Source organism: Camellia sinensis, chromosome 3 (assembly GCF_055761805.1).
Source record: "Camellia sinensis isolate YWXY chromosome 3, ASM5576180v1, whole genome shotgun sequence".
NCBI classification, from domain to species: domain Eukaryota; kingdom Viridiplantae; phylum Streptophyta; class Magnoliopsida; order Ericales; family Theaceae; genus Camellia; species Camellia sinensis.
This window is the reverse complement of record NC_138963.1, coordinates 213,589,267-213,661,355: the sequence shown is the minus strand read 5'-3', so window position 1 is coordinate 213,661,355 and position 72,089 is coordinate 213,589,267. Positions and strand designations below refer to the sequence as shown.

Sequence of the window (72,089 nt, the reverse complement as noted above, 5' to 3'; positions counted from 1 at the left end):
CAACCACAAATTTCTTTGAGCCGGCATCTTCCGTTTTGTACTTTTTCTCCAACGATTCCCAAAGTTCCTTTGCAGTCTTGATTGGACTGTAGACGTTGTATAATGTGTTGTCAAGTCCGTTCAAGACGTAATTCCGGCAAAGGAAATCGGCATGTTTCCAAGCATCAACCGCAGCAACCACTTGCCGGTCGGTTTCATCCTCTTTCAGGATAGGAGCATCTTCACGGAGAAAACGAGCCAGGTTCAGAGTTGTAAGATAGAACAACATTTTCTGTTGCCATCTTTTAAAGTCAGTTCCTAAGAACTTCTCTGGCTTTTCACCGTGATTTACCGGTACTGTTACAACAGGAGAGGGGGTTGGCGTCATTGCAGCCACCACAGTAGTACTTGTTTGAGCATTCGTTTCAGTAGCCATCAATTCTAATATATAAAACAAAATTATAATTAGAATTTACACTACACAGAAAATTAAACCAAATTCACAGAATTAAATTCTGTAAAAAATAAAAGAAACAAGAATATAACTTTTATTTTCCAATTAATTTGAAAATAAAATAAAATTTTATTTAAACAAATTAATTCCACACAGAAAATTAAATTCTGTAAAATAAAAGAAATAAAAACTATAACTTTTATTTTTCAATTAATTTGGAAATAAAATAAAATTTTATTTAACCAAATTAATTCCACACAAGAAAATAAATCTCTTGTAACACTCCAATAATTAAAATACCGAAAACAGAATTTTAATTAATGAAAAACTCAGAAATAATTTCTAAAACCCAAAATTAATTTCTGAAAAAATTCCACAAAAATATATTCTGAATTGTTAATGACACCAGTATCGTACTACTAGTTGTTGTCAAAGAAAAGAGACAGTATATTACTACTATCTGTCAAATAGCATATAATCACTATTTGTTTTTCCAACCAGAATATTATTTTGTAAATTCACAGAAAATAATTTTCTTCCGAAATTATTTATGAAGAAAGAAAAAGGAAAACAAACGAAAAATTCTGTAAACAGAATAATTCGAATCTATCTTAAGATTGTTGGAACAATCTTCTGTGTAAATAAAATAAATAGAAATAAATCCAAACAAATAAATAAATAACGTACCGAATTTATTTATTAAACTGAATAAATAATTTAAGACCAAGTCGAGTGTGTGACACTCTGTCCTTAAGACAGATTCGCCCCGCTATGGTACTTACGGTTAAGTGGCGTCTATCTCTCAGGATACAATGATCTTCACAAATTGTAGTAGTACTCCAAACAATTTGTTTGGCGAACCAAACCTGTGTTCTAACTCTCTGAAATTTATACTAAAACTAATATGAAGAATAATGGAAAAAAAATTCAGAATTTCGGACAGCAGAAAGACCACAATCAGACTGAATTATATCCTTAAGACTGCTGAATATGGTTCTATTTATAGGCAAAAACGGAGGTCTGAGCAGGTTGCAATTTGAAAGAAGAGACGCAAGTGTAGAAATTCAAATAATCTGACCGTTTGAACAGCAACGGTTTTATACTTCCAGACAATTTGAAAAAGGGTCTGTTGGTTTGTTTGAAGGAACAAATCCCAAACCTGTAAAACTTTATTAATTAAACTAATGAAATATATATATATATATATATTAAACTAAAGAACATATATATATATATTAAACAAATTGAATAGTTTAATAAATAAAGTAAGAGGTACAAATTTTAGGAAACCAGTTAGGGACCCAAAATTTTGAATTTAGAATTAAATTAAATTCCCACAATAATTTTTATTGAAAAAATTCAAACGAATTTTATCTAAAAAATTAATGTTAAACCCGAAAATGACGTCATCTTCCCATTCACTCATAAATGGTTTTGACGTTCCGTCTTCACCACTACACCTTTTCGGACCCACCCCAAAACACGTTTGGGGTCCACCCAAATTGGGTTAAAAAATATGCCTATATAAAACCATTTTTCCCAACAAAGGGCACCATTCCCAAATCTTGGTCCCCAGAGACAGCTAATGATTTTTATCTTTCTGCCGAGACTTTGTGCCTTTAGAACGAAATGATTAGTTTTTTTTAACTGCGAAATGATGAGTAGGAGATGTTTGGTGTAGCCTTTAGTTTTAAGAGAATTATACGGAGGGTGAAAGTGACATTTTAACTCAGGGGTGAGTGACAGCCTGGTAAGGGCTTGGGGTTTAAGCCCTTAGGTCTTGGGTTCTGTACGGGAAAGAAATACGCCTTCTCGTATAATCCTGTTGACTAATCTGTGCTCCTCCGTACGACGTCGCTTTGTCACCTGAAAACACAAATGTGAACTAGCCGGCGGGTATGTGCCGGAAACCTCTCCGATGCCTAAGTCAGCAAACTTGACAAATAGACAAAGCTCAATGTATTCAGAAAGCAAAATTGTGTGTTACCTCCTCCAAGGTGATGTTTATGAGCTTTTATAGGTTTGGAGTGGCACAATCCTACTAGGACTACTACTCCTCCATGTAGAGTCCTCCTAGGATTCGTACTCTTGAAAAATAATGCTTATCCTTCCACACCCCCCACTGCTTAAACCAAGTGGGATGGTTTTTACCATGGCCGAACTACCATTTGACCGAAGTACCCACGGCTATGCCGAGCCACAAAATAAGCCGTACTATCATTGGTTCAGTTCTGTCTCTCGTTACACCTTATCTCTGTTCTTCCTTGTATGAACCATGGTGTGTTTGGACTGAGCTACCGAGTAGCAAGGTCCTGACCGATCTATCCAGAATACGTCATGACCGGACTAACTCTGAGACTAGACTAACTCCAAGTTGTCCAGACCGAAGTAACTTAACATCCTTTCTGGGCCGGAGTAACTTTATCTCTCTTGGGCCGGAGTAACTTTTCGACCCTTTTTATCCAGTCTTTCGTATTTTGGGCCATATAGTCCATCTCATAGCTCGGCCCAATTTTCTCCAAAATTACCCTCTCAGGTTCAACTCCCCTCTGGGCCAATCTCCTAGACGTAGCACAGTTGGTTAGGAGGTTGACCTCAAGAATGCCTTATCAGCTACTTGGTGTGGGTTTAATTCTCCCCCAATGTGCGAGTCCTGACTTAAGCGGAGCTTGCCTTGGGAGGTCGGGACAAGCTTCTAGGTTATAGTCTCTTACTCGGAACTCGGAACGGACAACAAGACACCCTGGTGATCTCCTCAAAGGGCACTGCCTTGGACTTGCAGGAGAATGGGAGGATTTTTCTGTTAAAAAAAAAAAAAAAAAAAAAAAAAAAAAAAAAAGTGCCATTTTCATTTTTATAGTTTTTTTATTTGTATTTTATCACAGACATATTCACATCGCTCATATATTGATATTTCTTTTTCCTTTCTCCACTTGCATGTAGTTTTCAAAATATATATATATATATATATATTTGTAGTATACCATTTTTAGTGTTTTGTGGCATGTTATTTGAAATGTGAGTAATTTACAAAGTGAAATTCATTATATTTATGTTAATATTTATTTAATAATTTAAAAAATAAAATTTGATATTAATGTAAAATATCACATGAGGCAGTGCCCTATCAATACTAATAATTTCAAATATGAGAGGTGTGAGCAATTTGGGTTTTCTTTATATCATGTCTATGCCTGTGTGAGAGAGTAGTATAATGAGACATAAAATTTATTTAAAATAATGTGATAATGATAGTTCATTTTAATCTAATTAAATTGTTCTAATTAGCCAATATCTAAGACATGGATTCAAATTTTAAAGAGTAAATCAATAGTTAAAAGTTTATTCTCACTCTTTTACTAAAACACTTTAAAACTTACACTGGATTAGTGACAAACTCAGATTTCAAATTTTTTGTAGGAATATTGCCTTATTTGTCTGTTTTTGAATTTGATAATTACTAGTATAGATGTGTAACTGAAGAATTATATGTACTCAAAAATTAATCAGAAAATACTCTTACGAGGCAAAAGGAAAATAAAAATAAAAATACAATGACACCTTAATAATTAAAAATCTATTGAGTAGAAAATCACAAAAAAACAACATCATAAAATTAAGTAAAATAGTTCTTTTATGGCATGTTTGATTGGAAGGATTAAAGCATAGGATTGGGATTATTAATCCGTGGGCCCAATCATCCTATGTTTGTTTTGACATTTTAGTTTAGGATTATTAATCCAATGGATAATTAATCCAACAAATTTGTAGGATTATTAGTAATGGGGTAGGGGTGGGATAACTAATACCACACTAATTTAATAGGATTATTAATACCTCACTATTAGTGTTGTGAATCAAACATGGCCTTAGGGCATGTTTGATTGGAAGGATTAAAGCATGGGATTAGGATTATTAATCCGTGGGCCCAATCATCCTATGTTTGTTTTGACATTTTGATTTAGAACTATTAATCCAATGGATAATTAATCCAACAAATTTGTAGGATTATTAGTAATGGGGTAGGGGTGGGATAGTTAATACCACACTAATTTAATAGGATTATTAATACCTCACTATTAGTATTGTAAATCAAACATGGCCTTAAAGTATAGTAAAGTATATTAATACCTCACTATTAGTATTACACGCTTAACAAAAGTGAAATCTAAATACAGCCTAAGTAATTTACCCAAAAAGGGAAAAAAAATTGTACAGGGATGTATATTTGGCTTTTCAAAAACTAATAATAATAATTGTATAATAATCATTTATTTTTTATGCTTCATTTAAAATATATAAGTAATAAGTCCTATTATATTAATATTATGTTGACGTAAATTGATAAGTACAATAAAATATAAAAAATTTGATAAATATAACATTATTAAAAAAAAATCTATTTATATTATATTTTGGGACTTAAAATACCCCTATAGTATAATGGTGTTTATGTAAAAATTATATCACTTCAACCAAAATTATGAGTTTGATTAAGAAGGCACTTACTATTTGAAGGCACTTATTACGTGAGCAACACATGTACGTATTTATTTTTTGCTTTTATTATTTATATATATATATATATATATTTAAATTACACATATATCACACAGACATATATAGGTCTCTTTTAGAAACATAGTTTTTAGCTACTTTATTGATTTGTAGCAAAAGTCAAAATTTGGTTTTTTTAATTTTTTTTTTTTATTTGGAAAGTTGGTTTTTAGCCAATGATAAAATTACAATTCTACCCGTTATAGATCAAAATGTGTTATATGGGTGAAGTTATAAATATTTTAAATTAAATGGGGATAGTTTGGTCATTTTATTGTGATTTGACATCATAAACAACTATTAATAAAAAAAACCAAAAATAACTTTTTATCAACTTTTTAAATTATTTATGTAAAAAAATCAAAAACTTAATTAAAGGGCAAATTACATATACCCCTCGAGGTTTAGCAAAATTACAGATATCCCTGAGATTTGAGAAATTACAAATACTCCCCTGAAAGTATTATTTACATAATAAATTAGGGAGCAAATTATTATGAAAATATAAATATCAGGAGATAATTTGTTATGAAAATATAAACCTCAGAAAGGTATCTGTAATTTTCAAAACCCCAATAAAATATCTATAATTTAGTTAAATTTCGAAGAAAATATACATAATTTATCCTTAATTAAAAATCAAAAAATCATTTTCTACTATCATCTCAAAATAGGTCATAATAGTGAGAAAACGTGGCTATCTATAATACGCACCAAGGATTCTCTAGAGTGAAATTTTCCTAAAGTTTCCTAGAGTGCTACATTGTGTGGTTGAGATTTACTGGCAAGTCACATCAGAAAAATTGATGTGACTTGCCAGTAAATCTCAACCACACAATGTGGCACTCTAAAAAACTTTAGGGAAAAATCACTCTAGAGGATCCTTGCTCATCTATACGCGAATCACATACACAGGTAACATAATAATAATAATAAAGAAAGAAAGAGATAGAAATAGAATGGAAGAAAAAAACAAGTTAAGCACCACCGGCACTGCCAACATGGAGTGGCGACTCTCTCTCTCTCTCTCTCTACTCTCCTCTCAGATCTTGAATTCACACTTCATTCACCAGAAAAAAATAAATAAAAGAATTTCGCTGCTTTCAAAATATTTTTTTTCGATTAAATAAATAAATAAATCATTATATTAATGGCTGCAATACTAACCACATGTCACAATCATTTCTCTTATGTTATGGTCCATTAAAATGGACAAAAAATGATAAAAATAAGATCTAATTTTATGTGTTAAGTGTTTATTAATTTAGATATATATCAATGTATATAAGAAACAAAAAAATAATTAAAGAATGAATGCTGCTATGAGTACTGTATGAGCACGAAATAATTCTTCTCGTATGATCCTGTTGATCAAGTTTGCACTCCTCCAAACGTTGTCGCTTTACTTCCTGAAAATACAAACGTGAGCTAGTCGGCGGGTGTGTGCCAGAAACCTTTCCGATGACTAAGTCAGCAAATAGACAATAGACGATAGACAATAAGCTCTGTGTATTTGAGAATCAAAGTTGTGATTGTGATACCTGTACAAAGGTCTGGTCATAAGCTTTAATAGATTCTGTTTGGCACAATTCTAGTGGGATTTCAACTCTCCCTATAAAAGTCCTCCTAGGAATCACACACCCTACTCACTACCAACCAAGTGAGATGGCTTGCACAATCCTAGTAGGACTCTACTCTCCTTAGCAGAGTTCTCATAGGAGTCTCATCACTGCAAGCCAAGTGACATGGTTGAACCTTTTACCTCGATTATACAATCCTAACCGAACTGTCTTATCTCAGTCCCCTGCCATTCGGACCGTGTGATCGAAAGCCGATCTATCGAATGTCACCCTGTCGAGTTATACACAGCTCGCCCCCGCCATTGATGTTACCTCGGCTTCGTGCTCAACATGAGCGAGCCGTGATGACCATGCTACAGGTTAGTATCTTGCCGAGCTATGCCTAGCTTGGCCCATCGCCCTGCCACCATTCCGATCAGAAGGTAAATAGGTCCCAATCCCAACAACACATCCAACCGTCCTGGTACCTACCTCGGCCCATTGTGCGACCCAACTTCCAAAGAAAACTCGTCCTAGCTCGGCTCAATTTGCTCACAAGTTACCCTCTCAAGTACCCTATCAATTATTTTAAACCTCTCATTTCTTTGGATTCTCACTTATAAATTGTAAAACTCTTAAAATTTTCTTTTATCCCCCTAAATAATACCAAAATTATCCTTATAAAAATATTTCAATCATTTAATTGTACATGTCCCACACTCTAAAAAGTCTTTCTCTCAAAACCCTAACAAAACCCACTATAGTGAAACCTCTTAAAGCTATTGAAAATAATTTGTGATGATTAATAAGTTTTTTCTCTACTTCATTATAAGGTGTGTCAATCTGTTTGATTTTTTTTTTTTCTATTATCTCTTTTCACACACACAACACAATCTTCTTTCATGCTTCCCCAATTGATTTTCTGTCATTCATCCATGACCTCACTGTACTTGTATGCTATCTGTATCAACAAAACTAGACAGAATTTTACCCACCGGTCCACCGGTTGGTCGATTACCTAAGGCGGGTCCAATCTCCTTTATTTGCTTGTTTTTGTTTCAGTTATTTGTTTCCTACTAAATAAGAAATTCTTGGTTATCTGTTTCTGAACAAATAAATAATGTTCGAGCCTGTGTTCTCGAATTTCGATCATATATTCAGAAGTTCAGTTCCAAAAAAATAACAAACAATTTTTATTGTTTTTGTCATTTTTTTCCCCCCAAGAAACTTACCCTTATAAGACCAATCTCTTCTGAGTTAAAAATACTATTAAAGTTAGGGCTAGGCATAGGATTATTCGACTTGCGAAAATTGCATAATCTGAACCGCCCCGTATATATTTGGGCGGTTTCATAGAATCATTAGGGTTGGATGTGGGTTAAGATTTTTTTGTTCTGCGAGTTGCGGATGGTCACGTGTTTTACCTGCACCCGCAATAACCCACCTAGATCTGCATACATTTTTTATTTTATTTTAAATCTGCACTGCCAGATTTTCATATAAGTTTTATAATACTCTTTACCAATAATGAACCACCTTTTTTCATGTCATTATAATAACATTATAATATTATAATAATATCACATACTGTCTTATTTAAAATATTTATTCTTCAATTGGAATTTCTTTAATTTCTTGCAAATCTATTTATGTGATTTTTTTTATATGTTAGTTTTTATTTTAATTTGTTGTAATCCAGTTTTAACGGAGGATAGTATTGAATCTCCCGTAATCAAGAATATTTAAAAAATGAGAGAAAACAAAGTCTAAAAATAAATTTTTAAAGCAAAAACTCAATTTGCAAATTGCCTGCAACCGACCGCACATTTGCGAACTCTATTCGCACAAAAGCACAAACAACATTGCGAACAATTGTGGGTTCAAATTTTCCAAAACCACAAACATGCGGGTGGGTCTAAGATGCAAGCCAAACCGTTAAAAATCAATACTCGAGCACCCCTAATCAAAGTTATGAACATCTTTTGAGTTTTTACTTCTTTTGTTTCATGGAGTTATGTTTGCCGAAATTTTTTTTAATTCATTGTCATTGTTAGAGAAGTTTATATAATTAAATAATTGTCATCGTTGCCACCAAAATATTGTCGTCAAAGGGTTTTCAAGGTTTTGAGGGTAGGTAGGTTTTGAATATGAGATTTGGAGAAGATGGATGAGTGGTGATGGAGGTGTGTGCTCTCATAAACCTTAACTCATGATGTAGTGAGTGTGTAGCCTAATTGTAAGATGAGGTGTTTCAAAATTATTAATGTTATTTTTAATAGTTTCATTTTAAATTATTATTATAATAAAAAAAATTTCAAAATAAAAATTTTAAAATAATTAATAAAGTGCTAAGAACAACACTCTTAAAGAATACAAAAGTTTTGACCTAATTGTTGAAATTTAATAACAACACTCTTGGCAGCACCGAGTCTCTTTTGGCCTAACTGTGTTGCCATAATTAACAAATGATGTAATTACTACACTAATTAGTAATAAAGACAACCTAAGAATTGGAGATTCAAAAAAATTGATCACACGTTTAAAATGACAATTAAGAGCTCTTTTCGGAAGTTAGTTTGAGGTTTTTTTGGCTAAAATAATTATAAAAAATAAATAAATTTTTTAGTTTAATAAGATAAAATATCACATTTAATTTATAATCATTATATTATTTCTTTTATAAAAGTTAAAAAAGTCAAAAAATTCAACATAAACGAGGCTTTTTAGCCACAGAATAAAATAGTCAAAAAAATAAAAAGTCAACCTACTTTCTAAACGAACCTAAATGTTTCGTTAAGTTGACAATCCTTTCTTTTAAAAAAAAATAAATATAAATTCTAAAAATTTTATCAAATGTCTTATATGGGTGTGGGACTTACATGTGACCCACATTGTGTGAGTCTCACATCCATATAAGATATTTAGTAGAAATTTTGGTATAATTTTTGAGGTCTATAGCATTAGTCAAAAAAAAAAAAAATAGTGCTACATGAACTAATTAGTGTACTAACTAGTGTATCAACACTAGTTATGACATTATTATTGACCCTGCTCATTATACAAATTATAAAGGAAAATACTATAGGCCTTAAATTTTCTACTAAATAAATGATCAAATGTCTTACATAGGTGTGAGATCCATGAATTTACGGACCCTACACCCATGTCAGACATTTGGTCATTTGTTTGGTAGAAAATTTAGAATCCCTAACATTACTCAATTATAAATATTAATTTTTTTAAAATTATATCACATTATTAATTGACACGTTAATTAATATCCTCACTGATGCATATAATATTGTTAAAAAATAAAAAAAGAAATTCATTAATTTGGCATAAATGAGGCCTTTGAATCACCAAAACAAAATCATGGACAACTTGGATCATATATGTACCAGCCTATAAGAAATAAGTGCCGACCCCCAAACACATTAACCATCAGTCAACGTAGTGTGCCCATTTGCGAACCAAGATTAAAAAGCAGCGTTTTGCAGCTTGGGGTGAGAAGTTAGATGGGCTTTTTTAGCCTCAAGGGTTGTTTTGGTAATTTAGTTAAAAGTTAAATTTTAATTTATTTTGAGTCACTCTATTTCTTATTTATTTTTATTTATAAAAAGATAAAATAATCAAAAAAAATGTCAAAAATTGACTTTTAACCAACTTCTCAAAATACCCCGAAATCATTTGGAAAGGCCTAAAAAAGTTACATATGAAATTACAATTATATTCTTCATGTTGTTTAGAATTATACATGAGTGAAAATATAAATTTACTAAATTGGATGGGGCATTTTGGTCATTTGATTATGATGCGACATCATAAACAAATATTAACTGAAAAAATAAAAGTAACTTCTTACTAACTTCTCAAATCACTTTCTAAAAAAGTCAAAAAACTTTGTTAAAAGCTAAAAGCCAGCTTTTAACCATGTGGATGATTTGAGAAGTTGGTTAAAAGCTGATTTTTTTTTTTTTTTTATCTTTTAATAGGTAAAAAATGTGAGAGATGATGTGACTCAAAATGTATTAAAAATTAAAAGCTAACTTTTAACTAACTTGTCAAAAGGACCCATCTTTCCAAAACACCTCGTAAACAACCATGCCATTCTATAAAAAACAACTTGTTATTTGAAGGGGTTGTTTGAGATGTCCTAAATAAGTGCACTTTTTATTTTTTTGGACTAAAAAATTAAGGAAAAAAAATAAATATTTGGGTTAACTTTTTGACTTTTTACGAAAAAAATATGTATTAAAAAATTATATAAATTAGTGTGTAAGAAAAATTTTGACAGTGTAGGTTATACGGTGACAGCAATGTTTGTAGAGTGGTGTAATAAGAGATGGTTGCCTCCTTTTCGGGCAACCATTTGGACGGTGCTCTTTGGCCAATGAGGGCTCACCATGGGCCCCGTTTTGCTAATCGGAACCGTGCAATGTGTATAATTCGTCAATTAATATATGGTTGTAAAAAATCATGTTGATCGGATATCTATAACTATCTGATCGAATTAATTTTTTTTGTCAACTGTTAACCATAACCCCATCTATTTTTTTTTATACAAAACTGATTTAATTATATAGTTAGCGATATCTGATCAACGTATTTTTTTATAGGCATATAGTATTGGACGAGTTCTACACATTGAACGGTTCAGATTATCAAAACGGAACCCGTGATGGTCCCCATGGGCCCAACATTGCCATCTAACTTGGTGAATATATATATATAATTTTTTTTTGGTTCCTTTCACCGTGTTTTCCCATCAATTCAGTACCTTTTACAGTGTAAAGTTAGTTTGTATTAAAATATTATGTATATTAATTTTTTAATATTTTTAATTTGTAAATAGTGATGACCTTTTTATTTTATTTTTTTTGTATAACTTTTTGACTTTTTAGATTTTTTCTAACAACCCAAATCAAGCCTAAATAATTGATTAATATTTTTATATTATCAATTCTATTATTTAAAACTTACATGAATTGACGTGAATATTGTCACTTTCATATTTTTCCAATTATGTCCTTTGTCACTCCATAATTATCACATCCGATGATTAATGAAATAATTTTTTTCTGCAGTCAAATCGTTAAGAAATTATTAATCAATTTTATTGAATTATTAAATTATTTAAAAAATTAAATATAAAATAATGTGAGTGTCTGGGAAGTAAGTTTTTTTTTGTAGATTTTTTTAGTTGCAGGATATTATTTAAGAAATTTTTTTTTGTGTTTGAAAAGATAATTAAGTTTTTTTGTGATTGGATATGATGTTTATGAAGGAAAAAATGAAATGATTATGAGATCTGATGTAATATTTTGTTGGAAAAATTGGCCTAAGGTCCCTCCTTTACTTTTGATAGGAGAAGAGGTCCTTTATAATATGTTTTGATGGCTAAGATCCCTCAAATTTATTTTAGGTTATAAAGTACCTAAATTACCCTTCGTTTATAACATAAATGTCACGACCCAAACCCGGCCCTATGGGTTTAGCACCGTAACCGGCCAGTAATTCGGGATTACCGAAGGCCTGCAGAACAGTAATACAGTAAAACAGAGTACAGGGCCTGGCGGAAGCCAATACAGTAAATAAATAGTGTCCATTGAGCTGTGACAGTCTGTATGCAAAAAGGCTTTTCATACATTCACACATAAACAGTACAGAACAGTAAGTACAATATTCACATCCATTCAAACTAGGGACTCAACCCTACAGAACAGTACAGAAAACATTCCGTCTGTACAAAACAGTACAGTCTATACAAAATTTACAGTCACGCAGTACAGGGACCTAATCCCTTTATAACAGTACAGTAGTCTAAACAGTATGGAGACAGACGGGGGAAAACAAACAAAACACCCCCAAGCCATAGCATGGCAACTCGGAACCTCGCAGTGAGGCACGAAGGCTGGCTTGACAAAACTGGAGTAACCCTGACGCCTCTAGCTGCGGTCTGGTGCCTGTACACCTACATATATATATGAGCAGTGAGCTAAAACCCAGTGAATAACATAAAGCGTAAAGGGGTTTAGAATGAATGTCCTTACAGTAATGAAAACAGTTCAATTCAATCAGTATTTCAGTCGTTCAATACAGTAAACAGTCATATGTGGTACATCCATTAGCATAACAGTAACAGTAGGTCTTGAAAGACCGAACAGTAATGATGGCCATCAGTCAGTAAACAGTAGTGGTTCCACGAGGGAACCGACAGAGATCTCTGTAACAGTAACAGTAACAGTAAACAGTAGGTGCTAAGGATGCCACAGTACAGTTCAGAAATAAAGGACATACATTCATTCAGTTAACAGTAATCAGTTCAGAAAACAGTACAGTTCAGTTGTTCAGAAAATAATCATTTGTGAACATATCTTTACACAATCGTTACTCACAGAGTTCGGGCTACGGTATGCTAGAGCGTGTCTCCCCAGTTACCAACCCTACACAGTTCACAGGTTGAACACACACTAAGCTATACAGTTGGGAAATATCATAACTTAATCCCTAATTTGCCTTGGTGTGTTCTACAACGATATCCTCATCTAAATGTCTTAAACTAGGCCTAAGAATGCCTAGGATGGGATGAGAATGCAAAAATACACTTAGAAAACATTTCGCAAACTTTGCTGAAAATAGGGGCTTCGCTCGAGCGAGACTTTCTCCGCTCGAGCGTAAGTCCAAAATCAAAGGCTTCGCTCGAGCGAGGAATCCTTCGCTTGAGCGGTCTGCAAAATAGTAAAAGTACTGGATGCTGAAATTTTACGCGCGATGGTCGCTCGATGGTCGCTCGAGCGGAGCCCTGGACAAAGGTTCTCGCTCGAGCGGGGAATCCTTCGCTCGAGCGAGGAAGCCAAATCTGGAATTTCCAGATCTGCCTCCCAAGCTCAAACCAAGCATTCTACCACTCCAAACTCGACCTCTTGGGCCCAAATTCTGGAAAACATAACTAAATTCAATGTATAACAAGTTTCAAAGCTCAATTTATGAATTCAAGCCCCAAAGGTGAGTCAATTAAAACCACATTCAAACCCATTTTCAAGAATAACATTCAAACATGTCATATATGAGTTTTAAACCAAATTAAAGCTCCAAAGCTTGATCAAATGAGCTCATTTCTTTTCAAACCAGTTGGAAACATGGTCTATAACAACAATGTGAGCATGCATGTACTAATGTCCATGTAATCAACCTCAAAATGCAACAATACTAACATGCATGCAAGAGATGAGCTTCAATCCAACACAATGAACCAATTCTAGACTTGAATCACTAGAGGCTCAAGAATCTAACATGAATGAGCTCAAACACAACAAAGAGGGGTTGAATTCCTTACCTAGAGCTTTAGTTACAAGGTGAGGAAGTTAAATTTGCAACCTATGTTCCAATTCCTTCAATTTCCAAGCAATTCACAAGGTAGAACTCAATTTCTCTCCCTCTCCCTCTCTTGGTCGGTTAAGCACAAGAAAAATGGTTGAGCAAATGTGTTTTGATTCAAGTATAAGGCTCAAGTGTGTGTATATGAGATAATGGCAAAATGGTAAATATGGCAAACTCTTTAATTGGCTTATTTTAATCCAATTTAATCATACCTAATCAATTTTCAGATAATTGTACAATAAAATCACATAAATTACGAGGGTCACAGAACACTAATCGGTTTCAGATTCGGCCGCCGATAAGGCCTTCAATTAGCAGTTTAAACATATGAACATGAACAGATAATCATACAGTCAAACAGATATAATGCAATTTAACTCACATATACTCAATCAATTCGGTTTCCAGTTTCAGTCAGTCAGTTCAGTACTTTTAATCAGTTCAATTATCAGTCAGTTATCGGTCAGTATCCGTTTCGTTTAACAGTAATCGGTGATTATCGGTAATCAATCAGTCATTAATCAGTAAACAGTATGAGGGTTGTTACAATAAATTTGTTTGAATATTATATTGTTGACTTAACTGATAGATTTTGGAAACCGAATTTGAAGTGGAGATTTTGTCGGAGTTTTCGTCAGAGATTTCAGTGGAGATTTCGTCGGAGATTTCAGTGGAGTTGACGAGAAAGATTGCTATGATCGTGTAAATTTCATTGGAGATTTCGTCGAAGATTTCAATAGTGTTACAGTGTGTTGATCGTGTAGATTTTCAGTAGAGTTGAATTAGGTTTGTTTTCGATGGAGATACCACATGCATTTTGATTTTTGTTTTGAATTTTTGTTTAGAGAGAGGGCAGCTTGAAAGAGTTGATTTTTATTTTTGGAATTGATTTTTTATTACTTGTTTTTTAATCAATTTCAAAGAGTGTTGACAGTGTTTTGATCGCGTAGGTTTTTTAGTGGAGTTGAATTAGGTTTGTTTTTTATTTAGATTCCACATGGATTTTGATTTTTGTTTAGAGAGAGGCCAGCTTGATATAGTTGATTTTTATTTTTTGGAATTATTTTTTCATTCTTTGTTTTTTGATCAATTTCAAATAGTGTTGACAGTGTAGGTGATTTTGATGTTTAGAGTTCATTTTTGGAGCTCTGTTTTTTATCAACATGCTGATCAATGATAAGTTTTGTTCTATGTTTTTTCAAACCAGAGAAATTTTATTTTCTGCACTTTTGTTTGTGCAGTCCAGAGGAAATTATAAGTGCATATGGACATATTATTAGAAGTTTGTAATGGAGATAGAATATGAGAAAGTGAATGTAAGTTCATAAATTTCTCTGGACTTGCATTTGTAGTTCAGAGAAAATTGTAAGTTTGTTACTCACTTTCAGTTTGTAGTTCAGGGAAAAGTATTTCTCTGGACTTGTATTCTATGTGATTTTTTTTCTATAATTGTGTTTAATAGTTAGCAGTAAATTTCTCTGTGATTCATTAAGTTTCTGTGATTTTGTTTTTTATCATCTTGAAGGTGAATATCAGTTTGTAGATGTCTTTGGACTTTTATTTTAAGTTCAGAGAAAATTATAATTTTTAGAAATTTCTCTGGACTTTTATGTTGTTCTTGTGAAGTGTTTCTATGTTAAACAAATTATTTTTGTTGTTTTTTGTTTCAGTTTCAATGGACAGTGCAGTGTTGTTGCTGTGCAAATATGGGAATGATACTATTGTCATTAATGTTTCATGTGAATTGAATTTTGAGGAATTGGTTGGCATTTTGTGTAAAACATGGGAGAATTTGAAACCTGAGACTATGTGTATTTCATATTCTATTTTGGGCCATTCGAATTGTATGGTTCGAAATAATATTGATTTTGTGAATATGTTGAGGGTTGTTTGTGCACGCGGTGTTGATATAGTTGATGTTTCAGTTAGTAGATGTAGTACTTCTGATGAAGAGGATGAAGTGGGGTCTAATTGGGTAGATGTTGTGGATGGTGAGTGTGATAGGCTGGTGGATGTTGAAAGGAATTCATTCTCGAAGTTTTGTTCTCACCAAGAAAAGGTGTTATTGTCGGCTAGTTGGCGGAATAATATTACGAGTGCTGGACAAAAGTTTGAGGGTGGTGTGGTTGAGTTTCGTACTTTTTTATGCAAGTATGCTATTGAGGTTGGTTTTCAGTTTACGTATGTTAAAAATGATAAGGTGAGGGTTACGGCAGAATGTGCATATAATGAATCAAGGGGATGTATGTGGCGTGTACACGCTTCTGTTGAAAAAACAAATGGGTTCTTCTACATAAGGACTTTGAACAATGAACATACGTGTGGTGTGGCGGTTCGTACGAGTAAACATTCGAGGATGACTTCCAGTTTAGTTTCTGGGCTGATACTTGAAGAGGTAAGTGCAAAACCTTTCACTCATCCAGTGGATGTTGTGAAAGAAATGAAAGACAAGTATGGGGTCTCAATCAGTTATAACTATGGTTGGTTGGGTGTTGAAAAAGCAAAATGTAGTACATATGGGGATTCTTGTTTGTCATTTGATCAATTACGGTGGTATTTTGATGAGGCATTGAAGAACAATCCAGGGAGTCGTTTTGAGTTAGATATTGAAGATAACAAGCGTTTCAAAAGAGTGTTTGTGGCTTTTCATGCATGCATTGCTGGTTTCAAATATTGTCGGTCATTGCTTTTTCTTGATGGAACATTTTTGAAAGGACGATACAAAGGAGTTATGCTTGCTGCAACGGGGAAAGATGGGAATGAAGGTAATTGTAAATATATCTAATTTTATCTAAGTAGGTGAATTTTCTATACATGTAGGAATTGAGTGAATGTGAATTTTCTCTAGTTTTGGCCACTGTGTGGATTTTCTATTGTTGTGGCCACTGTGAGAATTTTCATTGGATTTTGGTCAGTGTATGAATTTTCTCTGGATGTTGTCATTGTGTGAATTGTATCTGTAGGTGGTCACTAAGTGAATTTTCTCTGTATATTATGATTGTGTGAATTTTCTCTGTAGCTGGTCACTAAGTCAATTTTCTCTGGATGTTGCCAATGTGTGAATTTTCTTTGGTTGTTTATTGTTCTATTTTTCTCTGCATGTGTATGTCTAATATGCTTGTTCCTATTTGTTTTGTAGGTTTTTTTCCTGTAGCTTTTTCTATTGTTGATGCTGAGAATAAAGACAATTGGTGTTGGTTTCTTGAACATTTATATGGAGTATTAGGATCAGAAAGGGTGATAAGTTTCATATCAGATCGACATTGTGGAATTGTGGAGGGAATTGCTAGGTTTTTCCCTAACTGCTTTCATGGATTTTGTCTGGAACATCTAAAGAGAAATTTGAGGGATAAGTTGTCATGTGGAAACACAAATTTGGTTAGGGAGACGATTGTGTCCAAGTTTTCAGAATGTGCATATGCTCCAACAAAGGCATCATTTCATTTCAAGTTAAATGAATTAAAAAGTGAGGGAGGAGACATTGTGAGTGTTTTCTTGAGAAGTTTACCATATGAAAATTGGAGTGATGCATATTTTGCGGGGAAATGTTATGGTGAGATGTATTCAAATGTTGCTGAGTCATTCAATTCATGGATACGAGAAGCTCGGCACTTGCCAATAACAAATTTGGTGGACATGATACGGTTGCAAATCATGAATATGAGGTCTGATAGGAGGCTGCTCTCTAGTAAATGGAATAAAATTTTGTGTCCTCGTATGGATAGTGTGTTGGAGAAGTCTTTTTTGGACGTGAGGACATGGAATGTGAGTTTATCATCTGATAATGTCTTTGAAGTGCATTGTTTTCCTTCGGTTATGGTTGATCTTGGATTGAGAACTTGTTCATGTCGAAAATGGGAAATAAATGGGTATCCATGTCAACATGCTGTTGCTGCAATTTTTAGGAGTGGAAAGAATTTGAATTCATTTGTTGAACCATTTTTTCATGCTGATATGTATCGTCAAGCATACTCGTTTTCGATTGGCCCAGTTCCAACTGTTGAAAAACCTGTGTGTAGCATTGAAGATGCTATGATTTTACCTCCATTGAGCAAGAGACCTGTTGGGAGGCCGAAGAAGAACAGAATTGCTTCTACTGGAGAGTTTAAAAGGGTGATTAAGTGTAGTCGTTGTGAGAGTATTGGTCACCATAATAAGAGGACATGCAAGGAACCTTTGTTAAATAGTTAAGGATTATACATTTTATTGATTGAATAATACATTTGATGATTACTTTGTTTATTTTGTTTTGTGAAATGTATTTTTTAGACAGTGTATATAATAATATCAATCAAATTCATTCAGAGAAATTTTCCAATATCAGTTAAAGTGTGTTTGTTGATATATACTATAGGCAGTGGGTTTGTAGTACCTGTCAAATTCATCCAGAGAAATTTTCCTATGGCAGAGAAAATTCTGTGTGTTGTGTTTTGAAGCTTCATATTCATCCACATAAATTTGACAATGGCAGACTAAAGTACTGTGTGGATTGTATTTTTTGAATTTGATAATTGTTTTGTACTAACACAGTGCATTAGAGATTGAATGATCATATAGGCACCTTCTTTGGCGAGATATGCGTTAAATTTATCTGTAAATTTCCGGTAGCTTCATATCAGTCATTTCAAGAAATGTGCAGACCAGACAGAGCATACAAAAAATTATTGTATAACCAAGAAACAAAATTAAGCTCTTTTGGAATTTCTTTGAGTTGAGAATTTCTCTGGACCAGGGAAGAATTTCTCTGGACTCACTTCAACTTAGAAATTTGTGTCAAAGCCAGAGAAATTTTCCTCACCAATTCGGAGAAATTCCTCCTTTCCAAATCACTCAACCCAGAGAAATTCATAACTTAGAAATTCCATCTTTTGTCAAATTCATCGAGAGAAATTTTCCACCATCAGAGAAAACTATTTGGGCATTGTGTTCTGAAATTTGAAATTCATGCAATGAAATTTTCCAGTGGCAGATAAAATTACTGTGTGCTTTGTGTTTTGTTGAGTTTGATGATTGTTTTGTACCAACACAAAGTATTACAGATTACATGATCATATCGGCATCCCCTTGGGACGATACAAGTTAAATTTCTCTGTGAATTTCTGGTAGTTCATACCAGAGAAATTTCAGCAGACAATTTTCTCTGTGAATGGCAATAAAAAATATATATATATATATATATATTTAACCATCGATAGGTATGAAATTTACATTAGTTGAAATAAAAAAAAATAAAATTTAGATTAGTCAAGAAATGATATATACATATATGTCAAGGATCATCATTCGTTCAATGTATCAACAAGAAAGGATATATACATATATGTGAGACAATTTTTTCTGTGTGGATATGTACATTGTCTTCCTTTCACTAGTTTCACTATTACATTTGTGGTTCTTCTGGAGGTATTTCAATTGGTTCAGTCCATGACCGGCCAACTTCGGTCACAAATCTTTCTATGAGTTCTGCCCTCAGCAACCTTATCTCTTGTGTGGACAATTTGGAGCTGATAGGTTCATGCTTGCTATATTGTTTCATTATATAGCAGACAAAGAGGCCACAATCCAGACTGCATACAAATTATAGGTATGGTTAGTTTTAAGAAACATGCAATTCAAATTATCTTATTTATAGATGTATGAAACTTACGAATCGCTTTCTTGTTGTGGAGCATTGTTGACATACTCAAAGTCGTAACTTGTGTTTTGTGAGTTTATTAATTTGAAAGAGGGTTGTGATTGAGCGTCTCTTTCAAGGCAAGCTTTCAAAAAATTCTCCACGTAATCTTGTTGCAAAATTTTTTTTTTTATATAACAGAAAAATTTACGGACAAGTCAATGGGATTCTATGAAAATTATCATCACATAAAGATGATGATAGATCAGAGAAATTTGCACTCGTTACCAATTGTTTTGCATCTTTGAAATATTTGTCTTCTGCATCATCCCTCCTTGGCCTTAGTGAGTTGTAGAACCTCCATAAATTGTCTTGTTTGTCCAGGACAAGCAAGGTCCGGTGATTTCCATGTGTGGACTTCTCATTACCTCCAGTATTTATTGGGAAATGGAGGAACCTATAGTTCCTCCATGCTGTTTCAATGTGCTTGTCAAATAAGGATACTCGAAAAGTTTGATTTTCTGTCATCTTGATGAAATTCTGTGCTCAGAGAAAATCAAAAAATGGTTTTGTTATGACTAGTCACACAATTGACTTCAAGAAGTATATTAAGAAGAGAAAGTAGAAAGTAAATTCCAGAGAAAATCAAATAAAATAGTAGTAACATACTAAGCACATGGATGTGAAAAAAAATGAGGTTGGTTGTTGTCTCTCTCTCATTTGGTCAGCCAAAAGGATCTCTCCATAGCCATCAATGACCTGAAAAATATGATTTATAATTGTAATATTGTTTTATAAAGGCTGATGGAACATTGCAGAGAAATTTTGATGAAAGGGAAAGACTTACATTGTTGGCAATTTCTTTTTGCTTTATCAGGTTTCCAATGTCTTCAAAGGTAATGAGATTCAACTCACTTGTCCAAATTAAAGCTCTACAAGATGACAAAGAAGGGATTGAATTGTTGTTAATGCAACATAAGTTTGTAATTTGTTGTTTGTTATGTTCTATTTTGTTTGTTGTACTTACTCAAGCCCAGACACATTTGATATGTGCTGCAAGATGTCTTTTATATGATCTTTTATCAATCTTGAAATTGGAAGAGTTTGTGGAAAGACCCAATATTTTCTGATGTTTATAGGTTGAGGCAAGATGTACGCATCAGCATCAAGCACTTCTTTGTCCTTCGTGCTTTGCTCAACTTGCTTTGCAGCTTGTTTTGAAGCTCTAGTCACTTTCGCAACTTTGGGATATTGGAATTCTGGATCATGCTGCTTTTCCTTCCTTTCTTTTGCCTTTAAATTTTTTATCATTGATGTTGGATCTTTTTTGACTGTAGACAGTGAAAATATTAGGAAAAGCGAAATTTCTCTGAAGCAACAGATGATATTTCAATATGTAAATTTATTTAATTCAATATTTTGCAGTTACCATAGAGTTTCTTCTTTTGTTTCGGTTGTTGTTTGTGTGGCATTTGTTGTTGTTGGGTTGTTGGTTGTTGTTTCACTTGCATTTCAACTATACACAGGGAAAATCAAACAAGCCCCAAAAATGGAATAAGAAAATATACAGAGAGATGAAATGAGCAGTAGAAATATAACTAATGTGTTCAGAGAGATGTAACTTCCAGAGAAAATTACCAATGACAGAGAAAATTATAATAAATAGAAATTTCTCTGAGTTATGTTGGCACAAGGACATAACTTTTTGTGTCTCAAGATTTTCACTGACCTTGTGGTTGAAGTTGCGTTGGTGTTCGGTATGGTTGTGTTGCTAGTTGGACGGATAGTTCTTGAACTTGTTCATGCAATTTAGCATTTTCAGTTTCAAGCTCCGAATTTGAACACCTCAACTGTTGAATTGTTTTTGTATCGTCTGCTTTTTCAACCTCCAACATCCTTAGTTGCATTCGGAATGTGCTTTCTTTTTCTTGAAGTTCTGAGTTATGTGATGTCAGGATTCTTATTGAAATATCCTTTTCAGCAAGTAATTCAATCCAATTTCTGTCTTCTTCTTTTCTAGATTGAGACAGTGCCTTCAGTCTTTGACGTAGATCAGCAATTTGGGCATCCTTTGATTCCTCAAATTTTTCAGGCTGATGCATTGTTGAGCCACAAATGCCATCATGTTGTTGGTCCATCGGCTCATTATTTTGTTCTTCATCACTTTCATCCTTGTTTTCTTCTTGTTGTTCATCTTCTTCTTCATCTTCTTGTTTACTGTCTTCTTCTTTCTGTTCTTTTTGTTCTTTGTCTTCTGGTTCTATTTCTTCACTTTCTTCACTGGTTTGTTCTTTTGTGCTGCTTGCTTGATGTTCTTGTCCATTACTGGCTTCATATTCTTCTGTGTTGCCTTCTGCTTATTCATTCCCTCCATCTTCAGATGGATCTTGTAATGTCTCCTTGAATATGACAATTGCCTTTTTTAATTCTTTCTTCGACTTTTTGCCAAGACAGAACTCCTCTGATGAGTTTTTGACTAGCTGCTTGTTATCAATCTGTAACAGGAGACTCTTTTATTACAGAAATGTTCCAAAATTCACTGAGAGAAAAAATTCAAATAAGGAAAATAAAATTCATCTAAATGATACTAATGGGAAACAAACTTCAGAGAAAATTGTATGGGTCAGACAAAATTAGAGACATGGAGTTAATTTTATGGGGCAGAGAAAATTATGAAACAAGCAACATAATTTAGATATCAGAGAAAATCAATCAAGGCATATAAGTTAATGTTTTACTATAATTGTGTCAGAGAAATTTGAATTCCAGTGAAAATTCATTAGAATGGTAGAAATAAATAGTGTTTATCAAAGATGCAAGGCACATAAGTTATGGGCAGAGAAAATTACACACAAGGAGATAAAATTTGATGGGCCAGAGAAAATTATGAAACAACCAACATAATTCAGATATTAGAGAAAATCAATCAGGGCATATAAGTTAATGTGTTACAATTGTGGTCAGAGAAATTTGGATGGCAGAGAAAATTGATTACAATGACAGAAATAGACCAGTGGTAAGCAAAGAAGAAAACATAAATTGATATTTCAGAGAAAATTAATCTTAATCAATCAATGCACAAGGAGGGAAACAAAGCAGTGGTCAGAGAAATTTTGGAATTTCACTGAGATTTCAGTAGCAATAGGAATCTAACCTGTCGAGGTGCAAGAGAGTGGACTGGTGTCTTCTGCAGCTGTTTCGTCAAGGTTTGCAAGTTCCACTTGGCACATCTTGGGAAGTCAGTTGTGTTACTGTCTTCTGAGTCAATGATAGTTGCATGTTCACATAGCCAATACTGTGATGAAAATGAAAGTAAATAAAATTTTGTAAACGCACAAATTTGTAAGTATGATAACTGCAAATTTGAATGGATATTATACTTACCAGCAATGCAATGACACACCCCGTAACTTTTTCTGGAGTTTTGTGCAATGCCATGATAGAATCAATCAATGTTGATGTAATTGCTTCCGGCCAATCATACTGTTTCATTGATTCAAGAGGTTCCACATACTTTATAAAAACCCACCCTATTGAATTCCCACTTGTTGCAAAAAATAGGGTGAGACACAAGTACAATGTAACAATGATTACTACATCTTTGAAGTCAGTTGGTTGCTTGCCTTTCATTGCTTTGACCAAGGCATTTTTAAGAACAGGACCAGTGAGCCTTGTGTCCTTTTGGAATCTTCTCCTGAGGAATGCAGATTTTGGCTTTTTAGAGTATCTTAATGACATGGCTCCTTTACCTCCTTCCAAACCAAAAATCAAGGTCATGTCATTTGTTGTAAAGGTCAGGTTCTTCTTCCCAACTGTGAATGCTTTTGTTTTTTCATTGTAACATTGGATTATGGCAACTGCGTCATCATCGGATTTCCTAGATTTCTTTGGATTCATCCTTCCAGTGGTTAGAGCTTGGATCAAATACCAGAATGGGGTCTTTTGAAGCTTTAGAAGATGTTTTGAACTGAATTTAAGTGTTTGAAAGAAGGAGACGACAGATGAGAGGTTGGATCGGAATTGAATGCTGTAGTGAGCTTTCTTTCTGTGGAGTTTAACAGGTTTTTTCCCCCTTGAGCTTGAGTCTTTTGAAGTTGGGGTACTCATCTGGATGCTAGTTGCTTCATCAGCTTGGACTTGTGTGTTTTGGGAAGGAGTTTGTGGTGTTTTAGTGCTGGTTTTTGATCTTAGATGATAAGAGGACTGAGAGAGTTGTTCTTTCTTGCTTGGTGTTTTGCTGCTGGTTTTTGATCCTAGTCCATAAGAAGACTGAGAGAGTTTCTGTTTTTTGCTTGGTGTTTCCGGTGTTTCGCTGCTTTTACGTTTTGTCATTTCTAGACAATGATTAAAACATAGAGATGTCAACATTAAATCCCAGAGAAAAATGGACATGTTAGAGAAAATTACAGATAAGGGAGAACATTACAAAAAAGAGAAAATTGGAGATGCCAGAGAAAATTACAGATAAGGGGAAATTACAGAAAATTTGACATGCCAGAGAAAATTGGACATTAAAAATTAAATGTCAGAGAAAATCAACACAGCATCATAAACATGGGAGAGAAATTTTCAATAATTGTTTAAATTACATATAAAAGTAAACATACCAGAGAAAATGAATGATAGAAAAAAGTAAACATGGCAAGCGAAAGAAAATTTCCATTCCACAATTAGCAAATATAAAATAAACAAAGTAATGTAAACATGCCACTGTGAATTACACCATATTGAAATCAAGAATTGAACAAAATAAACATACCAGAGAAAAATGCACATTCTGGAGAAAATTACACATTCTTGAGGAAATTTCCAATCCAGAGAAAATTTCAATTCATAATATTAAAATGCAAGAGAAATTTACATACACAACCAGAGAAAATTAACCATGATAGAGACACTCAAGGGAGGAAAGTGGTGCGATGTGGTCAGAGAAAATTATAAATACCAGAGAAACTTAGACATGGGCAAGAGTGTAATAGACATTGCAGAGAAAGATACATATTCCAGAGAAATTTACAAAGCAGAGAAATTCATAGACAAAATGACAGAAACATGTTCAGGAATAAGATCAAAATTCAGAGAAATAACTTTTTCTCAAAGTACACATGGCAGAGAAAATTCAAAGAAGAAACATTCATTCCAGTCCATAATATTAAAATTCCAGAAAAAATTAAAAATGACAAAGACACAAGGGAGGAAAGTGATGTGATGTGGTCAGATAAAATTATAAATACCACCCTGTGACAGAGGCAAGAAAGCAATAGACATTGGAACCCTAATTAAAAATACCAGAGAAACTTAAGACATTGGAACCAAAAAATTCCAATTAAAAACACATATTCAAGAATACATATTACAGAAACACAAAATAAACATGCTAGAGAAAATTGAAAGAAGAAACGTAAATTAATAAAAAATTAGAAAAATTCAAATGTCAGAGAAATTTACAGATAAAATCACACAAACATGTTGAAGAATAAGTTCAAAATACACAGAAATAACTTTTTCCAAATTCAGGTAGCTTTTTATTACGAAATTGAAACCCTAATTTATGGAAGGTTATTATAAAATGCTATTAACTGTGTTTCCAGAGAAAATCTAGTTGTATTGTAGAAAAACTGATCAGAGTTAGGATGATACTTAAATGACGAGCTGATATGGCCCGAGATGAAGATGCGACGTAACGAAGATGGATTGAGATGATGATGAGCAGTGAAAACGAGACTTTAACCTAGGTCAGAGAAATTTGTGAGGAAGGAATGTGAATGATTTTTGGAGAAGATAACGAAGCTCTAATGTCGATGGTGCAGATGATGTTGAAACCCTAATTCTGCTGTTCTCCTGTTCGTGAAGATGCTGGATGTTTGGAATGTAACTCAGACGTCGGAATGAGTTGGTTTCTGTGTTGATTTTGGCAAGGGTATTTTGGTCCACAAAATAATTAAAAACGCGCGCCAAGTTGTTTCAGGGACGTGATGCATCACTATCTTTTTGGGTGTCCTTTATCATCTAAATTGTTATTATTAGGGACCTTAAAAAAAATCTCCCTATTTTGTTTGAATTTATTTTTTTTAATTTTGTAACTAATTTATCTTTTAATGAAAAAAAACAAAAAAAATACCTAAAAACTAACTTCCCAAACACTCCCAATAAAAGTATCACGTTTTTACCCATCACGAGTGCCTTAAAATATTGACCCAAAAATAATAAATTCTATTATTTAAACTGATAATTATTAATTCAAGACATTTAGGGCTAGTTTGGCATGTACTAAATAAGTCAAAAAGTCAAAAAGTCACTATCTTATTTAAGTCACATCATCTTATTTAAATCACATCACCTCTCTAACACATCACATCAAACCCAACCCAAACTCAACCCAAACCCACTAATAAGTCAAAAAATACATTTTTTTAGGACATTCCAAACCAACCCTTAATACGATCATCTCTAATTGATTGAGTTAATAACATATTTTAACATGCTATTGTGTCAAAATATTATGTTAAGAGGCTCGCTCAAACAAAATATATATATATTATTTTTTTTAGCATGATTCAATTTTTAATCATATGATGCAATCGTGTTATTCTTAATATCTTCAAATAAAATTTTTATAATCCAATAATTAATATTTTCAAAAACTTTAGACCTTTTTTGGGAATATAGAAAAAAAATAAGTTTATTGACTTATTAATTTATTTAGATTACATCACTTTTCTATTTTTTTTCATATTTTTTTTAAAAATAAAAATATTAAGTTAACTTTTTCTCATGGTTTCAAAAACCGGACCGGACCGGCCGGTTCAACCGGTGACCGGATGGGGTTCCGGTCTGGTCGACCCTCTTAAACCGGCTATTTGAAAAAACCGGCCTATTTTTTGAAAACCGGTGAACCCACCGGTTAAACCGGCGAACCGGCCACGGGTTGATTGAACCGGTCCGGCCTCTTTTTTTTTTTTTTTTTTTTCTTTCCTTTCTTTCTTTCTTATTTTATATATATATATATATATATTATATTATATATATAATAAAAATTTAATTGGAAACTCTCTTTTAAGGGTCTCCTCTTGTGAGGAATCTCATTGAGAGCTTGAAATTATTGTGAAAGCTTCTATCTATTTATAAGAAAAAAATTCTTCCAAAAAACTCAAGAAATCTATGTGGGATTCAATCAAATTCATTGGAGGGAAACTTAAAATTTGATATCCCTCAAAAAATTTTGCTCTTCTTTCAATCAAAGTGTTTGAATTAAAATCATATGGAAGAAATATTAAATATTTAAATTCTTCTTCCAAAATGAAAATTAATAATATTTTTAAATATATTTTTATATTTTTTAATAAAAAAAGTATTAAGAGAAATATTTAAGATTATTAAAATTTTTAATTTATAATTTTATTACTTATATTTTTATTTAAATATAATTTTAATATATTTATGACGTCACGGTTCAATTCCGGTTCAACCCGACGGTTGAACCGGTGACCCGTCCACCCGATCATTTTTCCGGTTCATTCACCGGTCCGGTTTTTAAAACAAAGTTTTTCTTACTTTCCAAAACAAGCCTTAATTCAGGGGTGTTTTGGGAAGTTGGTAAAAAGCTGGCTTTTGGCTTTTTACCAAGTTTTTTGACTTTTTTGGAGGTGATTTGGGAAGTTGGTAAAAAGTTGGCTTTTTTGCTTTTTGATTTAATATTTATTTATGGCATCAAATCAAAATAAAATAACCAATATACCCTTGCCAAACTTTGGAATTTTAGGTTATTTATTAACATGGAGGGTATTTACGTAATTTCACAAGGCAGCTTTTTTGTGACTTCCCAAATGCAAGTCCTGGCGTTTTCGGCAGCTTGGTGTTTTTCTTCCGCGGACAAAAACGTGGCGTTTTTCATCTCTTCCCAAAATGACACTCATTAGCTTAATTCAAACTTGCATTAAAATTAAATCAAATTTGAAAGGTAGTATTTTTTTGATGGTATGCATTTAAATAGTGTTTTGAATTAAAATTATTTTAATATGGTAATAAATAACTTTAAATTTTATTTTAATTTTTATATTAAGTTATAAATAAAAACTCATTATATGATTTTTTGTTTGAACAAAATAATAGTGAGTTTCCTGAATTAAGTTTTTTTAAAACTGAATTTTTTGGTTTTCGTATTCTTTTGTTTTTAGTTAATATTTTTTAAATTTTAAACATTATTTTTTTTACTTTTTTAGATACACTTTAGTTAGATGTATTTAAAAAGTAAAAAATTTGTGAAAAAATATTTTAAAAAATTAATAAATACATAGAAATATAAAAAAAATGTATTGAATTCTTGTATTTTTTTTTATATATTTGGTATTTAGTAAATTTTTAAAAGATTTTTTTTATAATTTTTTTTACTTTTTAAGTGTATTTATGTTAAGTGTGTCTAAAAAATAAAAAAATTATTTAAAATATTAAAAAAATTCAATAAAAATAAAAAAATAAAAAAAATAAAATTTTTTGAAAAATATTTTCCGAAAGGAGAAAACAAGCGAGGTGACTTTATAGTGCTAAAATTTGACATAACTTTGTAAATTATACGGATTTATTACAAAAATTTTTAGCAATAATTTATCAATTTTATGGCTCTACCAGTCGGTGGCTACCTTAGCTTGGTCACAGTTCTCGTTCATCTCCAGATATATCCATCATCATCCTCTCCACTTGTCTCTATATCTCTCTCTCACAGATTCTTTCTTGCTATCTCTCATTGGCAATTCGACACTGATCGATACCACAAACTGGGTATGGTTTGAGAACATTGAACTTTATTGACTCTCACTTCTGTTTGATCTTTGACTTGTGCAATTCAAGAAACAGAGAGAGAGAGAGAGAGAGAGACAGAGAGAGAGACAGAGAGAGGGATCGGAGAAAGAGAGAAGACAATATGAGTTTCAGAGAAGAGAGTGACGATGGGAGAGATCTGAAGAAGCCATTTCTTCATACGGGTAGTTGGTACAGAATGGGTTCGAGACAGTCGAGTATGATGAGTTCGTCTCAGGCGATTCGTGACAGGTCTATCTCTGTTCTCGCCTGTGTTCTCATCGTTGCTTTGGGTCCTATCCAGTTCGGTTTCACTGTAAGACCCAACTGTTTAATCTTTCTCTTTCTTCTTTGATTCTTGTTTGGTTGCCAAGAAATCGGAAGCATTGATTGAAATCTTGAAACCCATCAAAGCAAAAGAGTAACTCTAAGATTTGAGACTTCATAATTTGTCCCCCCTTTAGAACCCAAAAACAAAAATTAAACACAATTTCAAATTCTCTCTGTTTTCCTCAGTTTTCTTGGCAATCAAAACAGAGTGAGTTCGATATTATTGCATCTTCTGAGTGATTTTGATCTACTTTCAGGCTGGTTATTCTTCACCAACACAAACTGCCATCACTGACGAGCTTGGACTTACAGTATCAGAGGTTTGAATCAATGAATAAATGTTTACTGCTTTGATTTGATATGGGTTTATTTCAATATGGTTGCTAACCCTAGTTTCTGGCTCAGTTCTCTTTATTTGGTTCTTTATCAAATGTGGGTGCAATGGTTGGGGCAATAGCTAGCGGTCAGATTGCTGAGTATATGGGGCGAAAAGGGGTATGATTGTTCTATTGGTTTGCTAGAATTTCATTAATTACATGTTGTTATTGTCTTGATTTGTTTTGTGAAAGTGATTCTTGCTCTATCCTGTTAAATTGCAGTCGTTGATGATCGCAGCCATCCCAAATATCCTTGGTTGGCTTGCCATTTCATTTGCTAAAGTGAGTTCTTCTCCGGATAATTTAGTAAATTGGAACTTCCATAGTTGTGCATAAAATGTCATTATGAATCTCAAGTTATTGTCTTGCTTCTTGTTTTGCTTAGGATTCTTCTTTTCTCTATATGGGAAGGTTGTTGGAAGGCTTTGGTGTGGGTATAATCTCTTACACAGTAAGTATTAAACTTTCGTGTCATTGTTCCGTGACACAATTGTGTGGTAAAATAGCCTAATATTGATTTAATTTGTCCTTTTCTTAACCTTAGGTTCCCGTATATATAGCTGAGATAGCGCCTCAAAACTTGAGAGGGGGATTAGGTTCAGTTAACCAGGTTGGCTTCTGTAAATGAATATATATATTTTTTATATTTATATTGAGCTGTTATTTATTGTCATCATACTCAGCAAATCTTTCAAATCTATTAATTTTAATAATTTTTTTTGGGTGTTTAGCTGTCTGTCACAATTGGAATAATGCTGGCTTATTTGCTGGGACTTTTTGTTAATTGGAGAATACTTGCAGTTCTGGGTAATCCTCTAACTCACTTACAAAGTGTTTCATCAACTATTGATATAATTCTGTTGCTTTCATTTTGATTTCATGATGAATACAATCTTCACTGATACCTTGATAAGTGATGAGAAATTGATTTTCCCAAATCGGTGTCCAACTTGAGCATAACAACCAATTAGAAGGATGTTGATTTGTTGTTTGGAATTGCAAAACTAATTCTTTCTAGGGCTACAAATTTTCAGTATCATATATTATTTAGTTTTCCTGGAAGGAGCAATGATGAAGGTACCTGTGGTGGTCATTGAAGACAGATTCGCCAACCTGATTTTGTATGAAACAATCATTGCCGCTGAAACTTGTTCAAGCTCAAATACTATACCTAAGAAGTGATATTTGATATTGACTCTAACTTAGTAAATCAGCAAGGTCAAGTTGGTGTTGGCATGCATTTCATTTTGTCTCTAAACATGATAAGTGCAAAATAAACAACAGCAAAGGAATAGAGACATCAAGAGTGAGGGCTACGGACACTCATATCAGTGAAACTGGAGAGTAGACTGAATGACGTGCCCATCCACAGAAAGTACAATGAAAGATTTGGATGGATGACTAAACTGGCCATCTCAATACCTGCACCATTCACCACCTTATGCCATCCTTGGCACATTTTCACTTTCATGTAATTGCAGAAGCACAAAGTAAATAAATAAATAATGTTTCATGTAATTGAGTATAATCTAGATGCCAGTGTTCTAAACCGTCTTCCAAAAGAAAAAGAAAAGAACTGTTGAAATGATATTCTGTCAAATTTTTAACCATTTATATCTCTAAATTAACAATATTTCCATATTTTATTTTCAGGAATATTGCCGTGTCTAATATTGATTCCTGGCCTATTTTTCATTCCAGAATCCCCTAGGTGGCTGGTAAGCTTCATGACGTATTGTGTGTTCTTGTTCATAGTTGAATATTTAGTTATAGTCACTGAAGAAAACTTCTTTGTTGAATCTAGGCAAAAATGGGAATGACAGAAGATTTTGAAGCTTCTTTGCAAGTGCTCCGAGGGTTTGACACTGACATCTCCATTGAAGTAAATGAAATCAAGGTAAAGATCATTGCATTCTTTTTCTGCTGACTTTCAGTCCCCGTTTGTATCTTTCTGATCAAATACAAAATTTACCAACTCAAAAAACTAATACCAACAATTTCTGGTCAAAAGCGTAGGATGCGCTGTTTTTTATTTTGTTTTGCAAATAGTATGTTCATATTTTGCATTTGCATCATGCTTGTTATCATTGAATGCATTTGCATTGTGCAGAGATCTGTAGCATCAACCAGCAGAAGAACTGCAATCCGTTTCTCAGACCTCAAACAAAGAAGATATTGGTTTCCCCTGATGGTAGTACTCGTTGTCTTAAAGTTTTAGTTTTCTTTTCTTTTTCTCTTCAATGTGACAAATCGTCAGACCTAATTGTTTTCTGTTGGCTGATATCCTGCAGGTCGGAATTGGATTGCTTTGCCTGCAACAGTTGTCTGGAACTAATGGTGTTCTCTTCTATTCCAGTACCATTTTCTCAGCTGCTGGTAAGTATTAGCTGGTTTGTCAGCTCACCCATTGATATTTCTTGAGGTGGTGTTTCAGAGTCACCAAAGTATCTTTGTCACTGTTTGCTTTCTTGCTTTCTTTTCACCACTCAGAACTGTCAAATTAGTAATTAGTAATAAGTGCTACGAATTGTTATGCATAAATTGATTATCTGCGAATGAAGATCATCTACTCCCTTCTATTCCCCCTTCTCTGTCCCCTTACATCTTATTGGTTCATAGGATTGTTCATATCAGCAAAAGTAATCTTATGAACCAATAAGATTCAAGGAGACAGAGGAATGGTACATTGAAGGGGACAGACGATCTGTATTCATTATGTGCCATCTCCTTTATACTGATCATTAACAAGACGAAAAATTTACATATTTCAAGCTACATGGCTTTTAATAGTTGCCTTAAAAATTGAACAGGGATTTCATCAAGTAACGTTGCTACATTTGGACTTGGTGCTATTCAGGTATAGTCTGAAGAAAATCAAGTGTCAAATGGTTTGCTTTAGTCCAACTCAAATTCTGATATTGCTTAAGATCCCACCTCAAATCATTAACAAGAATTTATGTACTATTTAGGTTGCTGCCACTGGAATTGCTACATGGTTGGTTGACAAAACAGGCCGTAGAATTTTACTCATTGTGAGTTTGGGCAAAATAATATTCTTTTTATTTATTATTGTAGACAAGTTATTTATATTATGTCAATTAACATAAATAAAATGGGAAATGTTTGGTCCCTTGTGGCAGGTCTCATCCTCTACAATGACTGTTAGCCTCCTAGTTGTTGCAATTTCATTCTTTATAAAGGTAGTAACACAGTTGGCAAGGATTTTGTTTCTTCTCATCTGTGTAACCTCTTTAATTTTTTGCTGCCATTTTTCATATCAGGATTCTATATCGTCTGATTCTACCCTTTATGGCATATTGGGAATCTTATCACTAGTTGGAGTTGTGGTATGTCTTTTTTAAAGTTACGCAAGCATAGATAATAAATGGTTGAACAAATTGTTATTGAAGTTTTCTTGGTTTGTCTGACAGACTTTTTTCTTCTCCCCAGGGCATGATAGTTGGATTTTCTCTTGGAATGGGGCCAATTCCGTGGGTGATAATGTCAGAGGTACCATTTTTAATTTCCCGTGTTATGTTACATTTTGCTAACCAGTACGTTTGCTCTTTCAAACTTACTGGAATGAATGGTTTATAAAGAGCAGGCCTTCAGCTTCAAGTATATTTCACTCCTTTCTTGGCCACTTCTATCAATCTTTTTTTGTTTCAAAAGTTTAATCTAAGTATTTAGGAAGAGGCAAAGTTTTTGGTCCTTACAAACCTTTCGAACAAAGGTTTTGGGCTTGTGTCATATTCATTGTCTCCGAAATCCCATGTACAAGTTTCAAGTCTCATACCTATCATGACTGTATCTGGATAAAAAGGGGTGACATTACAAATGCTTAGAGTTTCATCTCTTGAATATCCTCTGTTACATAATAAGCATAAACTAAGTGGTTGGCACTACCGAACCAAGCAATAACAAAGTGAAGTTTGCTAACCTGTGAACGACTTTGACAAAACTTTGACCTGTATAGCTTACAGCAATTCGGTGGCTCATTCTTATGTTCTCCTCTGTATCATGCCATTGCAGATCCTTCCAATCAATATTAAGGGCCTTGCTGGAAGTGTAGCGACATTGGCCAACTGGTTTTTTGCCTGGGTGGTCACGATGACTGCAAACTTGCTTTTAAGTTGGAGCAGCGGAGGTTTGCTTTCTATCAATCTATCATTAATTATCATATATCATGCATGTCAGCATTTGTGCATGCATGCCTAAGAAGCATGAGCACGAGCACAAGCACGTACGTGCAACATGACGACACACTGATGCCACAATTTTAAGAAAATGCAAGACACGACTCATGAGGGACGCACACAAAATATGTAAAATTGTATATATTAAACATAATAAATAATGCAACATAATACTAATTGCTATAAGTCTATATATATATATATATAAAACTTTTTTTTCCCTCTCTATTGTCATTGTATTCGAAGTTATTTTGTTTAAACTTATAATTAGTTTCATATGTGTTTAAGCAATGGACGCATGTCCAAAGAATGTCGAGTTTGAAAAAATTAAAGGAAAATAACTAGACATGTTCAGAGGAGTGTTAGTGTTCGATACCTACAGCTTCTTATTAGTATATGTGCTTCTTAGATGCTCAGACGTGTATTGTGGGTGTTGCCCTCATTTCACAGAAGGTGGTTAGTGTACAATTTATATAAACAGAGTGTAATTATATAAGCAAAAATAATATGGAAGCAATAGAGTTGACAGTGTTCAACATATTGGCCTGGTTGGTTGTGTTTTTGGTTTTCATGTTTTAGAAAACAAAAACAATGAAAAGTTTGAAAACACCCATAGTTCTCGTATTGCTTTTCATTTTTGTGCAAAAATAGTTTAGAAATTCAAAAACAACTTTTTCTGTGTTTCCTAATAATGAGAGTTGTTTTCATATAATTTTCTTATTAATAGTTTTCAGAAATAGTTCATCAAACAAGTTTTATGTTTTTTCCAAAAACTGAAATAAGAAACAGAAAACAAAAAGACAACTAAACCAAATAAGCCCTCTTTAAGTCTTTTACTATGGTTTCTAGTCTTGATTTCTAACTGGTATTCCTCCATTGCGACAGGAACATTTACTATATATATGGTTATGTCCGCGTTCACTGTGGTATTTGTGTATCTGTGGGTGCCTGAGACAAAGGGAAGGACTCTGGAAGAAATCCAGATTTCATTAAGATGATATTCTCAATTTTTTTCTTCTCTTTTTTTTTTTTTCTTCGAGATTTTCCTTCTTCTTGTTGTTGTTGGTAGTCAGAGAAACCAATCTTGTTTTTTGTTTTGCGAAATTAAACACATAAAAAGACGAAAAATATGTGCATATGCGACTTTTGATGTTGTCTGTGCAAACTAGTTTTGTAATTCAATTAAATTCATTGAATTTAATTCTGAAATGCAGTCATTTTGATGGTTATTATGCATTAAGAACATGCATGATTTGAAGACTATGCTATTGAAATATCTACTTAAGAAGTTTCATGCAGAATTTTATGCCATGATCTTTTTATTTTCAAATACATATATAAATTTGCTCAGTAGCATAGATCTTGATAATATTTCATTATTATTATTTATTTTTATGTTGAATTTTCTGGAGGTAGGGCCACCTTAGATCAACCCTTGTAGATTAAATTTTAAATACTGTAAGTCACTTGTATTAATCAAGAATTTAAGACCGACAAAACACCATAATTAGTCAAACTCAGAACTAAGAAAAATAAAATGAAAATGAAACACACCAAAGAAGAAAAAATTCTGAAAGATGAAAAATCTAATGCAAGGTGCAAAGGTTTATAGGAACTGAGAAGAAGAGGTAGAGAATTTGTATTTGTAAACATCAAGCTGTTCCCAATAATAGGAGTCAGTTTCATAAAAAATAAAAAATAAATAGAAATGAAAACAATAGAGTCAATCATACACAACATCCATATAAAATTAAACATCATCATCAATCGACAACCAAACCTCAAAGAAATATCCAAAATACAAACAAAAGTGTCATCGGTAGCCAACTTGGGTGCCAATTATTGATGATCTTAATCAAAGGTGCTGTCTTTCTCCATCATGATAAGTTTACAAAATAAAATTTAGAAGAAATTACGGATTTGAACCTCATAAGAAAATAAATATTAAATTTGTAATTTTATTAATTTAAATTTCGATCTTTTGATTTATTTTTAGTTTAAACTATTTATCTATTTTTATCAAAAATAAAATTGATAGAAAAATATTTATTTTAATCATTATAGGTATACGAAAAATGTTTAGAATGTTATTTTTCATTGACTTTAATGATTAAAATATAAAATGTTCATCAGTTTTACTTAAAAAAATAGTCAAGTGGTTTAGATTGAAAACAAATCAAAATATTATCATTTAAATTGATAAAATTTAAAACTCAGGATTCATATAAAAAAGCTCAAATTCTTCTTAGTTTTTTTTTTTGTTGTAATTTTTCTTAAAATTTATTATATTTATGTTATCATTTAAAAAATAATATTACCAACAATTATTTATAATTGAATAAACAAAACACACCGATCAAAAAAAAAAAAAAATGAACAAAACATAATATCTACTTAGGAGTTGTTTGAAATGATCTAAATAAGGTCAAGTTTGGCATGTGCCCAAAAAGTCAAAAAGTTACTCAAAAAGTTAAAAAGTTATTATTATTCACCAAAAGTCAAAAAGTACGGCTACATAACTCCCAACTTAATTTTTCCTACACACTAATTTATATAATTTTTTAATACACATTTCTCCCTAAAAAGTCAAAAAGTTAACTCAAACAACCATATTTTTTTCCTCAACTTTTTAATTCAAAAAGTCAAAAAACGCACTTATTTAGGACATTCTAAACAACTAATATATTTTTGACTTTTTACAAAAAAAAATGTAAAAAAAATAATAATAAATAAAGTGACTTAAATAAGTATATTTATTTAGTTTATGTGAATAATACCTTAATTGTCACGTGGTACCTTCTCCCCACCTCATATTTTTTTCAATTAGAAAGGTTATATTTATTATATTTTTATATAAATATTGGTATAATAAATTCCTTCAATGCTGATACATCAAATAATTATTATTCTTTTCCAACTCGTGCTTGTAGGATTGTACACTTTGTTTTCTTTTTCTTTTTCTTTTTCTTTTTTTTATTGTTGTTTACTGGTTATAACCTATATAGATCCTGTTTGGTAGGATTTATTTTCAGTTTATTTAAGTTTTTAACTTAATTTAAGCTATTTTGATGTGTTTGGTTCAGCTTAACAATACAGCTTATAGCTTTTTGTAAGTCAAAAATCAACTTATTCTTTGAGTGGGGAGGAGAAGCTTAATTTATAAGTCAAAAATCAATTTATATTCATAATTATAAGCTGTTAAGTTATAAGTTATAATCATTTTTCCACAGATCTACCAAACGGGGCCATAGTCCACTTCAAATCGTACCTATTGATATAAATAATGGTTACGAATTATATGGTTGCGTTTGGTAGAGTTTTGTAAATATGATTTGAGAGTATGAGTTGTATTTTGAGTTTGTGAGTTGTGAAATTATGATTTGAGTGTAGAAAATTTGTTTGGTTATGATTTTTAAATAGAGTGTTGAATTGTGTTTTGAATTGTATGTGAAATTGAGTGTTGAGAGTTTGATGTGACATGTGAAATAAAAAAATTTGTTTGGTGATGAGTTTTCAAAATAGTTTTCAGAACTTAATTCAACCTTTAATTGATAATCAAACACACAACTCATATATCGATATCCGTATTTTTTATCAACAGTCATAACCAAATTATTTTTCAAATACTCAAATTAAAAAATGATTTTTTTTTCAATTAATTGTTTTTAAGTAATTTTTTTGAATAATTTTTTTTGTCAAATAATTTTTTTTAAATAACTTATATGTCAATTATTTTGTGTCAATTAATTTTTTTGTTAATTCATTTTTTAGGCCTGTGCAAACATTTTGTACAATACGTTTTTATTTTTTTTTAAAATTTTGTTGAAGTCAATAACTTTGGAGAATACATACTAATAACAATTAACATAAATCAGTGTATTTAATATTTTTAAATACAAATTAAAACGTATACGTTACCAAACATTTTCATTACTTTTCCATTTATTACATTTTATTAATTTAATAAAAAACTCGTTTCTTTTTATGCATGCATTATTGTACTTTGAATGTCACCCACCCGTGAAGTGAAGGTCATATAATTGGGGGGAGTGATATTTGTGTATGAAATGACCAATTTGCCCCTCTTGATTTGAATGGCAGGTTGTTACGTAAGAACAAAATGAAAAGGATAATATTGTAATTTCACTTATCCAATACATCTACCCCTCCTATCTTGGGTGTCTGTTCATCATTGTGGAATAAAGGAAAAGACAGACGATGCCAAAAACCTACACACATGGTCAGTATACAGATGCAATTAAAAATAAGTAACGAAAATATAAAAAAAACAACCTTCTGGACCCTCTGAACCTCAGCCTCTATATAAGATTTGCGTCTGCACCATCTTCACCATCCCATTCCAACACACCATCTTCACCATCTCATTCCAACACCTTCGGCAGTTGTACATCACATTATAATATTAACTACATTCAGTGTACATATCTGTGTGAAGGAAGAGAGAAGAGGTTAGTTTGAAGTACAGTTCATATTCTTGATAGGCTGAGAGCTGAGTTGTAGAGAGGCGAATTGCAGGCGAAGAACTGCCACCAGGGACAACCGGCCGGTCATCCTGCCAGTCAGCTGCCCAGTAATCCGGTTTAGCCACCAGTTCGCCCTCCGCACCCAATTTCGCTATCTGTTGCTTATCTGTTCCTTTTTCTGCACCAACATTATACATTTTTCATACATTTTTCTTAACTTCACACCAACATCATACATTTTACTATACATTTTTCATACTTTTTTCTTAACTTTTGCAATCATCATACTGAGAACAAAAAAAGCGAGACTCGAACGTGGTGAAACCTCTAACCCTGTACAACGTGAACCACAACAACAACATCATGACTATCCAACTGATAATTTTCTCACATATAATCATGAACAAGCCTATTCAAATTTCGCTAATCGACCAATTGTTACGGGAAGAAAGGTAAATCTACCTTCTCAATATAATCCATTGTTGCTTGGCAGATTGGATACAATGGGATGGTTACCTTTAACTAATTCACCACATGAGGTATACCCCAACACTGGACTAATTATTTAGCGGGGATATGCCTTATGTGGTAAATTAGTTAAAGGTAACCATCCCATTGTATCCAATCTGCTAAGCAACAATGGATTATATTGAGAAGGTAGATTTACCTTTCTCCCCGTAACAATTGGTCGATTAGCGAAATTTGAATAGGCTTGTTCATGATTATATGTGAGAAAATTATCAGTTGGATAGTCATGATGTTGTTGTTGTGGTTCACGTTGTACTGGGTTAGAGGTTTCACTACGTTCGGGTCTCGCTTTTTTTGTTCTCAGTATGATGATTGCAAAAGTTAAGAAAAAAGTATGAAAAATGCATAGTAAAATGTATGATGTTGGTGTGAAGTTAAGAAAAATGTATGAAAAATGTATAATGTTGGTGCAAAAAAAGGAATAGATAAGCAACAGATAGCGAAATTGGGTGCAGAGGGCGAATTGGTGGCTGAACCGGATTACTGGGCGGTTGACTGGCGGGATGACCGGCCGGTTGTCCCTGGTGGTAGTTCTTCGCCTGCAATTCGCCTCCCTACAACTCAGCTCTCATCCTATCAAGAATATGAACTGTACTTCAAACTAACCTCTTCTCTCTTCCTTCACACGGATATGTACACTGAATGTAGTTAATATTATAATGTGATGTAGAGCTGCCGAAGGTGTTGGAATGAGATGGTGAAGATGGTGTGTTGGAATGAGATGGTGAAGATGTTGCAGACGCAAATCTTATATAGAGGCTGAGGTTCAGAGGGTCCAGAAGGTTGTTTTTTTTTTTTTATATTTTCCTTACTTATTTTTAATTGCATTTGTATACTGACCATGTGTGTAGGTATTTGGCATCGTCTGTCTTTTCCTTTATTCCACAGTGATGAACAGACACCCAGGATAGGAGGGGTAGGTGTATTGGATAAGTGAAATTACAATATTATCATTTTCATTTTGTTCTTACATAACAACCTGCCATTCAAATCAATAGGGGCAAATTGGTCATTTCATACACAAATATCACTCCCCCCAATTATATGACCTTCACTTCATGGGTGGGTGACATTCAAAGTACAATAATGCATGCATAAAAAGAAACGAGTTTTTTATTAAATTAATAAAATGTAATAAATGGAAAAGTAATGAAAATGTTTGGTAAGGTATACGTTTTAATTTGTATTTAAAAATATTAAACACACTGATTTATGTTAATTGTTGTTAGTATGTATTTTCCAAAGTTATTGACTTCAACAAAATTTTAAAAAAAATTAAAAACGTATTGTACAAAATGTTTGCACAGGCCTAAAAAATGAATTAATAGAAAAATTAATTGATACAAAATAATTGACATAGAAGTTATTTAAAAAAAATTATTTGACAAAAAAAAATTATTCAAAAAAATTACTTAAAAACAATTAATTGAAAAAAAAATCATTTTTTAATTTGAGTATTTGAAAAATAATTTGGTTATGACTGTTGAAAAAATACGGATATCGATATATGAGTTGTGTGTTTGATTATCAATTAAAGGTTGAATTAAGTTCTGAAAACTATTTTGAAAACTCATCACCAAACAAATTTTCTTATTTCACATGTCACATGAAACTCTCAAAACTCAATTTCACATACAATTCAAAACACAATTCAACACTCTATTAAAAAATCATAACCAAACAAATTTTCTACACTCAAATTATAATTTCACAACTCACAAACTCAAAATACAACTCATACTCTCAAATCATATTTACAAAACTCTACCAAACGTAACCATATATTTCGTAACAATTATTTATATCAATAGGTACGATTTGAAGTGGACTATGGCTCCGTTTGGTAGAGCTGTGGGAAAATGATTATAACTTATAGCTTAACAGCTTATAGCTTATAATTATGAACATAAACTGATTTTTGACTTATAAATTAAGCTTCTCCTCCCCCACTCAAATAATAAGTTGATTTTTGACTTACAAAAAGCTATAAGCTGTATTGTTAAGCTGAACCAAACACATCAAAATAGCTTAAATTAAACTAAAAGGTAAAATAAGCTGAAAATAAGTCCTACTAAACAGGACCTATATAGGTTATAACAAGAAAACAACAATAAAAAAAATAAAAAGAAAAAGAAAACAAAGTGTACAATCCTACAAGCATGAGTTGGAAAAGAATAATAATTATTTGATGTATCAGTATTGAAGGAATTTATTATACCAATATTTATATAAAAATATAATAAATATAACTTTTCTAATTGAAAAAATTATGAGGTGGGGGAGAAGGTACCGCATGACAATTAAGGTTTTATTTGACATAAACTAAATAAATATACTTATTTAAGTTACTTTATTTATTTATTTTTTTTTGTACATTTTTTGTGAAAAGTCAAAAATATATTGGTTGTTTGGGATGTCCTAAATAAGTGTACTTTTTGAACTAAAAAGTTGAGGAAAAAAATATGGTTGTTTGGGTTAACTTTTTGAAAAAAAATTATTTGACAAAAAAAATTATTCAAAAAAATTACTTAAAAACAATTAATTGAAAAAAAAAATCATTTTTTAATTTGAGTATTTTAAAAATAGTTTGGTTATGACTATTGTGAGTTGTGTGTTTGATTATCAATTAAAGGTTGAATTAAACTATTTTGAAAACTCATCACCAAACAAATTTTCTTATTGCACATGTCACATCAAACTCTCAAAACTCAATTTCACATATAATTCAAAACACAATTCAACACTCTATTCAAAAATCATAACCAAACAAATTTTCTATACTCAAATCATAATTCCACAATTCACAAACTCAAAATACAATTCATACTCTCAAATCATATTTACAAAACTCTACCAAACGTGCTCCGTTTAGTGAAATTTTCAAAATATAGTTCCACGCTCACTTTTGAGTATGGTGTTTGTTTAACGTTTTCAAAAATTAATTTCACACTCACTTTTGAAAACTCTTTCCAAGGTGGAAAAATTTGAGCTAATTGGTTGTCCTACAAGACGTCCTATCGGTCGTCCGACTGGTTGACCGGAACAGTGTTCGATTTTTTTTTTTGCACCTGTTATTTTTATATTACAAAAAATATATATATATATTTGTGATTTTTTTTAAATTTTTTTTATGAGTTTTGAATAGAATTTCGAGTTGTGTGTTTGGTTATAAATTATAAGTTTTTGTATCAAATATCATATATCACATCACTCAATTCAAACTCAATTTAAAACTCTTTTCAAAACTCATAACCAAACAAATTTTTTACACTCAAATCATAATTTTAAAACTCACAAATTTAAAATACAACTCTATTCTCAAATCATAATTTTAAAACATTATTAAACTCTACTAGAGATTTTCCAATCTGGCAAAATAGTAAACAACCCATGATGATTCAAAATGGGGACTAGACTAGGAGGCTGTCAGTGTCATTGTTATGTAATGCGTATTTGATCTTTTGCAAAGTCCAAAGTAGCTTCAACATACCCCTCTAAAATAAAAAAGTAGCTTCAACATACCAACCCTTCAACTGGAGAAAGACGAACAAGAAGCGAGAGGTTGGCAGTTCAAATTCATTAGATGAGAGATTGGGTCGAAAAATTTTGTTAGTCTCTATCTGTACTACCTATCAATCCTTAGGAATAAACTATATATAAAAAGATGAATAAGAAAATATATGACCCCATTACATGAAATATGGGCTCAAGCAGAGAAAGTTATCTCGTGCTAGGAAATACGATCTCAGTTGGAGAAAATTTCTGGTGTAACAGCTGCACCACGTGGTGTCCCGTCAGATCAATACGGCCTCCTTAGCTCTCTTATAAAGTATTAGTACCAACTAATTTAAGATTCAATGCTGTCTTCATTACTTTGTCATTTTATACGGACCTATAATTCAAGGCTGAAAAATAACTGAGGTATTCATTGATAGGCAGATCCACTTCTTCCCAGTTACTTTGTAACATTAACAAATGATTATCACAATACTTTGAGTTATATATCAATTTCAGTAAAAGTGGTAAACAAATACAATCAATCCAACAAACAGTTCAAGTCATCCTATATCTTAGGTAAAGTAAGGCTTCATGACTGGCTGGTAGGCAAGAAATGCAAATTGTAGTCAAAACTCTCAGTTTAAAACCACCATTTTATCACCACCTTTTATGCAGGCTCAACTGTTCGAAATTGGAGCATCACCTCTTTAATATGAAAAAAAGAAGAGAAACCAAGAGGAAAAGTGAAAAATGAAAGCAAAGGTGAAACACTGGTAGAAGCAGCAAGGCATTATATTAAATATTAGGGTAAATTACATTTTAATCCCTTGTGGTTTGTCCAAAAAACATGAACCCCCTATACGTTCATTTGTAACACTTATAAATCCCTAAACTTAATACCAAACTATAATTTTTTACGGATCCGTTTGTTTAAACAGAATGTGGGTTTCACGAGTATAAAAGTATAGTGCAACACAGCGTGGATTACACTCTTGGACCAAAACACATCTTTTCTCTCCTTCATTATATAAATATGTAACACCATCATCTTCTATGCAAAACCACCACTACCACTTTTTATTTGTTCTCTTATCTCACTACTATTACCTTCCATGCAAAATCACAACCAACCAACATCACCACCATCATATTCCACGCAAAACCACCACTATCACCTTTTATTTTTTCTCTCATCTCACTACCATTACCTTCCATACAAAATCACAATAAACCAACATCACCACTATCATATTCCATGCATAACCACCACCATCACTTTTTATTTTTCCTCTTATCTCACCACCATTACCTTCCATGCAAAATTACAACCAACCAACATCACCACCATCATGAAATGATCAAACCCACTTTTCTCTCTCTAAAAATTATCCAAACCCACTTTTCTCTTTATGATTCAAATTAGTAACAAACCAAACCCATGGAATCAAACAATTAATAAGTGGAAACATTTAGATTTTTGAAATAGCATTGATGTGATTTGTACCAACCAACCCACTTTTATCTTCTCCAAACCAGATGCACGAACAAGTCCGAAAAGATCAGATTTTCAAATTCAAACGCACCAATTCAATCCCTTATATCTCTTTCGTCGTAACTCTGTTTTGCCCCATTTTTGCTTCACTAGATTTTCCTCACGGCCTAGTTTTTGTAGCACTCCTCACATGCCTCGATCCGTTCTTTTTGCGTTCTTTCGGAGCTCTGAAGATGACCAAAAAAAAAAAAAAAAAAAATCCATTTCCAACATTTCTTTGGCCTATCTTTCGGACTCTATAATTTTCTTGATTCTTAACAAATTTATCCCGTTCTTTCACCAATCTCTTCACTTTGCTTTATACGTGCTTTATACTTCATCCTATGCCACCTCATTTTCTCATTTCTTCCTAAAATGGGTGGTTTTGGCATGCTCAAAGTTGTCCAAAAACTAACTTCACACATTTCAAAGAAACATCTCCAAATATATTTTTTTCTTTTTCATCATCCACCATCTTCTGCAGCTTCATAGCCCTTTGTAAAGGGTGGTTCTTGGTTTTGACGGAGCTGGGCGATGGTGGTCGTGACAGTCCAATGGTGACATAGAGCTTGCGATGATGGTGATCGTGGAGCTTGATGGTAATGGTGATGGATTCTAGTTGTGAAAATGGGTGAATGAGGTGGGTTTGGTGTTGAAAGGTCGTGGTGATGATGGTGGTCACGGTGAGAGAAAAGATATATATATATATAGAGAGAGAGATACGAAATAATACAAATGAAATGACTGAGTGTAAAATATATAGGGGCATTTATGACTTTTTATTATTTCTGTTACGTTCGTCCAAAATTACAATTTGGTATTAAGTCTAAGAATTTAAGTGTTACAAATGAAACTATAGGGAATTCCGTGTTTTTTGGACAAACCACAAGGGATTAAAGTGTAATTTATCCTAAATATTAATAGCTCTCTATTCAATGCAACATTTTTACAAACTGAAAAACTGACAATCAAATAATAAAAGCTAAAAGCATCATTTCCCGACTTTCCAATAATCAACTTATTTAGTACCTTTTTTTTTTTGGGAAACTTACCAATAAGTCCCATATACAAAGTTCAAGACCCATCTAATCCTTAAACAAAACACTTGCACCAACTAGCCTTACACATTTTTAATTGTTACCAAAAACTCCTATTTTTTTTTTTTTTAATTTATAGACACTGTTATATCTTACTATCGTCGGACTTCCGTCAAACGGTCACCGGAGACTCGTCGGAATGTTCAACAACACCGGGAAGTCGCCGGAGTATTACCGGGAGTTCACCGGAGTGTTGAGAACGTTAATGGAAGTCGTCGGAATGTTCAGAACGTTCACTAGACGTTAAGAATATCACTGGAGACTCACCGGAATCTCTAGAATATTGCCGGAAAAAAAAAAAAAAAATAAATGAAGAAATTAGAGCAAAAAAAAAATAGCAAAATGTGTTAAATATTGATAAACTAAAAGAAAAAAAATGAAACGACAAAAAACAGCAACAATGGGAAAAACATATGCTAGTTTTCAATTTTTGTAAGGTTTAAACAAATAATCTCCAATATTGATCAAACTGAAAAGTAAGTTTTGAAACTGTAAAATGTTACAGTTTCAAAGCAAAAATCTATTAAGTATTTATCTTTATTAATCAAACTGAAAAACATGTTATAAAACTGTAAAATTTTACAGTTCTAAAGAATGTTATGAAGCTGCAAAATTTTAGAGTTTTATACCATGATTCATTCCAGTACCAAAAAAATTTGAAACTGCAAAATTTTACAGTTTTCACCGCCTGTAACTAAAACTCGAGACCCGCTTGTTCAGAACTTGAAAATTTTCTCCATTAGAACAAAAAAAGAGAAGAGTATAATAGAGAAAATGTAGAAAAAAATAAGAGATCGAAGGAGAAAGGCGGATATAGAAAGAAGATTGTACTCCGGCAACTATTTTTTGTTTAAATCTACTCAGATTTGATGTAGATCTACATCAGATCTAAGTAGATCTACTCATCTTTTTCGTCGGAAATATATCTTCTTCGCCGTCGATGAGGGTGAAGTCACAAGTTGATTTCGATGGTTGGTGGTTACCGGTGAACCGCGATCAATGGAGAAAGACGTGATCACCGATCGTCGTCCATGACAAAGAAGATGAGAGAAAAATGCAGAAAAAAAGAGAGAGGAAAACGTAAAGAGTGAGGCAAAAAGCAGAGAGAGAGAGAGGAAAGTAGGACTTTTGAGTCTACTCAAAAAATTATTGAATTAAATAGTGTTCACATATTTCAAATAGGACTTGTGGATAATTTTGCCTTTTTTTTTTTGGCCTCATAAGAATAAGCTTCACCAAATACTGTGGTGAAGGTTCCCTAAAATAAAATAAATAAACAAGCAGTCCAATAAACTGCACAAATTGGGCCAAGGTAATGAAAGAGAGAATAGCTCCTGTACTACCAAATCATCAGAAAATGAGTATGGATGGACACAATAATGCAAGCAAGTCTTGTTTGTTTCTATAGAAAAAGAAGAAAAAGAAAATAAGTTGCTCCTATAAAACTTCTATGAAAGGAGAAAGGATTAGAACCCTGTAAAGAAGCTGGACATTTTATTGTGTAACAATATATATGTGCCTCCCAAGTAGTTTGATGGGCATGAGGTCATTGGTTCGAGTTTTACCAAACGTTGCTAGAGAGCACAAGACTTATCCCCTTAATCCTAGGTCATCAGCTCCTTGCGTTGGGACATGGAGTCAAACTATGGTTCGCTCATCTTGAGGGAGCGAGCACATGTGGAACTTATGGCTTAAGCTATTAAGATAACAGGATGTAATGCAGAGGCACGGGTAATTTGAGAAGCTCAATTACAAAGAAAAGATGTAAATGCATCACAATATTTAACCTTCCGTGAGCCGACTTTGTGAAACATGTTCAAACTTCAGAAATTACAAGGAAAAATTGTGATAAGCAACAAATTTTACAAAACATTCCGTGCGATAACTCAGAAGTTTCTCAAAAATATTCTCTCATGCAGAATATTCATTGCTCGCCAAGTGTATAGTGGTAGGTATATGATATATATCAGTTTAATGTTGGGCAAGCTTTGATTACTAAAATGTAATCTCCCAGACAAATTATCAAACACGGAAATTTGATCATAATGCAAAGATGGCGAACCAAGATGACAAAAATACAGATATATGTGCACCAATTATGGACTCTGATTATGAATGATAGTCTTTTCCTGCCACATCCTTTTCATGAATTACACACAATAAAAAAAACGCTAATCACTATGGTTATCAACCATATTTCGGATCCAAGTGATCAACTATGAGAAATTTATTTCCAAACAAGCTAAAAGAATGTTTCAGCATGGCAACATTTCTAAAAATGAAAATATTAAAGTGTCAATATTATCTATACCAGTCTTAATCAATCACTATGATTGCTTATAAAAAATAATAAAGTAAAAATAGACTAGTCACTCCTTAAGTGAAGGGGACTGGTGAATCAACCCCCAGAAAAGAAACCATATCACTTAGCATTGCATTTACTCCCACTAACAAAACTAAACCAAACCAAGTCTTGTGTCCTAATCAAGTGGTGTTGGTAACATAAATCCTTGTTCGCCATTATGCTCCATCAAAGGTTATATACTCAATTAAATTAAATAAATTCATAACTTCTTAAAATATTCAAATTTCTATATTTGAAGTAGTCGTTAAAGATTCACGTTTGACTGGCTAAAATACCTTCTCTTTCTCATGTCACTCTGTCTCTTGAAATTGACACTGCAGATCCAAGCACATGGCAAGTACAATTATCTACTTCCAAAAATAAAATAAATCCATCTTAAGAGGAAATCTCTTCTTCAAAGCTTGCAAACTTACGAATTTTTTTTGGAAAATATATAATAGTGGTAGGGTCACAACAGTTTTATGCACACTCCATCACTCACCAAATTCAAAATTGACAAAAGCTACCCAAAATTGGGTGGTAACCACATGAAACTGTGATAATTAATTTTATATAGTGGCAAAAACTACCCAAAAACAATCTGATAAGGCTGGCCAGATTTGATTTGAACTTACCCGATGAACCCAAATGGATAAGAATATCTGAATAAAATGGCATTACTACATAAGGTTCATTGGCATAACTTTATCCAAAATGATGTTTAGATCATTCACACCCATTGGAGTATTATCCGCCGCAAATGACAACATCCAGAGGGTCATTTGGGAAATGGAGAGTTAAAGAAATAGGCTCCTTGGAGGAGAGCTGCATTGCTTAGGTGGCTCAGCTAACTTATTAGGAAACTACAACTTGCCTTGATCCTCATTTTTGTTATATTATTTTCACAGTAACTGCTTTATTTAAAAAGATAAATCTTTAAGTATCATCCCACCTACAGCCGTTAAGGACCCTTATCTAGCAAAGTTGTGTTAGCACAAATTTAGTTATGGCAACTGGATAGGCTCTTATCCTTGCTAAATTCTCCAGTTTGTTGATTATATAGTTCAATTTTGATAATAGTTGGAGAATGTGGAAGTTTTGCAGAGAGACTACTCTACAATGAACACGCAAAAAACACAGAAGAACTTTTAGCAGTTTTGATCAAGCTTCAGGTTACCTCGTTCTATATTTCCACCGGACAGGATAATTAAGCAGAAAAACAAGTCGTAACAATTTATTGGATAGAGAAAAAAGTTAATTCAGCAAAACCAAAATAGGAACATTAATCATTTCTGCTTGATCTTAATCCTTTTGGAAGTAACTTCCCTGTTAACAATTAGATGCCATAGCAGCTCAGTGTCGATGACATTGTAATTAGGAGTCTCACTAAGAAGTGATAAACTCTATAAAGAAATAGAATAGAACGACATAACACTTTGAAGCGGAAATTTATAATACACACAGCCTCAGCATTATCACAATCACAAAGTTATGCAGGATGAAAATTGTCTAGATGGTACGGTACAAAATCAGCAAATCAAAAAAATCAACAGCGGTCTACGTAAGAAAAAGTAAAAAGGAAAATACATTTCAATAATCGAATGAAGAGACCACCTGATGGAGTAGAATAGCAAGAATTTGAGAAGACGTGCTAAACTACTGACAAGCAATACCCGGAATAATGAGCTACGAAACTAGTTCCACAGGGTACTTGTCAATGCAATCCTCCCAGGGACCATTATGAGGCTGCTTCACATTTCGAAGTGCCTTCCAGACTGCACTATTACATTTGAAACCACTCCCAAACGCAATCTGCCAGACCCGGTGCCCTTTTCGCATCCTCCCCTTGGCCTCAATGTATGCCAGTTCATACCAAATGGAGCTCGATGAAGTGTTCCCAAATCGGTGGAGGGTCATCCGAGATGCTTCCACATGAATTGGCAGCAGCTGCAAATTCTTCTCCAGCTCATCAATCACAGCCCTTCCCCCAGCATGTATGCAGAAATGATCAAATGCAAGCGTAAAATCTGGGATATAAGGCTTGATATTTTTATTAAACAACTTCTTGACCACCAGGGTAGCAAAGAACAGAAGTTGCTCGCTAATTGGGAGCACAATAGGACCCAATGTAGTGATGTTGGTTTTAAGAGCCCCACCGGCAATTGCCATGAGGTCTTTGGATAATGAAACACCAGTCTTCCCTGCATCATCCTGCTCTTGATAAACACAACGAAAAGCCTTATCATCTGCCCCCTTGTGGGTCCTCACAACATGAACAAGCTTATACTTGGCCCGCCTCCTATCAGCATACTTATTCGACAACAAAACCGCAGAACCCCCAACTCTAAACAAACAATTGGGTATCAACATAGACTTCTTATTCCCAAAATACCAATTCTGGGTCATGTTTTCCGTACTAACAACAACAGCCAAAGTATTTCTATGAACTAGCAACATGTCCTTGGCAAGATCAATAGCAATCACCCCTGCACTACAACCCATACCCCCCAAATTGAAACTCCGGATATTACCCCTCAATTTATACTTATTTATAATCATAGCAGAAAGAGAAGGAGTCGGATTAAACAAACTACAATTCACAACAAGAACACCAATATCCTTAGGTTTAATCGAGGTATTAGCAAATAGATTATCCAAAGCACCATACATGACCATCTCGGCCTCCTCTCTCGCAGCCGCCATAGACGGTCTTGGAGGAATACAATGCATAGATTCAGGGGCATAAGTCTCTTCCCCGAGCCCCGAACGCTCCAAGATCTTGCGTTGGAACTCCAAGGAAGACTCATCGAAGTCCCCGGTGAGCCTCGAGTGCTCCAAGAACCGGGAAGACGAAGCTTTAAGGTGATCAGGAGCACGATAACAGGCATAATCAACAAGATAAACAGGTCTAGGGCGAGTCACGATATAGGCAGTGGATCCGAAAACCAAAAAAGCAGAGCAAACAATAACACTGACGAGATTGTATTGAAGGTGAAGCCATAACTGGCGAACGTCATTAGGGTTCATTTGAGAAGCTTGGACCAAAATCACAGCAATTACAGGTATGAGACATAGAGTCAATAGATGAGAGATCAAGTAGTGATAACCTAGTTTTACGTACTTGAGATTCACACTCTGGAGGAAATCGGGAAGCTTCCGGCTGTGGTGGATCTGAACGCCACCGCCACGGCCGCCGTTGAATCGACCATCGCCTCCTCCGTCCATGGCGGCGTCTCTCATCTCAACCCTAATCTGATTTGACCTAGATTTTTATTTATATATATATATATATAGAAGATGAGAGAGAGATTTAAAAATTGAGTTTTTAATTTATTTGATTTGAATAAATCATTGAGAGTGAGGAATCAAAGCAGAGATAATCTAATCTAAATAACTGACCGTTCCAATCATTTTTTTTTTGTTTTTTTTTTTTATTTTTGGTTTGTAAAGTCTATAATATAATAATATAATAAGTGGTTGTGATTCTGACGAAAAGTAAGGAAAGTGCCATTTATTGTAGTGTGAAATGTCAAGTTGTTCGTGTTGAACAGACATGTACAGGTAAAAGGTTTCTGAGAAATCCATAACCGACGTTGAATGAGCTGGCATTCAAGAATCGTGTCAAGTAGACGTAGACAAGTGTGCATTTAATGAAATCATATTATAAAATCGAATAGTGTTAGAGATATTAAATCATACTCCCTCTGTCCCAAAATAATGATTTTTTTTAGGAAATTAAACTTTTTTTGGTAGTATAATTATTGCATTTGAAAAAAGTTGATTTTCTAAAATTATGCTTTTGATAGTACATTTTTTGAGAATATCAATGCATAATTGTACTTTTTATGTTGTTTATTAATTTAAAAGAAGGGTAAAATAGGAAATTTATATTATTTTTGTACTTGATTTTTGAAGAGGGACTAATATTTTGGGACAATGAAAAATGGAATAAGGAACTAATATTTTAGGACGGAGGGAGTATTAGAAAATAGATCCCTACGGGGTGACCCCAGACCCCAGTGAAGAGTGATTGGTCTAAATTTTTATTTTTATTTTTTTTTAAATTTAATGATCAACCACTACGTGTGAGGGTTGGTGGTGGGGGTGTTGGAGACTGGGTCTCCAGTACAACTCTTAGAAAATGTTATGAATTTTAAATAATGTATTAAATTTTTTTATCAATTTTTTCACATAGGTATGGAACCTACACAAATTTATATGTGTGTGGGTGTGTGTGAGTCTCATCCCATGTGAGAAGTTTGATAAAAAATTTAATAGATTATTTGGGACGGTAAGGGGCAGTGCCAAAGAAGGCTCAGGGTCACGTGCCCCCCTCAATTTTGAACTTTTTTTTTTTATTTTTATGTCATGGTCATATACAAAATGTATTTTTTTTTTCTTAATATGTTCTTTGGTTAAGGATTTATTGTATTGTTTTACAAGTAATTATTTGATACTTTGGGAGTACTATGTGGTATTATTTATGTAGTAGTTTAAACCAATAGTGTAGTGAGAAATTTTATGAATTAAATATAATTAACTCATTTTTTTTAGATAGTTGACAAGTTAATTAGTGTGATTTGTGATTTCTCATGCTTGAAGCATCACATATACAACGTCATATGGTATTCTAAGACTATTTAAAAATTTTCATTCAAAATACATCATTTATAAGCAATATTATCTCTTTAATATTTTATGTCAAATAAAAATTAAATAGATTTTATAGTAATTTATGCTATAAATGATGCATTTTTATTTTCTCAAAATTAGAAATTTTGATCCGTAATTTTTTGTATTAAAATTACAAACTTACATCACCATCTCACACCGAGCTATTACAAACTATTATAGAATTTTGATTTATTCCTATTAATAATGATTTTTAATTTCTTATGCTTAAATTTAGCTTATAAAATTATTATTATCTTAATGTTGATCATGATTTTTTTTAAATAAAAAATTGTAATTAATAAGTATTCTTTCTAACTTAATTTCCTGGCTCCGCCACTAGGGGCGGTGGTACTACATGTACCAATTAATATCCATACTAGTATACTAGTATACCAACTAGTATTATTCCATTATTACTAACCCCACTTATTATACAAATTACAAATACCTAAAATCTCTAAAATTATGCCACATCATCTATTACTATACTAGTTAGTACATTAAGGCCATGTTTGTTTGGGTGGACATGAGTTTGGGATTGGACTAATAGTCCAATAAAATTATTAATCCGATGTTTGGTTAAACAATTGAAGTATGGACTAATTATTTTAAACTTGACTATTAGTTAAGATAGGATACATAATCCAACGGATTCGTAGTCCTAGGACTATTAGTCATGAGAATGCTAATCCAGTCCGCCCAAACAAACATAGCCTAATTGGTACATATAGCATAATTGGTATATATAACATTATTCTATTTGGGTCCCTAGCATCACTTATAAACATTAAATGTCTCACGTGGAGATGAGATCCGTAATTTTGTGGACTCTACACCCATGTGAGACATTTGATTATTTATTTGATAAAAAATTTAGAACCTATACTATTTTGGGGGATGTACCAATAAATCTCAAATTAATAACTTATACACTGTTTAGTCCTAAAAGTTTTCTTATAGACTGAAAGGTCCCATTACAATGTTTCAAATATCAGATTAATGTTTCGAACATTAGATTTCGAACATCAGATTAATGTTTCGAACATTAGATTCCAAACATCAAATTAATGTTTCGAACATTAGATTGATGTGCAAATTGGACTAAATAGAGCATAAAAAATTTTTTAGGACTAAATAGTTTAACTTTTCAGAAACTAGGACTTATGCGTAAATTTTCCTTTTTCTATAAAATAAAATTATCACATGCATCAAGAAAATCACGTGATTTTATATCTATTCAATAAAATTATATCATTTTTTATTATTGCCTTCTTTCTAATATTATGTAATTTTTTCACCTCTATTATTAAATAGACACAATATTAATGTGAAATTATCCGTTCTCTAGAGAATTTTTTTTACTAGTAGTGAAAATTTTATTAAAACATTTATTTTTATGTTTAATTAATTAAAAAATATATTATTAATGAAATCATCATTATATACCAACATGTTTTCTTCGACAAAAAATGCCTTGCCAAATGTGTTTTAAAATGAGCTAAAATAATTCTTTCTAAACTAAAATAGTTAATAAAACAAAATATTCCATTACATCACTTTTTAAATTTTTTTATACGTCTTCCATAAAAAATTAAATAATCGACTAAAATAATATATTTTCAAACAACCCATATCTGTGTTGTGCCATTTACTAGGGAATTTTTTGATGAAATATATATTTTTCTACCCTTGTAGAGGAAGGTAATGTCTAGTTCAGATTAATAAAACTATATATACGTATTTACTTTAATGGGAAATTAAATAAAAAATAAAAACTTTGATAAATTTATGTTCATAATTTTCTTGTTTTTCAGACAAAACGTAGAAAAACACAAAATGAACTAAAGTAAATTTATTATAAATTTTTTTAAAAAGAAACGAGGAAGAAGAGAACTTTGAATTGCTTCTTGAAAACTTCATTGATTCATGGATTCTTCTTGAATTAACATGATAACAATGCATAATTGCACTTAAATTAAATGTCTTTTTAAATTAAGCTACACAATCTTTAAAAGTGCTTATTATAGCTTTTCAAATGGAGTTCAGAAAATTTACTAGCAGATGCAATGAACAGCGGCATGAGTCAAATCCACCACCATGTACAACACCATAGCAGCAAATAAAAGAGTACAACCGAAATTTCTAATCTTACCGTTAATTGTTTTCCAACATCCAAATGATAAGTAGATTAAACCAAAAATATTAAGCATATGGGTTGATAGATAGGTGAAGTTACATGTTATAAAGTTTGCAAATACACAAATTAAATGATTCTAAAAAACAGGGATAGAGGTATAATCAGGTAAAATTGGAAAAAGAGTTATACTAATAGAGAGCCCCCTTTATCAGTCTCTGTGTAAGAGCTTTCGGGAGTCCCATCACGCTATCGGTTGTTCCTACCTGCATATAGCAAAGCACTAATTGATGTTAATGCCTGAAGACCATTAATAAAGTGATTCATCCGTAACTCCACGATAGCAAATAAAGTTCTTCATGAGTAGGGGGGGAAAGGACATAAAGACGGAGAAAGATTTGGAAATTATTGATGAACAGAGTTGCATTGGAAACGGATGCTAAAGGGCATTCTTGACATTTATTATTTGGGAACAAGTTGGACAATGAGAGAGCATTTTGGGCTGCGGACATATGAGCCTTTTCTTTAACCGATTCTATATCTGCTATAAAGAGCAAAATAAAATTAAAAATTAAAAAGGAAAAGGGAAAAAAGCTATTCCGAAAAAAGTTTAATCTGTTCTTTTCGAGTATAACTACTCTGCTTAGTAACGGGTCAGCTGAGCTCATAGTATATAGACCCAAGTTTGGATTTTAGCAAGCCATACTATACTATGGGCTTGGAGGTATTTGATTGTCCATGTATTATGCACATACAATATGAATGTGCCTCCTATGACTACAATTTATCAACAATGACATTAGAAATCAGAAGATTCGGCAGACATCAAGAAACCAACCACTTGTTTAACGTAGGGTAGTATCAAAGGATGTTCTATGATCAACCCTCCAGCAACATTGAGAACAAACCCCTCCTCAATCTGGACTCAGAGAAAGAAAGAAAACAAAACTTGACTTGTCAGTTGATCAAATAATACAACCACCGCCAATTATAATGAAAACATACTATACCAGGTTATCAATGACTTGATCCGGTATGTCATGGAAATAAATCTGCAAGTCATCACCACAAGTGTAGTTTCAACATATTATACATGATAATTCTTTAGGAAAAAAAAAAACACTAAGGATTCACAGTGCAAAAAGAACACCAACTAACAAACACAACACTAGAAAATAATACTTTTTTGCATAAAGAAAAGGGAATGTCATGCAAATTAAAAGATAGATATATTGGATAACAAAATATGAAATGTCTTTGACAAAGAAGTTCTTGCACATCATAAATTTCAAAGTTTTCTGGCACACCAAGCAACCAGAGGAGCTTACACATCTGATGATTATAGAAAAAATTATACTAATAACAATAATTTCCGAATATTTACACCCATGAAAAAGATGAGGGTTATTGATAGTTCTAGTTTGCTTAAAGTTTATTAGGCATTTATCAAGCTTCAACAAAAGCATTTGTGCTATAATTCCACATCAAAATCACAGGTAAATAATGTATTTCTACATTCCAACACTGTCTTTCTCAAATCCCAAAGAGTCAAGAATTTTTTTTTTTTGTAACCCCAAACCTATAAGCTTGCCCCTATAAAGAATTTGTTTGCAATAAAAGATGGGTAAGGAAGGATAACTTTTTCAGCCTATACATTATTGGTTAAGTTATTAGGTTACAACAATATATGACCCTAGTACAAGATATTTTTAGCACACCAATCAGAGAACATATAATTGGTGTCATGTCACACAATCATTTCTTTTTCTTTTTTAGCTTTGGCCTGGTATATGTGTCAAATAATTTGAGTTATTAATTGGTCTAAAATCTCTTATGTAATAACAAAAATCTTCAGAACAAGTCAAAAGGCATTGAGGTCTTAAAAAATTACAAAAAAAACTTCCCTTATAAGGATATCAGAACAAGTCATAACGTAATGAGTAGAGGTAAATTGTACCTCCACTTTGTCCCATTCTCCTTTTCTGAATCCAGTCTTGAGATTCATAACAAGAACAGAGCTCACTGTCGCCGCATGCCCACCAGAATAACCTATTATGTGCAATGGTAAGATTGGCAGAACCATAAACTGTGACAGCAGAAAATTGTGGTAAAAGTATGAAGCAAACCTTTGATGAATTGGCGAGCTTCTTCCTTACTAGATGGTTTTTCCCTTATTGCACCTTCATAGACAACCACCTCCAAATCATTTGAAGTTAGGAATATGAAATAAGTAACAAAATGTAATTATATTTCTCCAAAAAAAAAAAAGAACGGGGCAAATCCCTGACAATGTTTTGAGGCATGTCCCATCTCCTTCAAAATGCAATATATCCTAGTTGCATAGATGGAACTAGGCGATCCCAATCTTGATTTGATCCACCAAATTGATTAAATAGGGTACATCAAGAGAAATGAAACAGGACATACTGTGTCAGCTGCTATTAAAAGTGTTGGTTTGACATCCGTCTCTTGATTATCCATTGTTTGAAGTTTCAATACGAGGGCATCAGCCTGAGATGCAGTGCAATTTACACCCAATCAATGGACGAGACTAGAACCAAAACTATTCCATCTTAGGACAATGCATACAAAGAAAACAGCCAAACAGAATGCTAGAACTTATCAGTGTAATATATTTAGATAAGAAGAGTGCACAAACTATATAGCTTAGGAAGAAAATATGACATTTATACATCTGTAGATTCTGTACACACATGATAAGACAATTTACAACCTGCTAATAGTAGCTAAAGACGCACTTATTAGGCACCATAAAAGCCCAAGGCATCAACTGTGGCTTTTGCTAGGCGGCCCTTTCAAACCCACTTAGTACCTAGTACCTAGGTCCAACCCAAACTGCATAAGGCACAAGACCCAGAATAGGCATGCCTCGGTTAAATAGGGCCCTTTTCTTTTTCTTTTCTTTTCTTTTTTTTATCAGCAACATAATGAATTTTATTGAAGAAAAAGTAAAGTACCCAGGAGGACTCGTCCTCAAAGATCAAAACATACAAGACTAAGAAAAAAACTCAAACAAAAATAGGGCCCTTTTCTTGATGTTTACTGATTGGGCTTGTTTTACTATTAACTACTGTTTTTGTTATGGACCCTATGTTACCTAGAGCGTGGATCATTCCGGTACACGGAACAGGAACGGAAACAAGGTACGCCACATGATCTAAAATGTGGTACGATACGAGTAGACTTATATTTATCACACTTAAGATACTTCTAGAGTAATTTTCTTTCAGCAATTAAGTATCAAATAAAATTTTTTCTTCTTCTTTCATGTAGCAAATCATTTCTATGAAAATTATGACCCATTTTTATTTTTTATCTTGTCAAAACTTAACTTACCTTAGATTTTAGTTCATATATATATATATATATTTTCTCCTGAATTAACATTTAAGGAAATATATTGGAAAAAGTTTGGAGATCGCTTTGGATCACTAAATTTACCGTTTTAGAGCGAAAGTGTACCATGTTTTGGAATGTGCGTACTAATACGTAATTTGCTAGGGTATTAGCATTTTCTGGTAACATAGTATGGACCTTTGGGCCTTGTGGTGTATTGTGGTTCGAGTGGTCCTCAAAGCATTGGATTCAAGAAATTTTAAAAGTCCCTATGGGGGAACAACTGAAGCTCTGGTCCTAAACCAAGCTCTCTAGTCTCCATCCATCACATAGGTCTCAACTTTTAAGTTCCCAAATAGTTTAAGTTCCAGATGTTTTGATCCAGGCTTCTGCCTGTATTTTTTTTTTGTTTCTAAACCATTATTATTATTTCCTCTTTTTGGAACTGTTTTCTTCCTCTGAGCAATTGCTCTTTAATCGTAGCGCCTTAGTGCACCTTGAGCATTTAACCACTAAACCATTATGCAATCACAAGAAGACAAAATGCTTTACACACATGAGACATCCATGCAAAATACAGGAAAGTCTGTAATGATGCATCTGATAAGGGGTTTCGTATAAACATATTGTTGTTGCATGATTTAACAGATATACTACCTCTTCAACAAGTGTAAATAAAGACAGAGCGACTGCATGCTAAAGTTGGATGCCCAACATATGAACCACAAAAAACAGTTTGTAATTATGACAATATTCGGATTCTAACTCAAAAGGAAAAACCAACCTTCGCCTTTGCAAGGGCCATTACCAACTCTTCTGGCTTTTCTTTCCGAATGCCTTTCTCATCGATGTCTGCAGTCTAAAATTATAAGCAAAGTTAACTTCTTGGCATCTATGAGATGAATACCAGACAATCGACTAGAATATACCACGATTGTGAAGTCGTATCCCATCTCAGCTAGTATTTTCCGACGGGCTACTGAAGATGATCCCAAGATAATCTGCACAATAAGGAAATGCTCACATAAACAAGATATGCAACAATTTTTTGCAGTTCCGATGTGAATACAATTCCCGATAACTTCCTAATCCCCTAGAATTTGTGCATATCCAGTGTTAGAAGTTAAAAACATCATGCAAATGCCAGCTGCTTTTCATAACTATTGGCATATATTTTGAATATAACATGATCCATCAAATTCCTAATCATCTCAAAAACACATCAAGCACTAAGCCCAAGACAATGAAAGAGTTAACTAACATGCCACATTATCATTACAGTAAGAACAACTTAAGGTTTAAATGAGCAACAAGAATCCATTCAACTCACACGCATATCTCCCCAAACTTAAGATTAATGATATGAAACATCAATTTTGAAACATGGGTTACGGAAAGCACGATTCACCAATGTGACAAAACCTAATAATGCACAAATCAACCAACATTGGTACAGGCAAATAGACAAAAACACAAACAGGTGATAGGTTATCTGTGAAAAAGAAGAAGATTAGTACATGAAGAAGAAAAATAAAAATAAAAACAAAAACAAATTTATAAAGACAAACCCCATCTAAGAAAAGCGACATACATTTTCTAGCCCTCCGCTTGGATTTTTATATGATTTTCTTCGTTATATCTCGGGAAACAAACGAATGATTTATTTAATTAACCCTAGTTTTTGTTTGAGACAAGTGAATCGAAACTACGATCAATAAAGATCAAAGTGTACCTTGAATTGTGAAGCACTGGGTTCCATCTTTCTGGGAGAGCTATCTAGTGGCGATCAGTCCGATCAGAACCTTTACTACAGAATCTAAAGACCGTTCTGCTAAGCCCTAAGCTGTGTTTTAAAGCTACTCCCTCGTCCACTTTAGATTTTTCAATAACACTTTTCAAAAAATTCTATTTTTAAATTTTTTTAATATTTAAATTTTTTTTAATTTTTAAACATACCTAATATAAATATACGTAAAAAGAAAAAAAATTATAAAAAAAACTTTTTAAAAATTCACTAAATACCAAAAAATATAAAAAAAGAAAAACGAGAATTTTGTACATTTTTTATATTTTTATATATTTATTAATTTTTTAAAATATTTTTTCATAAATTTTTTACTTTTTAGATACATCTAAGTAAGGTGCATCTAAAAAAGTAAAAAAAAATATTAAAATTTTAAAAATATTCACTAAAAATAAAAAAAAAGAAAATCAAAAAATTCAGTTTTCAAAAAATTTAATCCAAAAAACTCAAACCAAACACATTAGAATTCAATTTTTTTTAGTTGTATAATTATTACACTTTAAAAAAATTGATTTTCCAAAATTACTCTTTGATAGTACATTTTTTGGAGACTATCAATGTCATAATTATACTTTTTATGTTGTTAATGAATTTAAAAGAATGACAAAATAGGAAATTTATATTATTTTTATACTTGATTTTTGAAAATGGACTAATATTTTGGAACAATAAAAAATGGAATAAGGAATTAATATTTTGATACGGAGAGAGTATTATATTGTACAAATATATATAATTTTTTTAAAAAATTAAGATTTTATAAGATGAAAGACATAATATAGTTAAGGTCTTTTAATATTTTCACAAAAAAAATTCGACTCAGAGAAAATTCGTTTGACTTAAATAAATTTCAATCCCGACACAAAGAAATTTCAATTTTTATATAGAAATTTTTTTGATTTTCTGGTATGATCAGAGCATCTCCAACGGTAGTAGGCATTTTACCTATTTAAATATTACTATAAAGTATATATTTTATTTTGCCTATCAACTGTTTTATGTTTTTATTCCAACCATGCTCTTTATTTTAGCTATTTATCCAAGTACTATTAATTTTATAGAATGCCACGTCAACAACAATGATGGAGGGAAATGATCCTAATGATTGAATACATTTTGCCTAGCGTTGAAGGCTAGCTACATGTAGCTAGTGAATATGAGTTGAGCTAAAATGCCTAATCATATGCCTAGTGCATTGGAATTGAAAAAAGTAAATCACACTAGGCATTTTAACTAACAAGTATTATATGCCTAGTGCATTGGAGATGCTCTCATAGAAAAATTTAGCAAATAAAAAAAATATCTTAGATCTCTCATCCTATGCAAAGTTAAAGAGGGATATTTAACTAATTTTCTTAAACAAAAAAAAAATGCTTTGAGAAAATATTTCAAAACATTTTATAGACTCCAGAAAATTTAAATAAAATTTTCAGAAACTCCTTAAAAATGTTATAAAAGCACCTTATAGATGTATTTCTTTAAGGTGAAGGATCCCCTATTCTAGATTTTAGACTGGAGGGCACAGTTTGGGCTCGTGAGACCCACTACGTGTCCTGTTTCGATGATTCGAACTGTTCATTTTGTCGGACATTTTGTGTATTTCGTTTACAAAAAAAACTAAGTCGATCCGATAATTATAACTTGTTAATTTTTTACTACAAAAAATAGACAACAATTGTGTTTTTAAAAATAAATAATATATTTTTTTAGTGACAAACGTAATAAATTGAATAAGTTACAATTATCAGATTGACCTAAAATTTTTTTATGGACGAAATACACAAAATATCTGACAAAATAAACAGTTCAGATTATCAAAACAAACCTGTAATGGACCTCACAAGCCTAAATAGCGCCCACCAATCCAAAATTTGGACTGGAGAGGATCCTTCACCTTTCTTTAATTTAATTGATTACGAAAATATTGTCTAAGCTATTTTAATTGGTTACGAAATTATTTTAAAATTTTTAGTTAAAAAGTAAAATGTCTTATTTTATGTTTGTATGATAATTGTAAAATTTACTAGCGAAATTTGAAGTGCAAGTTATACGAGACTTTAATTATCTTTTCGTTGATGAAAATGATGAAAAGATAAAATTTACTAGTGAAATTTGAAGTGTGAGTTAAAAGAGATTCTAATTATCTTTTCGTTGATGAAAATGATGAAAGATACAATAGGAGAATTGAGATTCTAATTATCTCGTAGTACCAATTCAAATGTTCATCTTTAATTAGTTCAGTATGTCACCACCAGGGTTGGTGGCCTGGTGGAGAATGCAGTACATTCCCCAGCACTGAGTCAGGGTCGATTCCTAGGAAGGGTGTTTGAAATCTCTTGTTCAAAAAAAATAAAAATAAAAAATAGTTCAATATGTCAGATATTGAATTATCAAAATAATAACAATAATGAAAATTCATTGTAGGGTGTAAAATGAATATCAAGTATAGAAAGAGTAAGTATGCTAGTATATATTTTTTTGAGAGACAGGCAAGATAGAGACTATGTTCCCTTAATTCTATGAATAATTTGTTAACTAAAAATTCACCCAAATGCATGAATCTTGAAAGCAACTTGACAACTTAACAATTTGCCAAGTTATATTACAAACTATTAATTTATTTTTGTAACATCCATTACAAGAATAACCATGTGAATAACATATGACAAATTTGTCATTGTATTTTGTGACTCATCTTTGGTACTAACATGCATACAAAGAAGCATAAAGCAAGCAACTGACATTTGAGAGGAAAAAAAATGAAAAACAAAAAACAAAGAAAACAGAGAGGGGCTTGATCATATTTCATTTTTGTAATTTCATTTGTTCATCATTTGCTATGTTTGCTAGTTCCAGTTGAATGGAAATGGACCCTTATTGCCACACATCTTGACACTAGCTTTATTGCAGCTTCAGATGCTTCAGCCTGCATATAAATGGGAAAAAATAAAATGTTAAAAATCATAATCCAACCTCTGTTGCAGCTGCAAGTACATGTATTATTGCAAAATGTCTAAAGAAGATAGTTTTTTTTTTAATATTATAATTGAAATCTTTTATCAAAGCTTTTGAAAGTGCATTTTTGGAGCCTCATAGGAAATTTTTGTGAGTATTTTCCTTTTGCTTATGAATGCTCATATGCATAACGCCATATCTAGCCTTTAGTCAAATATTTACATAAATTTGTGTGAGCATTTTAAAAAATTAGTGTACATTTAAAAAATCCCTTTTGTGTGATCATTTTCACCAAAAAAAAAAAAATTGTTACAAAGACCATAGTTAAGGAATTAGTGTACATTTATAAAATTAAATTTCAAAAATGTATATGTCGCCTTTCTTTTATCATGAAAAAAATAACAAGGTTACTTTTTAGTTTTTTTAGGCGTCAAGGGTGTTTGAGCCAACTTATGCACACCTCCACTAATTCTTTCCCCGCTCTAGTCAAAGGTGATCTATGCTGGGATTAGAGAATTCACAAAAAGTGCTTTCTCGTAACCTAATTCCAAGAATCGAACTCTTAAATAATTATGTGAAGAACACACTCACCAACTACTTGAAACAATTCTCAAGTTAACAACGTTACTTTCTACAAAACTGATATATATATATATATATATATTCTTAACATTTTCCAGTCATTAAATGGGAAAATGTAACTATATAGTAATTATTTGAGACCTTTTTTCCACATCCATGAATTTGAATCCCTTGCTAGTAGTCCCTGAAATAGGTTTGTAATTGGGCAAAGGAAAATGAGCTTGACATCTTCAACAAGCAACTCATAGTGCCTCTTCACATCCTCAACAGTCTTCCCACCACCAACAGCCCTAGCCACATTGTCCCATCGTTCTGGTGTGTCTTGGCAATAGATTGCCAGTGCATTCTCAAACAACTTGTTTTGCTTTGCACTCCAATTTGAGCCATTCGACCCCATTTCACCACAACTTCTTGTTTTGCTTTAAAGTGTGTCATTTCCTCTCTTTTTATACTGTTGGGTAGAGAGAGAGAGAAGGGTTGGATTGGAATGTGCAGTTGGGGTGATTTTCTCGCTGAGGTGTTGTTTTCCTTGCAAAATCAGGGGAATTGTGGGGAAAAAAACATGGGTTTTCCTTCACTTTCCGGGTAAAATTCTCTTTATCTAAGAGAAGTTGTTTCCCTCTTCCAATTTTCACTTTTTATCCTAAAAAGTTCACGGGCACAAGGTGGTCCCGTTCTTTTTTTCTTTTCTCACCTGAAATTTTCATATGGTATTGGATTTGCTGGGTATAAAATCACTTGAAAGTATGATCTAGAATTCTTGATTCTAGGAAGTTATAGTGCACAATCCACATTGTCAATCTCTGGCCATAAACTAATGTCTTGCAGGTGTTTGAATATTGGTTTCTAACATAAAATGCAGTATATTATGTCATTTAGTTCTTTATCTTGTTCATGTGTCGATGAAGATTGAAGCTAGTGCATTAATTCCAACAAATAGAAGAACAAAACCATTCACAATTAGCTTATAAACTAAGAAAACGCTTTCTTTAATAATCTTGGTTTAGAATAGTTGCAATGCTACATATGAGTGCATTCCCTTAATTAGTCTCTCCTCAAAATATGCAGCGCAGATCCTCCAAAAAACAAAGTTCATTGTTAGAATGTTTTTGCGGCTCTAGAAAAGCCAATCAGAAAATTCTTATACCAAAACCAAGTATTCTCATGTGCTTTATGGTACCTTATAGACTCCAGCAATCTTAGAACCATAATTAAAAGTGTCTCATGGTTTCCTCTATTATGATTTGTGTATATTATCCTGTCTCATATTTTTTTTTGCTTTGATTTTGACTCGCAATAAAAGAGAAACATGGACAGATGATTTGTGCTCAATTAAAAGAGGTTGCGCTTTTGGTTGACCACTTCTTGATATAACCTGGGCAACTTTAGAATCCTTATCTCCCACGTCTGAAATTCATCTTCTTAGATACCTCCCCTTTCATTCTCACAAGCTTTAAGACAAATTTCACTCTCTCTTCGGATCTTTGCCAGCAAGTTGGAGCCGGATCATCTTCAGCTCCTAGTTGGTCATGAAATAGATGTGTTTGTATCGTTTCTTTAGTGGGTAAAGACAATAAGTGGTTGATAAGTTTAGTCAGAAAATGTATATTATTCACAGAAAAGGTCTTAAATCTACAGGATTTCACTGAGCAACACTCGAACTAGAACTTGTTGGATACCATTTATAGGGCATATTCTATGATATACTCGTTCTCTCTTTCTCAAAATCATTGAACCACCTTTTTTTTTTCTTTCTCTATGGTCCCTCCTTAAAAGTTGAAGTTCATTCCCTGGGGCTTTGAATGGTCTAAAGAGTAGATATCTAAGAGAGTCACATTCAACAATCAAATTAGTTTAATTGGCAGTCAAAACGATCTGTAAACACATTCAGAAAAAAGAACAGAAAAACAAAACCGGGTTATGGAAGCCTTTGCATTGCACCATTGCTAATGATAGTGGCAATACATAAACAAAACCAGATACACAACATAGTGTTCATGGAGATGATGATTCTTCTAATCAAAACACTGACTTGTATGGGAAAAAAAAAGAAAAGATTATATTATTATGAAAATGACTGCCTGGTGGACATGCTACATTGTTCATAATGAGACAGTGACTCATGTTGGAAAAACGTAACTTGAAAGCAATATTGTCCTAATGTATTAATGATTGTATAGTTTCTTATGACTTGTTGACAATTAAAACTTTCATTTTCCACAATTTCTATCATCGAATTACAAGAAATTGAATTGTATTTGTAATTCCCTAAGTTCCGGGGATATGAAAGTCCAAGTTTTAAATCAGAAGTTCTAGAGGTTGTCGAAAAATACTGATAATTAAGCCCTGTTTACAACAACCTTAGATAATAAATACTATTAATTAATTGTTAATTTGTTTTAGGACTTTCTGAGAATCCAGGTAAATACTCAATTTGATTAGTCAGCAACAGACGTAGAAGATTTTAGTGACCTTTCTGTCCTCTGATTAAAGCTTGTTCCACTTGATCTACTTGCCGGCAATAACAGTTGTTCATCATCTTTTTTTCTTTTCTGCTTTCTTGGAATGGAAAATTCTGGACCACTTGCTGTCTTTTATGTTCCATCATGGGTTAACATTTTGTGAGGGTCTATCATAGTGTATGGAAAGTTTTCTTTCAATACAGCTCAGAACTTCCTCCAACCTCAAAAATTATTGGACAAATTTCACTTTAGCCCTTTGTAATTTTAGTCATGTACAATTTACCCTCTTAATATTTAGAAATATTTGCATAATCCCCTCGTGATTTGTAGACTAAAGTATACCATTAGGTTCGTTAACAATTTAATGAAAAATATTAAAACACCCCTGTATATAAATAACTTAAGTGTGCAAATTATGGATATTTTCGTCATTTATTTAAAACCCAAAGTGCACTTTAACCCCATATGTTTTATTCCATATGTGATTTACCCCTTAAAATTTGAAAATGAGCATATAACCATTATATGTCTGCCATGTATTTTACACTTGATGCTAAGTTGGACAGAATGTCTAACGGTGCACTTCAGTCTGCAAACCACGTAAGGGTTATTTGGTTATTTCCAAATGTTGAGAGGTAAACCACATACAGTCCAAATCAAGGAGGTAAAATAAAATTTACCCAAAATTATGTCGGAACATTTTCATAAATCCCGTTTCTAACACTTTTATACTATAAAACCAAAATCATTTTTTATTATCCCATTAGGTCCCATTTAGTGTAGTAAGACCAAAGTACCCTCCCTCCATTCTAAAAACAAAACAATTCCTATTCCCTATATCTTCACTTTGTTGGCTTTTTTGGCTTTCGAAGGTTAGTAATGTAAATTTAAGCGTGCCAGCAAAGATCAGTTAGTCTTTATAGATTTTATAATTGCCAACCAATTATCAAGCGATTGTGTTAAAGTTCTTTTAGCCTCAATGAAAAGGACTTTTACTGGTGGCTTGTTTAGGAGAAAATTATGAATATTAACAAGTAAATATAATTCAGAAATTGAATTTCATTAAGCAAATGAAAACTTACAATGAAGTTACAATGACCTAGCCTCGACGAGGTTCACAGCAACAAACTACTGAAAAACTACTCCTGGGAAATGAAGTACAGTACATGAATTAAAGTGCTGGAAATGTAAAAAACTAGAAATGTAAAACTGGAAAGAAAATGAAGTACATAAACTGGTTTCTGAATTAGAGTCTGGGTCCCTTCTGTTCAGCCCTCTCTACTATTTATACTCTTTAGTGATAACCATCGAAGTGACCTTCTAACCATCGAAATACGTTTCCACGATCTCTGGTCATAGCTTCGCTCAACTAGCTTTCACTACGCCTCTTTTGCAGTTAGGCTTTCCTTCTAAATTTGAATTTGAATTGTAGGTAACTGTTAGGTTACGTCATCTCGCGCCTCTTGACTATTTATATGCCACGCAGATCCGATACTACCAATATGAACTGCCACGTGTCTGTCTTTGATTGGAGACTTGCTTTAATTCCCCAAATTGCCCTTTAGGTGCCACGTGTCACTCTGCGATTGGCTTTTACAATTTATACAGCCAACACACTCCAAAAAAATGCATTAACTACACACCACTATTTAATATTGATATATATATTACACAAAAAAAAATTAAACATGGATCTTTATTGATTGTCATTATGTTTTGGTAGTTCCCATGCATCCAAATGTTGACTGTATGTGATGACGTAAATGTTCATATCGGCTAGCGTGAATATGAATATTCACATCAGATGACGTTGTGATAAAGGTAATGTTAAGGTTCACATCAGCATTGCATCAAATTACACAACCACAAACCTTAACTTTCATTTGGATATAAACATGACGTGAATGTTCACACTAAAACATGTGAATGTGAATGTTCACGTGAATTATGGAATATAGATATTAATATTTGTGTTCACATTTATATGTTTTAGTGTAAACATTCAAGTCATTTGATATTAACATTATGAACATTAATATTTGTATTCACATTCATATGTTTTAATATGAACAGTCACGTCATCACGTGCAGTCAACATTTGGATGCATGAAAACTATCAAAACATAATGACAATCAATATGTTTAATTTTTGATTAATGCTATATGCACCAATTAATGCACTAACTAGTGTACCAATTGATGATGTGATATAATTTAAAATGTTTTTGTAATTTGTATAATAAGCGACGCCAATAATAATGTCATAACTAGTGTTGGTACACTAGTTAGTACACTAATTGGTGCATGTAGCACCACTCTTTTTTTTTTTTTGTGTGTGTAATGTATATCAACATTAAATAGGTGTGTGTAGTTAATGCATATCAACATTAAATATAAGGGTATAAGAGTCTAAGAAAATAGTGTAAATAAAAAAAAAGGACCTTATGAAATAAAAGTATAAACACATGGAACTAAGTGTGTTATAAATTTCCTTCATGAATTTCTTAGGTTAAAGTACTCCTAAATAGGATTTATCAGTAAAAACTCCAAATTATTTAGGTGTCGTTTGGTAACACTTACGTTTTTAGTTTTCTGTTTATATTTACAAAAATTTAAAAAACTCAAATAAAAACTTGTTTGGTAAATTTTTGATTTATAAATCAGTGGTTTCAGTTTATAAATTTGGCCAAAAAATGTAAACTCAAAAAATGTGTTTCCATTTTGAGTTTTAAGTTTTGAGTTTTTTATTTTTACCACCCAACACTAGCCACCACCTGCCATCATTTTCCACCACCGTCTTCCGCCACTGCCACCCACCACCACCCACTTACCACCACCCACCTGCCACCCACTCGCCACCACCACCCACCCCTCGCCACCACCACCACCACCCACTACTCGCCACTACCATCCACCGCCCGCCACCACCACTCACCACTCACCTGCCACCACCATTCACCACCCGCCACCACCAGCCACCCACCAGCCACCACCACCCACTCGCTACCACCTGCCACCGTCACCCACCTATCCACCACCGCTACCACCCACCACCACCCGCCATCTGCTACCCACCTGCCACCACCACCCGCCATCACCACCACCACTACTACCCACTCGCTACCACCCACCACCCGCCACCTGCCATAGTCACCCATCCACCCACCATCACTACCCGCCACCACTATCCACCCGCCATCCTCCACCCAACTGCCACCACCACTTACCAGCCGCCACCACCGCTACCACCACCACCACCACCACCCACTCGCTACCACCCACCACCCGCCACCGTCACCCATCCACTCACCACTACCACCCGCCATCCGCCACCCACCTGCCACCACCACTACCCACCACTCACCACCACCACCACCACCCACTCGCTACCACCCACCACCCGCCACTGTCACCCACCCACCCACCCACCACCACCACCCGCTCGCCACCACCCACCGCCACCACTTTCCACCACCGTCTTCTGCCACCACTTACCACCACTTGCCATTTCTCACTCTTTTTTATATTTTTAAATTTTTTTAAACATTTTGGCAATTACCAAACACGTTTGTAGTTTATGTTTTTCTAAAAATAAACAAAAAATAAATAAAAACCAGTTTATAAAATTTTTACAAATATAAACTAAAAACGTAAACGTTATCAAACAGATAGTACTCCAGAATATATGTCAATTTTAATCTCAGTCCCTCATAGGTAGGGATTAGATAATTATTTTTTTAGTTATCTCAATTATTTTAAAAAGTTGTTGCATTTAATAATGGGACATTTATACACAAGTTCTAATTTATGAACTTATACTCTAATAGCTAAGATTTTTTGGACCTTCAAATCTCATTAAATTTTTAATAGTTAAAATTACCCTTCAAACAATGGTTGTTCCTCATTTATAATTATCAATATAGGAAAATGATAATTTGACGTTTGTTTTGATTTTCAAAACTTTAAAACATCACCTTTTAAATTGAAAAAATTAAAAGCAAAAAGTTATGTCCAAAAAAAAAACAAAAAACAAAAAACAACTAATCAGCTTGTTTGGTTTTAGTTTTTTTGAAAACACTTTCAGAAAATTCTACTTTTTTATTTTCCGTATTTTTTTTTGTCTTCAATGAATATTTTTAATATTTTAAGCCATTTTTAAAAAAAAATTAGACACACCTAACATAAATATACTTCAAAAATATAAAATTTGTGAAAAAAACTTTAAAAAATTCACTAAATACCAAAAATTCAAAAAAAAAAAGGAGAAAATTTCATACATTTTACGTATTTTTATGTATTTATTAATTTTTTAAAATATTTTTTCACAAATATTTTACTATTTAGATACATCTAAATAAGGTGCATCTAAAAAAGTAAAAAAAAATTGCTTAAGATTTTAAAAATATTCACTAAAAATAAAAAATACAAAAAATAAAAAATCTAATTTTCAGAAAACTAAAACCAAACACACTGAATGGTTTTTAAAAAAAAAAACTGAATTATTTTTTGTGCAAAATTAAAAATTTATGTCTATAAAGGAACATGATAATGGAACATTGATGTGCAAAATTGAAAGGAAAAAAAAAATTAAAATGAAAAAACTAATAATGTTCTTAGTTTTAAAATTGAAAAAAATTGTTAATGTTATCGATTTTATTGGGTAGTTAAATCAAACCAATAAGTAGAAGGGAAAAAGCATTAATCTCATACTCTTTTTTTTATCAGTTAGTGAAATAATTATTTGGAATATTACTATACAAAATTGATAATATTCTTAGTTTTAAAAATTAGAAAAAATTGATAATATTCTCAATTTTACTAAATATAACTTATTGGTTCAAATTTTTTTAAATAGGACCTGAGCTATCATTTATAAATAAGATTTTTAGGTAATTAACTCTTTAATAATTGTTAAAACAGTTTTGTTTTTTTTTGTTTTTTTTTTTTTTAAGTTTTGCGAGTCATTCAAGGCTTTAGTGAGTCCTTTCTTAATATTTTTTTTTAAAAAAACGCTGTTCGGTAAGACTGTCTTGGAAATTTTTTTATGAAAACACTCCACTTTAAGAAAAACATTCAAGTTATTTTTTGAATTTTAAGAAAAAATGCTTTCATACAAAAATAAAAATGATATTAAATACTCAGTTGTTGAAATTTATTATTATTATTTTCTAAAAATTAAAAAACAAAAAGCATAATGAAAAAAGGCGAACAAAAGGCTTAAGATTCTTGATTTCTTTAGACCATCTCCAATGGTTACTTAAATCTTTCATCAAATTTAAATTTGATAAAAAAATTATCTTTTTCTGCTTCAATAGTTTTATCATATAAGTATCAAATCAAGGATTTTACTTTTCCTTCGTCAAATTGAGGACAAATGTGCCTTTCATCAAATTACTGTTCATAGCTGTAGATACTCCATTTTTTACCATCCTTTAGACTTGGGCGCCTCACGTTTATCACTCGATGATAAAAGATACGCTGTACAAACGTTCAATTTTTTAGCAAGAAGAGCTTCTAAATCCCAACCTTACACCCCTTTTTTGACCAAAACTATTTTTGACCTTAAAACCCTCTCTTTCAAAATATTTTTTCAAATGTTTCTACAATGTTCTGAGACTCACATTTCGTAAATTATTGCACTTTTCGATAAACTAAGTAAGGATAAAGTGGAAATAAATAGAAGGGAGGTGAACTTTGAAAAATCTTTTAAAACATCTTATTTACAGGTTTGGAGTTGAAGAAAGTTGGAGGGAAGGGAAGAAAACTAGTTGGGGAAAGGGTTGAGCATGAAACTGCTAAGAGAGAACTGAGCAGCTTTCACTAAATCAGGCCTATTTATTTGTACACTTAGACTATAGTTTTGAGGCCACTACCATTGGAAAGTGAATTTTCGGGGCTTCATTTTAGATTTAAGAATCTCCTAAAGCCGAGGCCGGATGAAGGAGACATGGCCGTTTAAAGTTAGGCATCAATCCGGTTAATATAGAAATGAGCAACCTTCACTAAAATAGGTATATCTCTTTGCACACTTAGAATGTTGATGTGAAGTTGCCTCCATTGGAAAGTAGACTTCTGAGGCTTCAATTTAGACTAAAAAATGACCTAAAACCAAATCTGGATGAAGAAGGTATGACTGTTTAAAGTCGGACCTAGAAGTAGATTTTTTGTGGCCGGCAATTCACACTTCTGGCCTGCCGGCCACTAGTGAAAAATATAGATATTTTTGGCCAGTTGTCCCCCAAAAGCTCCAGCTGTTTCAGGTATAATATTTTCGACATGAGGGGCTATTTTTCTATATATACCAGGCCTTTCTTCATGGTTTAAGGTTGAAAAGATTTCCAAAAGTTCCAAAACTTGGAATTATCTCTCTATCTCTATCTTGCAACCTATACACCCTCTTTCTACACTTCCTAAACCAATATTGGAGCTCTCCTTGTTGAGATTATTGAGTCCAAATTTCTGCCATTGAGAGAGAGAACTTGTTGGTTTGTGAACAAAAATGTTATTCCTCTTCAAGAAGTATAACTACTAGCTCCTTTGCAATACTTTTTTTCTATCTTTTCTTGCTGATTTTGAACTATTTTTCAACTTTTTTTATGGGCTGAAGCTTGTGGTTTAAGGCTATTAAAGGTAGAGGGGTTAATCACCATTCTTTGAACCTTGTTCTCTAAGCCTTTACACTTGTGTTTCCCATCTCTTCGTCAACTTTTTTTGAGCTTTTTACCACTGATTTTCAGTTGTTTTCAGAGGCTAAAAAAGTGATTTTGAAGTCTCAAAAATGATGTCTATTTTATGCCCAAAGAAACACTTGGTTTGAGACCTCTTTCCATTAGAGGACTTAAATTCACTTGTAGACTTAATTAATTAAATAATTGAGAGGTAATTAAAATGGAGTAATAAAATTGGTGAATAAAAAAGGTGCAAGATAATAATTTGGTTTTGGGTTCAATCGGACGTTAATTGAACCCTTAAGTCTTGAGTCGTTTCATACTCATTAGTGATGAAAATAGTTCAAGATTCATTATAACTACTTCCCTTGATCTTTCATGATAAGGGGTGGTTTTGAGAGTCTTGTTTTGTTACATTCATTGAACTTGCACATTTGGTTCATAAGCTATCATGCAATGAAATTGCATCCATTGGTAGTTTGTGAATCAAACTTACTACTCCTTTGAGCTGTTCAAATGATAAGGAGGGGTAAATTGTGCAAACAAACCCTTGAGAATACCCTGTCTTTGCTCTATTTGCTCTCTGTTGCAATAGGAAAGTTCAGTCAGCAGTGGCCGCCAGGCCCTCTGCCGGCCATTAGTGTAAAATCCAGCAGTGCACTTTTGAAGCAGAACAAAATTGGTTCTATTGTGCAATAGAGACACCTAGCAGCTGAAACAGTGGCTTTT

The 72,089-nt window shown here is 32.7% G+C and overlaps 3 protein-coding genes across 4 annotated transcripts; 1 reads left to right on the top strand and 2 right to left on the bottom strand.

Annotated features, from left to right (window-relative positions):
- Nucleotides 1–28,080: 28,080 nt before the first annotated feature.
- LOC114281903 (sugar transporter ERD6-like 6) lies at nt 28,081–34,471 on the top strand. Its single transcript, XM_028224493.2, has 18 exons — nt 28,081–28,655; nt 28,927–28,989; nt 29,075–29,164; nt 29,269–29,328; nt 29,432–29,497; nt 29,591–29,656; nt 29,778–29,853; nt 30,700–30,764; nt 30,851–30,943; nt 31,157–31,237; nt 31,338–31,422; nt 31,857–31,903; nt 32,016–32,078; nt 32,187–32,246; nt 32,328–32,393; nt 32,497–32,556; nt 33,079–33,193; nt 34,128–34,471. The coding sequence occupies exons 1-18, from the start codon at nt 28,464–28,466 to the stop codon at nt 34,238–34,240; spliced, it is 1,461 nt and encodes a 486-aa protein (XP_028080294.2). The 5' UTR covers nt 28,081–28,463; the 3' UTR covers nt 34,241–34,471.
- A 13,688-nt stretch (nt 34,472–48,159) lies between these two features.
- LOC114281901 (3-ketoacyl-CoA synthase 4) lies at nt 48,160–50,362 on the bottom strand. Its single transcript, XM_028224490.2, has one exon. The coding sequence runs from the start codon at nt 49,962–49,964 to the stop codon at nt 48,411–48,413; it is 1,554 nt and encodes a 517-aa protein (XP_028080291.2). The 5' UTR covers nt 49,965–50,362; the 3' UTR covers nt 48,160–48,410.
- A 3,194-nt stretch (nt 50,363–53,556) lies between these two features.
- On the bottom strand, nt 53,557–58,776 carry LOC114281902 (uncharacterized). 2 transcript variants are annotated; one of them, XM_082922199.1, is made up of 9 exons: nt 58,622–58,776; nt 57,819–57,890; nt 57,674–57,748; nt 55,960–56,043; nt 55,659–55,728; nt 55,490–55,581; nt 54,543–54,584; nt 54,371–54,451; nt 53,557–53,798 (listed from the first exon to the last, which is right to left on the bottom strand). In XM_082922199.1, the coding sequence occupies exons 1-9, from the start codon at nt 58,646–58,648 to the stop codon at nt 53,724–53,726; spliced, it is 618 nt and encodes a 205-aa protein (XP_082778325.1). In that variant the 5' UTR covers nt 58,649–58,776; the 3' UTR covers nt 53,557–53,723. The 2 variants fall into 2 exon arrangements, with proteins under 2 accessions (XP_082778325.1, XP_082778326.1); XM_082922200.1 differs by having other exon boundaries at nt 57,822–57,890; nt 58,622–58,767.
- Between the last annotated feature and the right edge of the window lie 13,313 nt (nt 58,777–72,089).

Excerpts from the sequence above, each read along its gene's own strand:
- LOC114281903 (XM_028224493.2), top strand. The coding sequence starts at position 28,464 with ATGAGTTTCAGAGAAGAGAGTGACGATGGGAGAGATCTGAAGAAGCCA. Across the intron at positions 28,656-28,926 it reads CTATCCAGTTCGGTTTCACT|GCTGGTTATTCTTCACCAAC; the intron begins GTAAGACCCAAC and ends ATCTACTTTCAG. Across the intron at positions 32,079-32,186 it reads GCCGTAGAATTTTACTCATT|GTCTCATCCTCTACAATGAC; the intron begins GTGAGTTTGGGC and ends CCCTTGTGGCAG.
- LOC114281901 (XM_028224490.2), bottom strand. The coding sequence starts at position 49,964 with ATGAGAGACGCCGCCATGGACGGAGGAGGCGATGGTCGATTCAACGGC.
- LOC114281902 (XM_082922199.1), bottom strand. The coding sequence starts at position 58,648 with ATGGAACCCAGTGCTTCACAATTCAAG. Across the intron at positions 54,452-54,542 it reads ATCAAGTCATTGATAACCTG|ATTGAGGAGGGGTTTGTTCT; the intron begins GTATAGTATGTT and ends CTCTGAGTCCAG. Across the intron at positions 53,799-54,370 it reads TACCCTACGTTAAACAAGTG|GTAGGAACAACCGATAGCGT; the intron begins GTTGGTTTCTTG and ends TGCTATATGCAG.